This window comes from Lathyrus oleraceus, chromosome 6, assembly GCF_024323335.1.
Source record: "Lathyrus oleraceus cultivar Zhongwan6 chromosome 6, CAAS_Psat_ZW6_1.0, whole genome shotgun sequence".
NCBI classification, from domain to species: domain Eukaryota; kingdom Viridiplantae; phylum Streptophyta; class Magnoliopsida; order Fabales; family Fabaceae; genus Lathyrus; species Lathyrus oleraceus.
Window position 1 is genome coordinate 390,202,069 of NC_066584.1, and position 72,089 is coordinate 390,274,157.

The window sequence follows — 72,089 nt, forward strand, 5'->3', positions numbered from 1 at the left end:
AATATCCTGCCGAGTCAGTTTCAGTCAGTTTCTTTTGTCTCTTTTCAGCCAGTGTGTGAGTTTGAGCAGTGTTTAGCAACCATTTATCCTTCCTTTTGTGCGTGGATCCCGTAGAGTACTACGGATGCGTAGGGGTGCTAATACCTTCCCTTCGCATAACCGACTCCCGAACCCTTTCTCTTTGGTTGCGAGACCATGTTCTTTCCTAGGTTTACTTTGAGCGTTTCCTTTCCCTCTTTTGGGATAAATAACGCACGGTGGCGGCTCTGTTGTTTCTTCTTTTCCCGCCGGTTTTTTCGCGTGACGCGACAGCTGGCGACTCTGCTGGGGATTTTCAGAAGTTGACCTGTGCTGGTCCATCTTCCCTGAGCGAGTCTCTCCTAGCGCTCTCTAGGATTAGGGTTTTGGTTGCTTTGTGCTGTGTTTATTTATTGCATTCATTATTTGTTCATTTCATTTATTGATTGCATTGATTGTGTGCATTAATGTTTGCATTCATTCATTATTCATCTGCCTGGCTGGTTGTCTGTTTTTCTTTGTGGGGTGGGAGTCAGTTGAGGTAAAAGGTCCAATACCCAGACCATGAGTGAAATCTAGGATGATTAGGAATAGAGTGATTCATGGGAAGCGGGTGGTATTGCGCCACTTAGCGGAACATTGATATCACGAGCAGTTCAGACCCTGGTGGGGTATCGTCGTTACATACTTCGGGTGTGTATATGATGGTATTCTGCGAAAGGTTATTTATGCTGCGTTTCTCTCAGCTTTACCCTGGCCTAGACTACACCCGTGAGTGGGGAAGGGTTGATCATTACAGGTACCGTTGGTGACTCTTGGTTCTGTTGGTGACTTTGAGTTCAGACAGTGTTTTCAGTTGACCTTAAGTTGGATTTGGGTTCTGATTTTGACTGAAGCTTCGACCTAGTGATCAGGATTGCACAACCAGCCAGTCCAGTCTGCATCATTTGCATCATAGCATATTTATTTTTCAAAAGAAACGCAATGAAAAAAATTGAAAAAAAAAAAAACAAAAAAAAAGAAAAAAAAGAGAAAAAAAACTAATCTCTGCATGCATATCATTTCTCAGGTACATTCCAGAGCTTGTCTACTGATAGAGATGACAACAGTCTCAGAGCCGAAGCGGAAGACCTGTTCCTACAGTTTCCATCGTGAGCCGTTGACTTCACTGATTGAGTTGGGTAGCTTTGTGACAGATGATCGTCTGAAGAGTTTCGTTGGACAGTATGGAGATATCTTGACAGTGCTGAAGACAGTAGTGGATCCGGTGCCTCTGCAGACACTACTACAGTTCTATGATCCAGAGCTCAGATGCTTCACCTTTCAAGATTATCAGCTAGCACCTACTCTCGAGGAGTACTCTATTCTGATGAACGTCCCGGTTCGGCATCAGACTCCCTTCTTGGACGTCCCAAAGGAGGTTGACTTCAGATTGATTGCCAGAGCTCTACGAATGAGTGTCAAGGAAGTTGGTGAGAATTGGAAGCCCTGTGGGGAAGTAGTGGGTCTGCCATTGAAGTTTCTGTTGAGAGTAGCCAGAGACGAAGCAGAAAAGGGAAATTGGGAAGTTTTTCACGCACAGCTTGCCGCCTTGATATATGGAATCATTCTATTTCCCAGTATGCCAAATTTTGTTGATCATGCTGCCATCAGCATTTTTATCAGAGGGAATCCAGTCCCAACCCTTCTAGCTGATACTTACTATGCCATCCACAGTAGGCATGGTAAGGGTGGAGCCATCAGGTGCTGCTTACCTCTCCTGTTCAGATGGTTTATGTCACTCCTGCCTGTCAGTGGACCCTTTGTGGATACCCAGAGCACTCTTAAGTGGACTCAGAGGGTCATGTCACTTACCTCCTATGACATCAGATGGCAGTCATACCGGATGGATGTGAAGAATGTTATTATGAGTTGTGGTGAATTCCGGAACGTGCCACTCGTGGGGACCAAGGGTTGCATCAATTACAACCCAGTTCTTTCTCTTCGCCAGCTAGGGTTTGTCATGAGTAGAAGGCCACTTGAAGCTGAGATAGTTGAGAGTGTGTATTTTGAGAAGCGTACTGACCCTGTTAGATTGGAGCAGATTGGGAGAGCCTGGAGATTTGTTGAAGCGAAGGATGGATCCGTCTTAGGGAAGAAGTTTGCCATTGCAATGCCCGATTACACCGATTGGGTAAAGAAGAGAGTGGAAACTTTGCTGCTACCCTATGATAGGATGGAGCCGTTGCAGGAGCAACCACCTTTGGTTCTTGCTGATAGTGTGCCTGCTGAGCACTATAAGCAAGCCTTGATGGAGAGTCGTCGTCTGAGAGAGAAAGAGCAAGACGTTCAGATGGAGTTGTACAAAGCTCAAGCTGATAAGCTGCACTTGGCCCATCAACTCAGGGAAGTGCAAGGAGAGGATGCTAGCAGAGCAAGGAGCAAGAAGAGATCATATGAGGAGATGGAATCCATGTTAGATGCAGAGCATAGGGAGTGCCTGAGACTGCAGAGAGCGGAAGTCAACTATCAGAAGAAGATCAAAGACTTGGAGAAGCAACTCAAAGACAAAGACATTTAGTTGAAGAAAGAGATGGAGTTGAGACAGAAATCAGAGGACTATCTTGGAGGAGAAGTCTTGGAGCTCAGAAGACAGTTGAAGGAGAAGATCACTCCTCTACCAGATTGTTCAGAATGCTCACTGTTGATAGACCAGTGCCATTACCTAAAGACCCTCATTCCGGAAGACCGTCTGTCTTAGTCTGTACCTTCGATTGTTTTTATTGAGAATCACCTCCAGGCTTGTTGGATGGGATTCATTTGTTTGTAATCCGTCTTTTGGATCTTTGTTGTTGAGAATCACCTCCAGGCCTGTTGGATGGGATTCTTTTTCTTTGTACTCTGTTTATGCGAGTATTCTGTTGACTTGGTTGTATTGACCTTTTTACCCTTATGTATAGATAAGGTTGTCAGCCTTTCCCTGTTGTTCTCATATTTCCATGTATCTGTTGTTCTCTTGTTGCTGCAGGTTGCCATCTTTTCAGGATGGGCCAGGCTCTTTGAATGCCTGAGAAATGAGCATATCATGTGCATCATACACATCATTTAACATCATACTCATATCATTTGCATAACAGGTGTTCTTGTGCCGTCTTCTCACTTTGGTTCCTGTGTTCAGGCAGGATAGCTGATCAAAGACCACACCGCTACTCAACAAGGCTCAACCATCAACGCAACATGGATCAAGTACAAGCCGAGTTAGCTGAGATGAGGGCTAACATGGCCCAGTTCATTCACATGATGCAAGGGGTTGCGCAAGGACAGGAAGAACTCCGAGCACTGGTTCAGAGGCAAGAAGTTGTAATTCCGCCACCCAACCAGGCTCTGCCAGAAGGAAATCCAGTTCCTGACACTCCTGCTGCTGCTATTCCCGTCAACAACTATGTTGTAGGTGAAGAGTTGAGGGGTATTCGAATCGACGGTCAACCGATTGCTCCAGATACTGCTAATGCCAGGGTCATTCATGCTCCGGCCCGTAACAGAATTCCGATTGTTGACAGACAAGAGGATTTATTCACTATGCTCAGCGAAGACGATGACATCTTGGGTAGAAATGATGCGAGAGATCGCAAAGTTGAGGCCCTTGCTGAGAAGATCAGGGCAATGGAATGTCAAAACTCCCTCGGTTTTGATGTTACAAACATGGGATTAGTTGAAGGACTGAGAATCCCGCACAAGTTCAAGGCACCGTCATTTGATAAATACAACGGTACCTCCTGCCCTCGCACCCATGTGCAGGCATACTACAGAAAAATATCCGCATACACTGATGATGAGAAGATGTGGATGTATTTCTTCCAAGACAGCCTATCTGGGGCATCTTTGGATTGGTATATGGAGTTGAAGCGGGATTCGATTAGATGCTGGAGAGATCTGGGAGAAGCGTTCCTCAGACAGTATAAGCATAACATGGACATGGCTCCGACCAGGACTCAGCTGCAGAGTCTTTGTCAGAAGAATAATGAAAGCTTTAAGGAGTACGCCCAGAGGTGGCGTGAACTAGCTGCGAGAGTTCAACCCCCTATGCTGGAAAGGGAGTTGACTGACATGTTCATCAGTACTCTGCAAGGTGTATATATGGACCGGATGGGCAGCTGCCCATTCGGAAGTTTTTCTGACGTCGTCATCTGTGGCGAGAGAACAGAAAGTTTAATCAAAGCTGGGAGGATTCATGACGCAGGTTCTTCGTCGTCCTCGAAGAAACCCTTCTCTGGGGCACCTCGCCGTAGAGAAGGAGAGACCAATGCTGTACAACACAGAGGGGGTGTGTACAGAGCCAATGCAAACAAAGATCAGTATCGTCCAGTGGCTGCAGTGACTATTCCTGCACCTCAACCTCGTCCACAACAACAACAGAGAGTTCAACAACAACCGCAACAGCAGCAGCAACAGCAGCAACGTCCTTATCAGCAGAGGCAAAGGTTGCAGCCTGATAGAAGATTTGACCCGTTGCCCATGACGTACGCCGAATTATTGCCCGAACTACTCCGGTTAGGGTTTGTAGAGCTGCGTACGATGGCTACTCCAACAGTGCTGCCTCCGGGTTATGATGCAAATGTCCGTTGTGATTTTCACTCTGGGGCACCAGGCCACCATACTGAAAGATGTCGGGCTTTGCAACATAAGGTTCAAGATCTGATCGATGCTAAGGCGATCAATTTTGCTCCGGTGCCGAACGTAGTAAACAATCCTATGCCTCAGCATGGTGGGCATAGGGTTAACAACGTTGAAGGAGGGGAAGCTGAATATTTGGTTGTAAATGTTGAAGATGTTCAGACTCCTTTGTTGGTAGTCAAGGGCCGTTTGCTGAAGGGGGGTGTTGACCCGGGTTGTAATGAAGACTGTGTGGGTTGTTCAGAAGCTGCTAATGGTTGTGACCAGCTGAGGGCTGGTATCCAGAGATTAATTGATGAAGGCTGTCTCTAGTTCAGCCGGGCTGTTAAAAGCAATGGGTCAGTGTCTACTGTCACCATTTATTTCAAGCCGTCTGAAGGACGAGGACGAGGGACTGTCAGTACCTCAGCAACAAGCAATACTCCGGTTACCATTCCAGCTCCGGTAACCATCAGTGCACCAACTACTATTGTTGCGCCTGGCAGAAGGCAAGTTGAAAATAGTAGGGCTGTCCCATGGAGGTACGACAACGCCTATTGCAATGATAGAAGGGTTGGTAATCAGACAAGGCCAGTTAGTCAAGCGCCAGTAACTATCAGTGCTCCGGTGAGAACTCCTGCTGTTGCAAGTCCTGTGGTGGACAATGTTGGAGGACCAGGAGGTTTCACCAGGAGTGGACGACTTTTTGCTCCTCAGCCTTTGAGGGATGCTACTGCTGAGGCATACGCAAGGGCTAAGGGTAAACAAGCTGTGGTTGACGAGGAACCGGCTCAGAAGGAGGCTGAGGGTTCTTTTGAAAGGGATGTGGAGGAGTTTATGAAGATCATTAAGAAGAGTGACTACAAAATTGTGGATCAGCTCAACCAAACTCCGTCAAAAATTTCGATACTCTCTCTGCTGCTGTGCTCTGAGGCACATCGGGACGCTTTGCTGAAGATGCTGAACATGGCGTACGTCCCGCAAGAGATATCCGTCAACCAATTGGAGGGTGTGCTAGCCAACGTGAGCACCAGGCACGGTGTAGGTTTCACTGACCTAGACCTAACGCCTGAGGGTCGCAATCATAACAAAGCCTTGCACATCACTATGGAGTGTAAGGGTGCTGTTTTATCTCACGTGCTGGTAGACACCGGGTCGTCCCTGAATGTCCTACCCAAGCAGATATTGAAGAAGATCGATGTCGAGGGAGTCGTGCTCACTCCCAGTGATCTTATTGTGCGTGCTTTTGATGGATCCAAGCGTTCTGTCTTTGGTGAAGTCACATTGCCGGTGAAGATAGGTCCGGAAGTTTTCGACATCGTCTTCTATGTGATGGACATTCAGCCTGCTTATAGCTGTTTGTTGGGGCGTCCATGGATACACGCCGCTGGGGCAGTCTCGTCGACTCTCCACCAAAAACTCAAATATGTCTGGAACGGTCAGATTGTGACCGTATGTGGCGAAGAAGAGATTCTGGTGAGTCATCTCTCCTCATTCAAGTATGTTGAGGTAGATGGCGAGATCCACGAAACCCTGTGCCAGGCATTTGAGACTGTGGCGCTCGAAGGGGTAGCTTGTGCTGAGCAGAGGAAGCCAGGTGCTTCGATTACATCGTACAAGCAGGCCAAAGAGGTGGTTGACTCTGGAAAAGCTGAAGGCTGGGGCAAGATGGTTGACTTACCAGTTAAGGAAGACAAATTTGGCATTGGGTACGAGCCTCTCCGAGCAGAGCAGAGCGTGCAAGCAGGTCCGAGTACCTTTACCAGCGCCGGGCTGATGAACCATGGAGACGTCTTTGCTACTGATGGTGAAGACAGTGATTGTGATTTGGATGTCTGGGTCCGCCCTTGTGCACCAGGCGAGTCTATCAATAACTGGACAGCTGAAGAAGTGGTCCAAGTTACTCTACTGACAGAGTAATTTTCCTTTGTTTTTTCATTTTGCATGAAAACCCTACGTTCTGCCCAAGGCGTAGTGGTTCATTGTAGGGCCACATCATGTTTAAAATGATTATCATAAATAAAGGACGTTTTGCAATCAAATTTTGAGATCTTTGTCTTTCTATTTTCTGTTTTTCACTTTTTTTCAAAACAATAAAAATGGCAATGTTTTTTGTTTTCTGTGACTTTATTGAAATCTTTTTCTAAAAACAAAACATTAAACATGCAGAAGTGATATTTTGGCATCCACTGTGAACGACTCTGTTATGGCTCAGTATGATTTCGACAATCCCATCTACCAAGCTGAAGAGGAGAGTGAGGAAGACTGTGAACTCCCTGCAGAATTGGTCAGATTGCTGAAGCAAGAGGAAAGGGTCATCCAACCTCATCAGGAGGAGTTGGAGATTGTTAATCTGGGTACCGAGGACGCCAGAAGAGAGATCAAGATCGGGGCTGCTTTAGAAGACTCTGTCAAGAGGAGGCTAATAGAGATGCTAAGAGAATATGTGGAAATATTCGCCTGGACATACCAAGATATGCCTGGGTTGGATACAGATATTGTGGTGCATCGGTTACCTCTTAAAGAAGAGTGTCCGTCAGTCAAGCAGAAGCTTCGCAGAACTAGTCCTGATATGGCAGTCAAGATCAAGGAAGAGGTTCAGAAGCAATGGGATGCAGGTTTTCTGGCTGTTACTAGTTACCCACCATGGGTTGCCAACATTGTTCCCGTGCCGAAGAAGGACGGCAAAGTCAGGATGTGTGTCGATTACCGGGATCTGAATAGGGCGAGTCCGAAAGATGATTTCCCATTACCTCACATCGATGTATTGGTTGATAATACGGCTCAATCCTCGGTATTCTCTTTCATGGACGGTTTCTCAGGCTATAACCAGATCAAGATGGCGCCAGAGGACATGGAAAAGACGACATTCATTACACCTTGGGGCACATTCTGCTACAAAGTCATGCCATTCGGACTGAAGAACGCCGGTGCTACCTATCAGAGGGCAATGACGACTCTCTTTCATGACATGATGCACAACGAAATCGAAGTGTACGTGGATGATATGATTGCGAAGTCGCTGACAGAAGAGGAGCACTTGGTAAACTTGCAGAAGTTGTTTGACAGACTGGTCAAGTTCAAACTGAGGCTGAACCCGAAGAAGTGTACGTTTGGGGTGAGATCCGGGAAGCTGCTAGGCTTCATTGTCAGTGAGAAAGGGATTGAGGTAGATCCAGCAAAAGTTAAAGCTATTCAAGAAATGCCTGAACCAAAGACGGAAAAGCAAGTCCGTGGGTTTTTAGGGAGGTTGAACTACATTGCAAGGTTCATATCTCATCTAACTGCCACATGTGAACCAATTTTCAAACTACTCAGAAAGAATCAGGCGATCAAATGGAATGATGATTGTCAGAAAGCTTTTGACAAAATCAAGGAGTATTTACAGAAACCTCCAATCCTGATTCCTCCAGTTCCAGGGAGACCATTGATAATGTACCTGTCGGTTACCGAGACTTCAATGGGGTGTGTGTTGGGGCAGCATGACGAGTCTGGTCGAAAAGAGCATGCCATATACTACCTAAGCAAAAAGTTTACCGACTGTGAAACAAGATATTCACTGCTCGAGAAAACTTGCTGTGCTTTGGCCTGGGCTGCTCGCCGACTAAGGCAGTATATGTTGAACAATACTACTCTGTTGATTTCTAAAATGGATCCAGTCAAATACATCTTTGAGAAGCCGGCTCTCACCGGACGTGTTGCCCGTTGGCAGATGATTCTAACAGAGTATGACATTCAGTACACGTCGCAGAAGGCCATCAAAGGTAGTATTCTATCAGACTATCTTGCCGAACAACCAATCGATGATTATCAGCCTATGATGTTTGAATTCCCTGATGAAGACATCATGTATCTGAAGATGAAAGACTGTGAAGAGCCGCTTGTCGAGGAAGGACCAGATCCTGATGACAAGTGGACACTGATGTTTGATGGGGCTGTGAATATGAACGGTAACGGTGTTGGGGCAGTGTTGATCAATCCCAAAGGTGCTCATATACCTTTTTCTGCCAGATTGACATTCGACGTCACCAACAATGAAGCTGAGTATGAGGCTTGTATCATGGGGATAGAAGAAGCCATTGATCTGAGGATCAAAACACTTGACATTTTTGGAGATTCTGCTCTAGTGATCAATCAGGTCAATGGAGATTGGAATACAAACCACCACATTTGATTCCATATAGAGATTACACCAGAAGAATACTGACGTTCTTCAAGAAGGTGAAGTTGTATCATGTCCCTCGGGATGAAATCAAATGGCTGATGCTTTGGCTACTTTATCCTCTATGATAAAGGTTCATTGGTGGAATCATGTACCACATATTGCTGTGAATCGACTCGAGAGGCCTGCGTATGTGTTTGCAGCCGAGTCCGTTGTTGCTATTGACGAGAAACCGTGGTATTATGACATCAAGAACTTCCTCAAGACTCAAGAGTATCCTGAGGGTGCGTCGAAGAATGATAAGAAGACCCTGAGAAGGCTAGCTGGAAGCTTTTACTTGAATCAGGATGATGTGTTGTATAAGCGGAACTTTGACATGGTCTTGCTCAGATGCGTGGATAGACACGAAGCAGACATGTTAATGCAAGAAGTGCACGAGGGTTCGTTTGGTACCCATGCTGGTGGTCATGCAATGTCAAAGAAATTGCTGAGAGCCGGATATTATTGGATGACTATGGAATCCGATTGCTTCAAATATGCTCGGAAATGCCATAAATGCCAGATCTATGCTGATAAGGTGCATGTACCACCAAGCCCGTTGAATGTCATGAACTCGCCTTGGCCGTTCGCCATGTGGGGCATTGATATGATTGGGAAGATCGAGCCTACTACTTCGAATGGACATCGCTTCATCTTGGTTGCGATTGATTACTTCACCAAATGGGTAGAAGCAGCGTCTTTTGCTAGTGTTACCAAACAAGTGGTTGCCCGGTTCATCAAGAAAGAAATCATCTGTCGATACGGAGTCCCTGAGAGAATCATCACTGACAATGGTTCGAATCTCAACAACAAAATGATGAAAGAACTATGCAGAGATTTCAAGATTGAACATCACAATTCTTCTCCTTACAGACCGAAGATGAATGGTACTGTGGAGGCAGCAAACAAGAATATCAAGAAGATTGTGCAGAAGATGGTCGTTACGTACAAGGATTGGCATGAAATGCTGCCTTTTGCTTTGCATGGGTACCGTACCTCTGTACGTACGTCGACCGGGGTAACCCCCTACTCCCTTGTGTATGGTATGGAAGCAGTCCTACCTGTTGAAGTGGAGATCCCTTCTCTGAGGGTATTATTGGATGTCAAGCTGGACGAAGCCGAGTGGATTCGAACACGGTTTAATGAGTTAAGCCTTATCGAAGAGAGACGGTTAGCAGCTGTGTGCCATGGGCAGTTATATCAGAGAAGGATGAAGCGAGCCTTTGATCAGAAAGTGCGTCCTCGGACATTTCAAACTGGCGATCTAGTTTTGAAGAGGATCCTTCCTCCCGGTACAGATAACAGGGGCAAGTGGACTCCTAATTATGAAGGTCCATATGTTGTGAAGAAGGTTTTCTCCGGTGGAGCCTTGATGCTTACAACTATGGATGGTGAAGATTTTCCTTCCCCTGTTAACTCAGATGTAGTCAAAAAATACTTCGCATAAATTGACCCGCTGGATAAAAAGAATAAAAGAGTCCAGGCAAAAATGGGCATCCCGGCGAACCAAAAAACAGAAAGAAAGGGTTCGGGCAAAAGTTAGGGATAAAAATGAAAAATTGTACACCCGGTAAGTCGAAAACCCGCAAGGGCGGCTTAGGCAAAAATGGGTATCCCGGTGGATTGAAAACCCGAAAGGGCGATCCAGCCAAAAGAGGGATTAAAGCGAAGACTACAGTTTGAGTTATCTGTACTTCATCATGCTTCGTCAGCTGCCATCTCGACAGATGTGATCGGTCCAGTCAGTCTTCTCAGAAAGCAAGGAATTGGGAGGAAACTGATGATCTATGAGTTATAACGGAGTTGGGAAACAGTGGATGCCGTGTTCACATTGCCATTAGGATAGTTTATTTTCCTTTTGTGCGCAATTACCTCTTCCTAGGAATTGCTTCCCAATGTATTTGCCTTTTCAGGCACACTTTCAATCAATAAAAGTCGTTATTCAGATAAATCGCTCTCTTGTTTTTACTTTTACTGTTTTGTTTGCAAAAACGTCCGAATTTTTGATAAGCATTGCATATAAAAACATGAAGGCTAAACGATGACGTGCAGAAAAATTAAAACATTTGAAAATCATTTTGAATGTTGAGGATACTTGAGCATATCTTGTCCACGTACCCCCTGGGGCATCTGTTGTTCCGTTGCGCAGGTCGTTACCCGTGAGCAGTCTCCAGCAGTTCTTTCCCCAGACAGAGTCATTCTCCTGACTATGGTTTGTTTTAGCCTTCCCCAGCGAAGCAGTTATCTCTCCAGCAGAATTCATCCTACCAGTGGATCGGACAGGTTTCAATAGCAGGTCGATACCTGCATCCCCAACTGAGTTGATTCTACTTGTGAATATTGTGGGTCGTCCCCGGCGGAGTAACAGTTATTCCCCACAGCATAGTCTATTCTATCTGAGGTTTGTATGAGCCTTATCCCTAGAGAGTTGCTCGTTTTAGCTTCCCCCAGAGGAGCTTTTATTTCCCCAAGCGGAATTTTTGTGGATTCATTGGGCTATCCCCAGCAGTTTACCTTTGTTTTCCCCTAGCAGAGTTGCTTTATTACTCCCCGGCGAGTTGCTTTGTCTTCCCCTAGTGGAGTTGTATTGTTGGTTCCCCAGCAGTTGTATTGTTCCCCCAGCGAATTTATCTTGAAGATTCCTCAGCACGGTCGTCCTGTGTATCTTCCCCGCAGAGTTCTTATCATATTGCATTGCATATAGTAATCATTGCATCCTCAAAACTGCGTAGCATTTCCATTCCATATGGAGCATTACGCCATAGAAAATTCAAACATATGCATTCATGTGTTCGAGACCACATCAGACTGTATCCCCGGCAGAGGCGGATCATTTTGTTCAACGTCAACACAGCACGTCTGCTACAGTTGCTTCGACAGCATTCAGAATTGATATCCCCACAGAGGTTTATTTCCTCACCCGATGGTGACAGAAAGTTCGTTTCTCCCCAGTGAGACCCCCAGCAAGTGATCAACCTTGCTTTGACATATCTCAGATGTCCGTTCTTGTGATACCAGTAAGTGTCATGCCAACACCCGCGTGTGTTCTATCACTTTTTGGTGTCGGTAAACACCATTGTTTCGGTGTCGGTAAACATCGAGTCTCACCCAGTCATCGGTAAATGTCTGGTCATTTTTTGGTGTCGGTAAACACCATTGTTTCGGTGTCGGTAAACATCGAGTCTCACCCAGTCATCGGTAAATGTCTGGTCATTTTTTGATGTCGGTAAACATCATCTTTCGATGTCGGTAAACATCGAGTCTTTCCCTCAGTCATCGGTAAATGTCTGATAATCCCCAGTTAGAAATCCCCAGTAGAGTCATCGGTAAATGTCCTACCTGGTTCTCAGTTGCGAATATTTGTTTGTCTCTCCCCAATAAAATTTCATTCCCCAGTCATCGGTAAATGTCTGGTCATTCTTTTAATGTCGGTAAACATCATCTTTCGATGTCGGTAAGCATCGAGTCTCATCCCAGTCATCGGTAAATGTCTGGTCATTCTTTGTTCTCTTGTTAATAAAATCAAAATCCCCCAGAAGTCGTCGGTAAACGTCTTGTCTGTTTCCACCACAAAGATTTTGTCCCTCCCCAAGCGGAGATGCCATCGGTAAATGGCCCAGTTTTCTTCGATATCGGTAAATATCGAATTCCCAGTTGCAGCAGCCATCGGTAAATGGCCTTGTTGAAGTTGATATCGGTAAATATCAAGTTGCTTTGAAGCCACCATCGGTGAATGGTCTTGCTTCCTTTCTACATCAAATTCTTTCCCAGCAGCCATCGGTAAATGGTCTTGCTGAAGTTGATATCGGTAAATATCAAGTTTCCAGTTTTCTAACCATCGGTAAATGGTTTCGCTTTTCAGAAGTTTGTTTCCCAGCAGCCATCGGTAAATGGTCTTGCTGAAGTTGATATCGGTAAATATCAAGTTTCCAGTTTTCTAACCATCGGTAAATGGTTTCGCTTTTCAGAAGTTTGTTTCCCAGCAGCCATCGGTAAATGGTCTTGCTGAAGTTGATATCGGTAAATATCAAGTTTCCAGTTTTAACCATCGGTAAATGGTTTCACTTTTTCAGAAGTCTGTTTTCCCAGCAGCCATCGGTAAATGGTCTCGCTGAAGTTGATATCGGTAAATATCAAGTTTCCAGTTCTCCAACCATCGGTAAATGGTTTTGCTTTTCTGAAGCTGTTATGCAGTTGTCATCGGTAAATGACGTGGTTCTTCCTGTATTATATCCAGTCGGTGCAAATTTCTACGGTTCTTTTGTATTCAATCCCTGTTTACCCTGAAAGTCTGACAGCCATTGCTATCATCCGTTCGGGTTCCCAGCTGATTGAATAGGGGCAGCTGTAGCACCTCAAATTTGCACCTATCATTGTACATACATTCTCATATTAGGTCATAGCATATCATGGTCCACTGCATAGCATTGCATTGTCCCTTTGCCTCAAGTGCAAGCCAATCAAGAAATTAGGTCAAACTGATCAGGAGATCAGTCAACCAAGCAAGCAAGGGTGTTTCTCAAGGAGCCAAGGCCCTGGGGTTTGTCCAACATGTTCACATGACTTGGAGGTCTATTTGAAGTGTTTAAGTCAAGGTTTGGATGTTCAGAAGTCACCAGTCCATGCCCAATCAGTCAGAAGCCCTAGAAAGTCAAACTTGGTCAACTATGGTTGATTTTATGGTTTTGATGGATGGATTTGGTTTGAGAGAGCTTATTCATGTCCCAATAGGCCTCATATATCATGGCAAACAATATCGTTGAAGAATTTGAAGCCAATCAGAAAATTTCCAAAAATAGAAACTGGACCTGTAATTTTAACTGCCAAAAATGGAAACTTCTTGATCTTAAACTTACATCATGATACAAGCTTCAAGTGAATTTTTGCCCAACATGAAAGTTGAATATCTTGTTCTCCCATTTCCAAAAAGTCCAAGAACTCTCAATTCCCATGTATGGTTGTCAAGATATGATTAAATCATTTTCACAAAATCTTGAACTTCAAAAGGCCATATCTCTCAAACCATTTGGCCAATTTTGGTGGGGTTTTTTTTCCTACAAACCACATTTCAGCTCCTCTTTCCAAAAATGTAAATTTCATGTGCTAAAACATTGCCAATCAAAATGGCACTTTTGGACCTAGTATGTTTGAATTTCAAGAGAGGTGCAAAATTGACTTTTTGATTTAAACATTTTCTATCACATTGGCCATTTGGAATTATTTTAGGACCTCACTTCTGACTTGCCAAGGGCCCAAAATCGTGCTCATGCTATCATCATACCACCCTTTGGTCAAAATTGGCAAATTAGCAATTTGTTTCAATTAAGCAAAACTTGATTAGCACATCCTTATCCAATGTTAAACAGACCATATAAGACTCATTTTCTGTCAAATGGTAAACCCTAGCAGCCATCTAACCAGCAGAAACTCTCATTCTCTCTCAATTTGCATTTTCACACCTTTGCATTTTTCTGCCAAAACTCTCAAAGAGCTCGAGCATCCCTTCATTGTTCCATCATCTGGTCAACATTGGGAAGCTTTTTCAAGCATCGAACCACAGCTGGAACTTCATCTCATGTTCTGTTTTCACCAAGCATACAACAATGGCAGATCGTGATTTGGGTATTTCCAAGCATCAATGAGCTAAAGTTATTCAACCATATACCTTTTGGAAGCATTGTGTCCATCTGTTTGAGCTTACAACATCCAAACAACACTGTTTCATTGAGTTCTTCAAATCAAGTGAGTTTTTCGACTTCTTTATTTTTCCAAATCTTGCTATACATCATGTAGGTCTTACTTAGCTGGTTGTTTTAAGCTTTGAATCATGTCAAATGGTTGGCTATTTAGGAAGATATGCTGTTTGTAAATTTGGTGTATGAACTTGTTCTTGCTCGATTTGCCTTGCTTGAAATGAGTTAGTAAAATTGGATGCTACATTCTTATTCTATGTTGTTTGCTGACTCTATTGGTATGGCCAATTTCATGTTCTGGGTGAATTGATCTTTTCATGTTTGAATGTTGAAAATGATTACTGCAGTAGTAAAACCCTAAGGAGAACCCAGAAATTCATGTGAACTCGTGTTTGGTTTGTTACTATATGATGTTGCTTGAGTATTACTGTTTCATTGCCATGCTTAATTGTTGTTTCTGGGTATGTTTGTTGTTCACGATTGATTGTTGAAAATGAAGATGATGTTGCCCTGCTGTTCTAAAACCCTAAAGTGGCCCAGAATTCGTGAATGCTGTTGGCTGTTGTTGGTATCGTGTGTGCATGAAATCTACTGTTCCATTCGCATGAAACTATTTTGTTTTGTTGCTGTCTGATGTTGCATGAGTATCACTGCCATGCTGTTTGTGTAATGCTGTTTGAATTTTGTTTTATGATGATGAGCATGAAGATGATTGCTGTGTCTCCAAAACCCTAGGAAAATCCAGAAATTTCATTTGGCTTGTGTTTCTGCGTTTGAGCTTCTTGTTTTGCTGAACATCTACTGTTCCATTGCCCGTGCCCTGTTACCATGTGACACGCAGGAGATCAATGCACACCGTTTCATTAAAAGACCAACATATTTACCATTATGCCACCGTGCCCTAATTTATTTAATTAATCATGTGGTAAATTATTATGTGTTCAATATTTATTCCATTTGATTCAACATCTTCCAAAAATCACATCTCATCCATTTTAATTCCAAAATTCATGAAAATTTCAGCATTGTGTCCATCTTGATGTCTAGTATTTTATCATGATTTTTAATGATTTTTTGGATGGCTGGATTTTAAATGGTATTAGGTTTCTTGACATGTATGCACATTTTGTACCTTTTGCCATTTCTTTTGTGAAATTGTGAGGATGCATCCATTTGATCTGAAATTTTTTGTGGTTAATCTACACTCATTCATGTTTATTTTGATGTAAAGATCATGAGTTTATCTAATGTGGTTTGAGAGCTGTGAATTTTTGAAGTAGGGTGTGACAACTTGTGTCACACCATGGATGTTCAACTTCCTGATTTTTGTATCCATGCTTCCTGGCCTCCAATTGATGTGAAATTTTGCATGAACCTTCTCTCATATGTCTAGTTTATGTGTGAATTTTCTCGGATTTAATTATGCCATTTCCTATTTGTTTGAGATTTTTCTTCCCTGCCTAGTCAAATGTTGACTTTGTGTGACACCTCTTGCCATTTCATTTGGAAATTCTCATACCTTAGTGGATGATCATGAAATTTTACATGTGCATACTAGACATCTTAAGCTTTGCATTGGTGTTGATCCCATTCATTTCTCATCTGTTGTCATTGAGTTATGATTTTTGAAGTTGATACATGTTTGTTTGACTTCTTTGTGCATGCTTGAAATTGTTTTGACTTCCTGATTTTAATTGACCATCTTCCCATGATCCAATTGAGCTGAAATTTTATATGCATGTCATGTTATGGATTGTGATTGACCATGAATTATTTGATGATTTTTGGAATTGATTATGATTGGTTTTGAGCTAAGTCTTGCTGTTGACTTCTATGAGCTTTCATTTGCCATGCTTTGACTTCTTTTGCTTATGAAATCATGATGATGAATGATATGGATGTGGGACCAATTGAGTTTGCTTCTTAAATGTTTGAACTTGATTTTGATTGGCTATCCCTTGCTGTTTTGACTTTTTCACTCCTTTTTGACCCTAGGCTTGCCCTAGTGGTCCTGTTACTCACTTTTGAGTTTATGTTTTCAGGTTGAACACCAAATGACCATTGAGATCAATTTCTTTTGATTGAAGCTTGCTTGAATATCATTGTCTAACCTCTTGGTTTTGTAGGTGGCTTGACTCATATGATTTGAGTCTTGTGCTTTGCACATTGGTCCCTTGTGTTGACTGTTGATTCTTTTCCTTTTGCTTTAACTGTTGAAATGTGTACTGATTTGTTTGACTATTTCAGGCACCATTAGTTGCTTAAGTTCTTTGAACTTGCTTTGCTTTGCTATTTAGCAACTTGCTTGAGGTATAATTCCTTTTTCTTCATGTAGTCTGGAAGACCTGGCCTGTTACTTGGCCAGGCAACTGTCTGAAGTCCTCCTTAAGAGGCAATGTTTGTGTATGTTTAATTTGTCCTTGTACAGAGTCAAAGACCTCCTAAGTGAAGAGGCAATTGGCAGAACCAAGGGATAAGCAACCTATCCCCTGCTATTCAGTGTGTCTTCTGTTTTGCTCACACCACTGTGTTGATGCATTACAGATAAAAACCCAAGATCTTGTGCAATTGCACAGTTGAGTCAGCATCAAATGTGTAGAAGGGTTCCCACCTTCTGAACCCACACATTCTTGTCAAATGCTCTCCCTGGCCAGGGATAGAAGCAATGAGGCACACCCCTCATCTCCTTTCATCTGCTTCACCTTAGCCCCTCAATGGCAAGGTTAAGAGCAACATTCACCCCATTCCAGAGGTTTGTTTGTTGAGGTTGATGTGACCCCTCGACTAAAACCTAACCCATGTTTGAGCCCCCTTGTTGGTGTGTTTATTTTATGCTGTATGTGTTTGTGTGGTGTGATTGTATCCCCTAGGTTGTTAGACTCCGCGTAGTCTCGTTTGCATGTCAATTAAGGTAGCACGGTTCCTTCGTATAGGACTTCCTTTCTTGCTTGAGCTTTCTTAAAACACAAACAAACATCATCCCCTCTTAAGGATACGTTAACTCCTTCTACTACAGATGAGTAAGTCTCCAAAGGTCGAGCATCAGGTAGATTGTGCAGTGACGTTGTCCACTTAAAAAACACAAACCAACAGTAATAGTTTAGCCGAACTACGGCAACTCTGATTCTCATGTCCAGATGAGATACGTAGGCACGAGATGCGATGTCTTGTCGAGTTTGACTAACAACTAACACTAATTCTTTTCTCTCGCCCTCGTTGCGATTGAGACCTCCCCTTTCTCTTGCCCTAGTTGCAATCGAGACCCTTGCTTCCTGTGCAAGTTAGGTTAGGTGTGGCTTGCTTCCTGTGCAAGTCATGTTTAGGATAGGCTTGCTTCCTGTGCAAGTTAGCTAGAAACCTTAACTTAGGGTTGATCTTTGCATGACAACATCTAGGCTCGAGTCGTAGTCTCCCTAGAGTTGTGTCTCCCTCTGTTATCTGGTTAGGCTAGATCCTTTTTCCCTGCGTAGGGGAACTACATCGCCCTGATCTTCACACCAGATGAAGTATGTAGGCAGGAGATTGAGCTGATCTCTCCGGGCACCCTTTTTCTTTTTCAACCCTTTTTGTCTTCAACCCCTCTGTGTGTGTTGTTGTGTGCTTGGAAGCTGATGTAAGTCCATCGAGTGGCATTTGGGTTCCAGTGTGTGTGTGTGTTTTGGTTCGGATGCTGATGTAAGTCCAGTGATTGGCATTCAGGCTCCACGTTTGCCTTTGCCTGTGTTTGTTTGTGTGCGTGTCAGCCGAGCTACGAATGCTCTGATTCTTCTCTCGTCCGAGAAGATACGTATGCATAGGATGCGATATCCTAGCGAGCATGTGTCGTCTCCCCAGTCCGAACTACTTCGACTCTGATGTCTATGCCTGATATACTAAGTAGGCCCAGGATGCAATATCCTGCCGAGTCAGTTTCAGTCAGTTTCTTTTGTCTCTTTTCAGCCAGTGTGTGAGTTTGAGCAGTGTTTAGCAACCATTTATCCTTCCTTTTGTGCGTGGATCCCGTAGAGTACTACGGATGCGTAGGGGTGCTAATACCTTCCCTTCGCATAACCGACTCCCGAACCCTTTCTCTTTGGTCGCGAGACCATGTTCTTTCCTAGGTTTACTTCGAGCGTTTCCTTTCCCTCTTTTGGGATAAATAACGCACGGTGGCGGCTCTGTTGTTTCTTCTTTTCCCGCCGGTTTTTTCGCGTGACGCGACATTACTCTCTCAACAAGTGGAGTTGCTCACTCAACAAATGGCCAAGCTTTCACAACAAATGAAAGAGATTCAAGGATCTCAAGTTAGACATCAAGTAGCATGTTGCGAATTATGTCAAGGGGATCACCCTACTGGTTTTTGTCCTCCACCCCAAGAAGAAGTGAGTTATGTGAATAATCAAAATCAGGGCTATCAAAGACAACAGCCTAACAATCAAGGCTACCAACCAAGAAACAATCAAGGCTATCAACCATCAAGGTTCAACAATCAAAATTTTCAGCAGCAAAGTCCTTACCAACATCCAAATTCTCAAGGACAGCAGTCGCAAGGAGGAAATTCCAAGCTAGAGGACACTCTTCAACAATTCATGCAAGCTTCCATGGCAAATCAGAAGAGTAACGAAGCAGCCATTAAAAATCTGGAAAATCAAGTAGGCCAACTTGCGAAGCAACTGTCAGAACAAAACGCAGGATCTTCCTTTTCTGCTAACACTCAACCGAATCCAAAGGAGCATTGTAAAGCAATTGTCACGAGGAGCGGTAAAGAGTTGGTAAGTGAAAAAGGTGAAGAGATTATAGAAGAGAACAATATGGATGGGATGCTGGAAGAAGAAGACAGGGTTGGTGAAAGGGAGAAGGCTGCTGGAAATGCTCAGTTCGCGCCGCGAAAAGAGCAGGTTTTGCCAAAGGAGCAGCAAATTGATTTGGAGGTGAAAAAGGATGCTGAACCAAGGAAGAAAAAGAAATCAGAGAAAGGTGTGAGCGCCATTCCAACTCAACATCTACCCTATCCACATGCTCCATCAAGGAAGGACAATGCTAGGCATTATGCACGGTTCATGGACATCTTCAAGCAACTTCAAGTCAACATTCCATTTGCTTATGCATTAGAAAAAATGCCACGGTATGCTAAGTTCATGAAGGACATTCTTACAAAGAAAAGGAGACACGTGGAAGACGAAACCATACTGCTTGATGCACGGTGTAGTGCCATCATCCAAAAGACTCTACCAAGGAAGGAGTCCGATCCGGGCCGAGTTGTTCTACCGGTAACCATTGGAAGCACATACATTGGAAATGGTTTGATTGAATTGGGTTCTAGTATAAATTTAATCCCCCTCTCCATTGTTAAAAGATTGGGGAATATTGAGATCAACTAGCCGACAAGTCTACCACCTCACCATACGGAATCGCTCAAGACATGCTTGTGAAAGTGGACAAATTTTTGTTTTCGGTGGACTTTGTAATAGTAGAGATGGATGAGGACCGTGATGTGCCCCTAATTCTTGGAAGACCTTTTATGAAAACAGCTCGGATGATGATTGACATAGATGATGGACTAATGAAGGTGAGAGTGCAAGATGAAGAGGTGACCTTTAATCTTTTTGAAGCTATGAAGCATCCAAACGACAAGCATGATTCTTTCCGAATCGATGCAATTGAAGAGGAGGTAGTGGAGGTCGCGAACCAAATTCATATTTCTAATCCTCTAGAAAGATCCCTTATCGGAGCATACAACGTGTTGACCGACAATGAGGAACGAGAGATCGAAGCAATGTTGCACGAGTTAGAATCTTGTGGTGAGTTAACCTATCAAGAAGAAATAACGGAAGACTTGGATGCGAAGAAGAAAACGGAAGAGCAAAAGCTAGAGTTGAAAATGCTTCCGTCACACTTGAAGTATGTGTTTCTTGGAGACGAGTGTACCAAACCGGTGATTATAAGCAACACATTGTCCATACAAGAGGAAGACAAGTTGATTCAAGTATTGAAAAAGAACAAAGGTGCAATAGGGTGGGTGTTATCCGACATGAAGGGTATTAGTCCGGCCTATTGCATGCATAAGATCATGATGGAGGAAAATTTCAAACCAGTTGCGCAACCTCAGAGGCGTCTGAATCCATCAATGAAAGAGGTAGTCCGGAAAGAAGTTGTCAAACTCTTGGAAGCCGGAATGATTTATCCTATTTCCGGTAGCGCATGGGTGAGTCTGGTACAAGTGGTCCCCAAGAAAGGCGGAATGACGGTGATCAAAAATGATAAAAATGAGTTGATTCCGACAAGAACAGTGACCGGGTGGAGGATGTGTATCGACTATAGAAGGTTGAACCAAGCTACAAGGAAAGATCATTTCCCACTACCTCTCATGGACAAAATGTTGGAGAGGTTAGCCGGCAAAAATTTCTACTGTTTTTTGGATGGATATTCGGGGTACAACCAAATTTCGGTAAATCCGGCAGATCATGAGAAGACAGCTTTTACGTGTCCTTTTGGCATCTTTGCTTACCGAAGAATGCCTTTTGGGTTATGTAATGCACCGGCCACATTTCAACGGTGTATGCAAGCTATATTCTCGGACTTAATAGAAGAATGCATTGAGGTGTTCATGGATGATTTCTCTGTTTATAGATCATCTTTTGAACTGTGCTTAAAACACCTTGATGTAGTTTTGGGGAGATGCGTGGAGACCAACCTAGTGCTCAACTGGGAAAAATGTAATTTTATGGTCACAGAGGGTATAGTACTTGGTCACAAGATTTCTTCTGAAGGGCTAGAGGTGGACAAGGCCAAGGTGGAGGTTATCGAGAAACTACCACCTCCAACTAACATAAAAGGGATAAGGAGCTTTCTAGGACATTCCGGTTTCTACCGGAGATTCATACAAGATTTTTCAAAGATAGCGAAGCCATTGAGCAGTTTGCTCAACAAAGGTACGCCTTTTCTTTTTGATGAATCATGTCTTAAAGCTTTCCTAGATTTGAAAGAAAAGTTGGTCACCGCACCCATAATCGTAGCACCGAACTGGAACCTTGATTTCGAACTCATGTGTGACGCTAGCGATTATGCAGTTGGTGCGGTGTTAGGACAAAGAAGCGATAAAATTTTCCGTGCCATACACTATGCTAGTAAAGTGTTGAATGAAGCACAAGTTAATTACGCAACAACTGAAAAAGAATTACTAGCCATAGTATATGCATTGGAAAAATTTAGAGCTTATTTGATTGGTTCAAAAGTTGTAATCTACACTGACCACTCGGCGATAAAATATCTGCTTACCAAGCCGGATTCAAAACAAAGGCTTATTCGTTGGATCCTTTTATTACAAGAGTTTGATCTGGAAATTCGGGATAAAAAAGGTTCCGAAAACTTGGTGGCGGATCATTTGTCTCGGTTGGTCAATGTAGACATTACAAACAAAGAAGAGGAGGTGAGAGAAGAATTTCCAGATGAAAAACTTTATGCGATTCAAGTGAGGCCTTGGTTTGCTGATTTTGCTAACTACAAAGCAACCGGTTTAACACCGGAAGACCTCACTTGCAATCAAAGAAGGAAATTCTTGGCAGATGCAAAATATTATGTTTGGGATGATCCTTATCTGTTTAAAGTAGGAGCAAACAATATTTTGAGAAGGTGTGTAACAATTGAGGAGTCAAGAGACATTCTTTGGCACTGTCACAACTCTCCATATGGAGGACACTATAGTGGTTTGAGAACAGCCACTAAAGTACTCCAATCGGGTTTTTATTGGCCATCTTTATTCAAAGATGCGCATGAACATGCGAAGAGTTGTGATACATGCCAACGGAATGGAGGAATAGGAAAACGGGATGAAATGCCTCTAACCAACATGCTAGAAGTGGAAGTTTTTGATTGTTGGGGTATTGATTTCGTTGGCCCATTCCCCTCTTCTTTCTCAAATGAGTACATACTAGTAGCCGTTGACTATGTCTCGAAGTGGGTAAAAGAAATTGCCTCACCTAAGGCCGACGCCAAAACAGTGATCAAACTTTTAAAGAAAAACATATTCTCACATTTTGGTGTGCCTAGGGTGTTGATAAGTGATGGAGGCTCACACTTTTGCAATACACCTTTAGAAAAAGTTCTGCAACATTATGGTGTAAAGCACAAGGTGACCACTCCCTACCACCCACAAGCGAATGGTCAAACTGAGGTTTCAAACCGGGAAGTCAAACGGATTCTTGAGAAAACAGTCTCGAATTCAAGAAAAGATTGGTCCTTAAAACTGGATGAAGCTTTGTGGGCGTATCGCACTGCCTACAAAGCACCTATTGGGCTAACTCCATTTCAAATGGTGTATGGGAAGACTTGTCATCTTCCAGTGGAAATGGAGCATAGAGCATTATGGGCTCTTAAGTTCTTGAATTTCAACTCCACTCTAGCTGGAGAAAGAAGAAAAGGTCAACTCCATGAATTGGAGGAATTAAGGAATGATGGGTATCACTCGAATAAGCTGTACAAGGAAAAGGTAAAGGCATACCATGATGGAAAGGTCCGTCATAAGGAGTTTCATGTTGGACAGATGGTATTGCTTTTTAACTCGAGGTTGAAGTTATTTCCTGGTAAGTTGAAGTCGAAGTGGTCAGGACCATTTGTTGTCAAGGAAGTACGGAATTATGGAGCCATTGTGATAGAGGACCCAAAGTCACAAGAGAGCTGGACTGTTAATGGTCAAAGACTAAAAATCTATCATAGTGGTGACGTAAACCGTGATGTGTGTGTTATTTCCTTATCTGGACCGAGCTAATCGAGGTACCGTCGAGCTCTTAACGACGTTAAACAAAGCGCTTGTTGGGAGGCAACCCAACGTCGTAAGTTTGCATTTTATTTTTCTTTGTTGTGTGATTTTCATCTCTGTTAAAATTTTAGAATTTTGGGGTTCTGTTTTTCACAGTTCGCCCCACGACCACAGTTCGCGTCGCGAACTGAATGAAGAGTCTCAGGTCGTGCCGCGAACACTGTTCGCCCCGCGAACCGTGCGTGACAGAATCACTTAAATTCTGTTAGGTGTCGCAACCTGAAAAAATACAGTGCGAAAAAAAACAACCGGCGAAAGGAAAAGACAGAAGAGTCGCCACCGTGCGTTATTCATCTCAAAGGAGGGAAAGGAAACGCTCGAAGTAAACCTGAAAAAGGAAAGGACAAGACGGGGTCTCGCAACCAAATCTTGGGTTCGGGAGTCGGTTATGCGAAGGGAAGGTATTAGCACCCCTACGCATCCGTAGTACTCTACGGGATCCACTTTTGTAGTTCTTCTAAAGGGTGTGGGTTTATCTTGTGTTGTTTGGCAAAAAAAAAGGGTTAAATGAAAATGACTCGCGCGGATGTCGCATCCACTGCATACGTATCTCATCTGAATATGAGAATCAGAGTCTTCGTAGCTCGGCTGACCTATGGGTTGGGGGGATGTGTGCTCGCTAAGACATCGCGTCTTATGCCTACGTATCTCATCTGGCCTGAGAATCAGAGCAAAACGTAGTTCGGCTGACCTACGGGGTTATGGATTGGGTTTTGGGCGAACAACGTTACTATGCAATCTACCGGATGCTCGACCTTTGGAGACTTACTCGCCTGTAGTAGAAGGAGTTAACGTGTTGCTTTGGGTTTTAGGGTTTGGGATGCTCAAGGGCAAAAAGGCAGTCCTTGACGAAGGAACCGCGCTACTTGCAGGGATATGAATACAAAACACAAAACATGTATCTCAAAGTAAAATGCCACCAAGGGGCTCAAACGTTGCCTCCTATCGAGGTCTTCTAGCTAGGAAAGCGGTAAAATGCGGGAAAAATGTAAAAGTACCACGCGGATAAAGATCCGAAGTAACAACAATTAGAGGAGTAAGAAACCCTGAGATCCTTCCAAGCTAATGCCATCAAAGAAAAGTGAGTCAGTACAGGTAATCGGAATGAACCTCCAGGGGTTATCCCACAAATAAAGTGGGAAACCACGCAAGTTATCCCTGCAAAAGTCATGTGAGCCCTCACAAAAATTCAACAAAAGGGTTAGTGAAACACCATAAGCATTTTTCCATGAACAACAATATGGTTTCAGAAACCTCAAACCCTGTGGCATACATTCAAAAATTAAAAGGTTAAACATTCAAGGCATTGTTTATACATTCATATACATATTAAACCCATGGGCAAAGGTAATGGGAATAATGGCAAACCTGATTGGAGAGCTTGATTGAAATTGAGTTGCACCCGTGAGGTTTACAAAACAATCTTCAGGGTTTATGTGAGGCAGAGGTGATTCTGTGTAGTTGAGTTCCCTTCGGGGTTTGGAGGCTGCTCTGAACTCCGTTAGGTCTTCTCTCACTATCTTTTTCCTCAGGGTTTTGTTCCAAGGAAACCTCAGAGTATTTTGCTTCTCTTCAAAATCCCCCTTTTGTTCTGTGTTCTCTTAAGTGAAGCATTGGTATTTATAGACTGAATTTCATGGTTTTGTGGACTCAAATGAGAGAGACCCAAGTCCAAATTTTTTTTTATTATATTTTATTTATTTAATTATTTATTTAATTAATTAATTAATTAAAAAAAAATTATTATTATTTTTTTTTCCTTTTTTTTCGTTTTTTTTTTTTTTTTTTTTTTTAGATCTAATTCTGATTGACATGATGAAATGCAATATGAAATGCTAAATGAATGCATGAATGAGGAGGGCAAATTTTGGGGTGTTACAGCTGCCCCTATTCAATTATCAACTAACCCGAGTAGGATGAAAGCGAACAGCTTATCAGACAAACGGGGTGAGCTGTGATTGAATACCAAAGACAGACCGAAAATTTGTGCTCCGAGAATACCACAAAAACGCGGAAATACACCGCGCTGTTTATTTTTCTTCCGATCTTCTGGCTTAATCTGGAGTTTCGATCCTCAGGCTGAACCTATACTCAATTTAGTCCTCTGATTGGATATTAATTTTGATCCTCGGGCTGGATACGATTTTGATCTTCTGGCTAGATCTTCTTCGTTTCGATTCTCTGGCTGAATCTATTTCCTTTGATTCTCTGGCTGAATCCATTTTCGGTCTTCGGGCTAGACCTGACTTTGATATTCTGGCTAGATCTGGAGTGTCGATCCTCTGGCTGAATCTGAACTTAATTTGATTCTCTGGCTGAATCTACTTCGATCTTCTGGCTAAATCTGAATTGTTTCGATTCTCTGGCTGAATCTATTTCCGGTCTTCGGGCTAGACCTGACTTCGATCTTCTGGCTAGATCTTCTTCGATCTTCTGGCTAGATCTCCTTTGTTTCGATTCTCTGGCTGAATCTATTTCGATCTTCTGGCTAGATCTGGATTGTTTTGATGATAAATTCCCATCATTAGGATCCCGCATCTGAGGCATGCGCTGGTTGACCCTCTTTTGAAATCTACACCCAACCTTCATATTAGATATGCAACTTCGAGCATATTCCATTTTTGGGCTTCGTACATATTCTTCGAACTAGAACATGTTGTAACGACTCCTCAATTAGACTTGCTGGGGAAATAAAGCTTGTAGGCGACTTCACTGGGGAATCTTCAAATTGAGCCTCAGGCTGACTCTTGGGAAAACGATTCTCAGGCTGAATCTTCAAAAATGACCCTCATGCTGGATCACGGGAAAACGATTCTCAGGCTGAATCTTCAAAAAGTGACCCTCATGCTGGATCACGGGAAAACGATTCTCAGGCTGAATCTTCAAAATGACCCTCAGGCTGGATCACTCACGCTTGATCCTCTGGATGGATCTCAAGACCTTGGTTGTACAGTAATTCTTCAGTCTGCTTGGAAGAACCTGTTTATCAGCTTATGTGTATGCTTAATATGATATGCATGCGAATGAAAATGCTATGCATGGTGTAAAAGAAAAAAGAAATCTGCTAGGGGAAGCAAACTCCGGTAGGGAACAGATTGCTGTATCAATCCTTGAATGCTCTATGGGGAATGATCCGTCTGCCGGGACCAATGAGCCACCAAAAATAAATTGGCTGCTTGAAAAGTCGACCTTGCGGGGGGAGTATCAACTATGGAAACTTTTCTCGGCGAGGCTCCGTGAGGAGAGTCTGTGGGGAAAACACTTCCTGGGGAAATGTCGTAGGAAACGACCTTTGCTGGGGATATGAACTTGCTAATCGTCCTCTAGCTGGGGATTAGAACAAATCTGTTAGAAATAATCTGCTGGGGATGAGATGAACACTGGGAACACCACCCTCTTGTCCGTTGGGTATGCAACCACTCCGCTGTTGCTAGGAAGATACAGTCTGACACTGTCAACTCCACTGGGGATATATAGTCTGGATACTGTCAACTCTACTGGGGATAGACAGTCTGGATACTGTCAACTCTGTTGGGGAATATGCTCTGCTGAGGAGAGACTTTGTCAACCGCTTGGGGATCATGACTTGGCATCCGGTTCCTGTGACCTGCAACCAAAAATACACGTATGCCTCGGGGGAATTACTCAGTTTGAATTCACCGTTCGGGATCAAGCACATTCAAAGCAATTTTAAATGTTTTCCTGTGCAAATCATCTGCAAAAGCCACCATTATGTTCATATGCAATATGTTTTATCAAAAATTCGGACATTTTTGCAAACAAACTGATAAATGAAAAATAAAGAGGCTCTTTAACTGAATTATTCGACTCTTACTGGGGAGAAAATTTGTGCCAAGAATAGGCGAGGGCATCAGGAAGCTGATCCCTGAAAAGAGGTGATCGCTATAAAAAAGAGAACTATCCTAATGGCAATGGGGATACGGGGTCCCACTGAGTTTCGACTCTGCTATGACTCGTATGTCCTCAAGACGCTCTGCTCATCTTGCTTTCTGAAGTGGATGATTAGTCGATCCTTAACCTTCGAAGAGTGCTGGATTGAATGAAACGGTGATATAACACTGATGAACTCAGATCACAGTCATTCGTTTATTCCCTAACTTTTGCCTGGATCGCCCCCTTTTCGGGTTTTCAATCCACCGGGATACCCATTTTTGCCTGAGCCGCCCTTTTGGGTTTTCGACTCACCAGGTGTACTCTTTTTTTTATATATATCCCTAATTTTTGCTCGAACCTCTTTATTCTTTTTTTTTTGGTTCGTCGGGATGCCCCTTTTTTGCCTGGACTATTCTTTTTACTGTCCAGCGGGTCTATTTTATGCGAAGTATTTTTTAACCGCGTCTGAGTTAATAGGGGACGGGAATCCTTCGCCCTCCATGGTTGTTAGCGTCAAAGCTCCGCCATAGAAAATCCTTTTAACCACGTGCGGACCCTCCTAGTTCGGTGTCCATTTGCCCCTGTGATCTGTGTTGGGAGGAAGAAATCTTTTGAGTACCAATTCACCGACTCGATACTCCCGAGAGCGCACTTTCTGACCAAATGCTTTCTTCATTCGTCTCTGACCGAGATACGTCAATTCTGGGTACGTAGTTCCAGCATAGCACCATTTCCCTGTTGGTTTGATTGATGACCAAAGCTGAGTCCCCGTATACATCCAGGGATTTAATCTGTATTTTGACGGCTTCCTCAAGTCTTAGGATACAAGCTTCGTATTCGGCTTCATTGTTGGTGCAGGGAAAAGTTATTCTGGCACCAAATGGCATATGAACCCCCTTCCGATGTGATCAACACTATACCAACTCTGCGACCATTGACGTGGACCGCCCCATCAAACATCATAACCCATTTGGATTCAGGGTCAGGCCCCTCCTCCGGGAGTGGTTCCTCTCAATCTTTCGATTTGAGAAACATGATGTCCTCATCAGGAAAGTCAAACCTCATAGGTTGGTAATCATCAATCGGTTGCTCTGCAAGATAGTCTGACAAGACACTTCCCTTGATGGCTTTTTGTGAAGTGTATTGGATGTCATACTCTGTCAGTATCATTTGTCACCTAGTAACCTTTCCGGTAAGTGATGGGTTTTAAAAATATACTTGACTGGATCCATTTTTGATATCAATAGAGTCGTGTGAGTCAACATATACTGTCTTAGTCGGCGAGCAGCCCATGCCAAAGCGCGGCAAGTTTTCTCGAGCAATGAGTATCTTTGTTCACAGTCGGTAAACTTTTGCTAAGGTAGTATATTGCATGCTCTTTTCGACCTGACTCGTCATGCTGACCGAGCACACAACCCATTGACCTTTCTAACACAGTCAAGTACATGATCAACGGTCTTTCCTCTCGGCCTGTAGACTGGCCCCGATCTTGATCTCTTTCTTGTCGTCTGCGGTACCGATGTTGACGGTCTCAATCACCTCCTGATAAGGTGTAATAGCTCGGTCCTCCTATTTCAACAATCTGGCTAACCCTTCAGGCAATTCACAATCTTCCTCAGCCCCTTCTTCGGCTTGATAGATAGGATTGTCGAAGTCTCACTTGGCCATAGCAGTGTCGTTAGCAGTGAGATCCGGGTGGTCGGCTCTGCATGATGGAGGATCATGCTTTACCTTAGAATGAGAGATTTTTTTTTTGAAAGAAAGGAAAAACGAAAAAAGAAACATTGCCATTTTTTTTGTAAAAGGTAAAAAAAAACTGAAAGAAAGAGAACACAAAATTGTTTGCAAAAGCCGTCCTTTATTGATGATAAAAATAATTGCGAAACGTAACTAAATGGATGACCCTACAAATGAGCCGTTACACCTTGGGCAAAGTGTAAGACTTTATTATGCATGTAATAAAGGAAAACAATAAAAATCACTCTTTCAGTAGAGTAACCCGAACGGTTTTTTCAGACGACCAATTGTCGAGCTTTTCTCCCGGGACACACGGGCGAATCCAACTATCTAAGTCACAGTCGCCGTCAACCTTGTCTTCTTTGATGACTGGCTCCATAAATTTGCCCCAGCCTTGGGAATTATCGGCCTTGACCACTTCAACAGCATTAATCCCCTGCCCGCCGTGAGCCGGCATCGGGTTCTGGATAACATTAGGCACCGGAGCAAAATTGATAGCCTGGGCGTCTCTCAAATCTTGTACCTTTAACTGGAGAGCCTTGCAATTATCTGTAGTATGGCCAGGTGCGTTGGAGTGAAAAGCACATCTGGTGTTGACATCATAACCTCTAGGCAAATTATTGGGATCGATTGGTGGGGCCAGAGTTCTCAACGTAACCAGATTCATGTCAATCAGCCTGGGAAGTAATACTGAATAAGGCATTGGGATTGGCTCGATGACCCGGTCCGTTTGCCTTGGACATTGTTGATAGTGTCTCTGCTGACCCGGATTACCTCCTTGTTGTTGATTGTTGTACCTGGGTTGTTGTTGCGGATGACATTACGGTTGAGAAACAGGTGTTGGAATAGTGACTGCGACCACTTGATCTTGATAATAATTAGGGCGTCCTCTACCCCTGCCTCTGCCGGCATACACAACGCTTGCCTCGCCTTCTTTTCTTCGCTGACCGTTACCAGCAAACGGTCTCTTGGGACCTGATGAGTTGGAAGCACTATTGTCTTGAATTCGGCCCATCTTCAACAGACTCTCGATTCTTTCTCCAGCAATTACTATCTCTGCAAAGTTGATTGACGGGCAAGCAGCCAATCTCTCAATATAATTGCCTTGAAGAGTGTTCATGAACATGTCCCCCATCTCCCTTTCAGACATAGGGGGTTGGACGGACGCAACAATTTGTCTCCAACGCTGAGCATATTCTCTAAAGGTTTCCTTGGCAGTCTGAGACATACCTTGCAACAAGGTCCGATTTGGAGCCATGTCCAAGTTGTATTGATATTGCTTGACAAAAGCCTCTGCCAAGTCTTTCCAGCTCTTGATGGTAGTACGAGACAAATGAGAATACCATTCACGAGAAGCTCCAGTTAGACTGTCTTCAAAATAGTACATCCACAGCTTTTCATCTTCCGTGTGAGCTCGCAACCTTCCCAAATAAGATTGGAGATGAGTGCGTGGGCAAGAAGCCCCATTGTATTTCTCAAAAGTAGGGGGTTTGAACTTGTGAGGAATCCTTACTCCCTGAACCAGACCAAGATTTGTGACATCAAAGCCTAAGGAATTTTGAGACTCCAAAGATTTGAGCTTCTCAGCAAGCTCATCCATACGGCGAGTGGTCTCGAGGGCCTCGTCGTGCAAAGAAAATTGATCACACTGATAATCTTCAGTAACGGGGTGCCCGTTAATCCGAATTCCTTGATTCACATTGTACCTTCCGCCAATACCATTTCCAACATTCCCTGTGTTGCCAACATTACCCGGGTTTCCATCAGCATTTGCGTTACCCGCGTTACCAGTGTTCACAGGGTTATCAGCGTTCCCAGGGTTACCAGGGTTTCCCTCAGCATTTGGTATCTCCACCTCCGGATCGGGCCTCGGTTGCTCAACCAATTCCCTCAGCTTTTCTTGACCTGCTGCCATACCAGTCATCAATGTCATGAACTGATCCATCCTTTCACGCATATCAGCCAGCTCTTTCTGTACTTGGTCCATCGCAAGTTGTGGACGATTTTCCTTTGTCGGGTACCTGTGGACTCGCTTGGGACCAATAACTGCCTGATACAGGGAACAAACATTAGACACTGCGGTGACACCTGCAAAACAGACAAGGGTTAATATGCATGGTATGCGATGCACTGCTTGTTCAGTTTTAAGGCACCCCTGTTTTGAAAGGGAATACCCTGCAAATGAATAAGCATGAGATGTTGGATGCAAATATGCAGATGATGTTATGCAATGCAAAGGCATGTCAATCAGAATTACTGGATCCGCTTGAACATCTGTCAGGTTGCACTGCCTGGAGAGAAATTAAGAGCACACCAAACAAAGGTCATGGGATGGATCATGTTATCCTTAATATCAACCACCCATTTTGGTGGATTATGGTTTACATCTTATCAACACCCGAGTTCCATTGATATTAAGGATACCTGAACGGATTAACCATGAATCAATGGTTTGTTGCAAGTCACGAGCATGGAGTTTAGGTTAAGAACCACCCAAAAGGAGTGTACTAAGGTTTAAACCTGCCAAACATGTTCTACAAAAGGTTCCCATAGTCATAATCCCATCTTTCGGATATTATCAGAGGAACGACTACTCGTATTCCAACAATATTCTCAAGAGAGACTCTTATGAGTGTAGTATCGCGTAACAATCGTATCAAATCTTACACTTGAACGACTTTCGCACTACGTCCTACAAATAGGCCAAGATGGGTTTGGTAAACTAAGGTCCTTGGCATCTTAGGTCTATATTGGAACAAGTAATGTCTAACCACAACTTACTTATGTGACATTATTGATCTCAACACGACCTCCACCAAGTGAATGGGCTTGCAAGTCAACTCGCTAAGGAATAACTCCACACAAGTCGACAGGACTATGCCATTCTCCTATCCTAAGTGCACTCGAGTTCGGGTATAGAACTCATCTCACAAAGATCACCAAGCAGCCATAGCCAGCCAACAGATAAATCAATGATATGTACACCATGCAATAAGGTAAAGCAGGTAAATAAATAACCGTACAAAAGCATGAACACCCAATAAACAAACTACAAAAGCTAGGAGGGACTCGCTTAGGGAAGATGGACCAGCAAGAGGTCAACTTCTTAGTCCCCAGCAGAGTCGCCAGCTGTCGCAACCTGAAAAAATACAGTGCGAAAAAAAACAACCGGCGAAAGGAAAAGACAGAAGAGTCGCCACCGTACGTTATTCATCCCAAAGGAGGGAAAGGAAACGCTCGAAGTAAACCTGAAAAAGGAAAGGACAAGACGGGGTCTCGCAACCAAATCTTGGGTTCGGGAGTCGGTTATACGAAGGGAAGGTATTAGCACCCCTACGCATCCGTAGTACTCTACGGGATCCACTTTTGTAGTTCTTCTAAAGGGTGTGGGTTTATCTTGTGCTGTTTGCCAAAAAAAAGGGTTAAATGAAAATGACTCGCGCGGATGTCGCGTCCACTGCATACGTATCTCATCTGAATATGAGAATCAGAGTCTTCGTAGCTCGGCTGACCTATGGGTTGGGGGGATGTGTGCTCGCTAAGACATCGCGTCTTATGCCTACGTATCTCATCTGGCCTGAGAGTCAGAGCAAAACGTAGTTCGACTGACCTACGGGGTTATGGATTGGGTTTTGGGCGAACAACGTTACTACGCAATCTACCGGATGCTCGACCTTTGGAGACTTACTCGCCTGTAGTAGAAGGAGTTAACGTGTTGCTTTGGGTTTTAGGGTTTGGGATGCTCAAGGGCAAAAAGGCAGTTCTTGACGAAGGAACCGCGCTACCTGCAGGGATATGAATACAAAACACAAAACATGTATCTCAAAGTAAAATGCCACCAAGGGGCTCAAACGTTGCCTCCTATCGAGGTCTTCCAGCTAGGAAAGCGGTAAAATGCGGGAAAAATGTAAAAGTACCACGCGGATAAAGATCCGAAGTAACAGCAATTAGAGGAGTAAGAAACCCTGAGATCCTTCCAAGCTAATGCCATCAAAGAAAAGTGAGTCAGTACAGGTAATCGGAATGAACCTCCAGGGGTTATCCCACAAATAAAGTGGGAAACCACGCAAGTTATCCCTGCAAAAGTCATGTGAGCCCTCACAAAAATTCAACAAAAGGGTTAGTGAAACACCATAAGCATTTTTCCATGAACAACAATATGGTTTCAGAAACCTCAAACCCTGTGGCATACATTCAAAACTTAAAAGGTTAAACATTCAAGGCATTGTTTATACATTCATATACATATTAAACCCATGGGCAAAGGTAATGGGAATAATGGCAAACCTGATTGGAGAGCTTGATTGAAATTGAGTTGCACCCGTGAGGTTTACAAAACAATCTTCAGGGTTTATGTGAGGCAGAGGTGATTCTGTGTAGTTGAGTTCCCTTCGGGGTTTGGAGGCTGCTCTGAACTCCGTTAGGTCTTCTCTCACTATCTTTTTCCTCAGGGTTTTGTTCCAAGGAAACCTCAGAGTATTTTGCTTCTCTTCAAAATCCCCCTTTTGTTCTGTGTTCTCTCAAGTGAAGCCTTGGTGTTTATAGACTGAATTTCATGGTTTTGTGGGCTCAAATGAGAGAGACCCAAGTCCAATTTTTTTTTTATTATATTTTATTTATTTAATTAATTAATTAATTAAAAAAAAATTATTATTATTTTTTTTTTTGTAAAAAATTATATTTTTTTTTTTTTTTCCTTTTTTTTCGTTTTTTTTTTTTTTTTTTTTTTTTTTTTTTTTTTTTTAGATCTAATTCTGATTGACATGATGAAATGCAATATGAAATGCTAAATGAATGCATGAATGAGGAGGGCAAATTTTGGGGTGTTACATTAGGTCATTTTCTTTTCTCATTTCAACACTTTTTCAAAACACCAACTTTGCCGCGCTTTCATCTCCACTCTCAAAAACCCAACAAATACTAAAAATCTTCATTTCCCATATTCCTAATCTTCAATTGCTAGCAAGAATTAGTGTTTCAAAAGGTATGTACTCCTCAATTCCTCTTTTCCAATCCCTTTTTGGGTTTTACATTTAGGGTTCGTTAGAAATCAAAAAATTTTGTAGATTACCTCTTGAAATCACTATGCATGTTTGATTTAGATTAGGATTAGGGTAGATTTGAAAACCTTGACTGATTGGGAGTAGATTACTTCCCATGTTTGGAACCCTAGGAAGCTCTGGGAGATTTCCTGGTTCGCAGAGTTCGCGCCGCGAACTGGGAATTCCAGAGCCATGTTTTTGTGTTGATTGTTTGCTAACCCTTTCCATATTTGTTTTGTGGTTGCTCTGATGTTGAATGCAGATCTCGAAAAGAACTAAAACCACGGCACCCCCTCAAGCCCGTTCAATCAGAAGGTTCATAAGTGATGAACACGAGGCACGATTCGAGAGCCTAATTAAGAGAACCATCTTGCCTGAGAGGTTTATCCGTTTGGCTCCAACTGGGACGTATCATAGTGTGGTTGCGGCTTTTGAACGACGAAGGTGGATGAAACTATGTGTTAGATGCCCAAAAGTGCTTATTTGAGCTATCATATGTGGGCATCTTTCACCCTTTTTCCTTGCTAAAATTGTCAAAACCACATTTGTTTTACATGGAATGCATTACATTGATAAACAAGCTTGGTGCCTTTGATTTGTGTGTTATTGTGCAGGAAAGACATGAACTAATTGAAAATAAAGACACAAGAAAATTGGCAAAGGAACCAAAGAATACAAGCATTTCATCTGCCTGCTCGCTAGGCGAGGCTGTGGCGAAGCATTGGTTCGCTAGGCGAGTTCCTGGCGAAAAGCTCCAGTAAATTGTCAAATTAATTCGCTAGGCGAGCTGAAGGCGAAGGTGGTAGCGAGTTCGTTCTGTTTTGGTGAAAAACGCAGCCAACACTCACTCGCTAGGCGAAGCTCTAGCGAGTCCCCAGCGAGCATTCCAGTAGCAAAACCTCTCAACCTCGCTGGGGCGAAGGTTGAAGCGTGTCCTTCACTAGGCGAAGGTATGTTCGCTAGGCGAACATGACAGTTCAGCAGGCCCTGTTTTCTCTGGGCGCAGGGGCCTTATGTGCCTATTCTAGACCCTCGCTAGGCGAGCCATTCTGCTCGCCTAGCGAACATGACAGCCCAGCAGTGGTCTATAAGTAGCAGGTGCCACTTTTGAGCACCATACGATACTTTTACCAACTTTTTCCACTTTTGTACTTTCTTAGAGATATTTTTGCAGCATTGTTTTGGGAGCTTTTATGCCCTAGTTTTTCATTTCTCTTCATCTAGCAACCATCTTCCACAAAAAAAGAAGGTGGATTCCCATCCAACTTCGATTATCCGACTTGGATGTTGATCAACCTTCTTTCCTTACTTGCCGACCAAGCTACCATGAAAATGAGTAGCTAAGTCATCCATTTGTCAAGGTTAGATGTAGGTGATTACTAGCTTTGTGTGTAAATGTAAGGATCCTCATATGTAAACTCTTTAACGGTAAATATATGATGAAAACTTTGTTTCTATTTAAAACTCTTTGTGTTGGTTTATGATCGAGAGATGTTCGACTCTTGACCTAGGTTTTCATCCAAACTTGTTTGTTAGCTAGAGATAGTAACGAATGATTTTTTTCACCATAAGGTTGAACCAAAAAGTTGTCATTTTGATAGATTGTGTTCGAGAGAAACAAGGGATCAAAATGGCAAAACTCACAATATGTGTTCGAGAGAAACATATTGAGAGGACTTTGTGAAATTATTTATCATCTAAAGGAGTTTATAAGAGTGTTGACCGAGCAAATACATGCAAAGTGATCATTGAAACCTAACTTTGACAATATTTCTCATTTAATCAAACCATAACTTTTACCGCAACTTATTACTTTTTATGCAAGATAACTTGATTAAAACCAAAACCCTATTGTTACATTGAGCTAAGATTAAATACAACCATCGAACGGCGGTGATATCTTACAATCCCTGTGGATACGATAACAAAAACCCGACACGAAATATACGTTTCAACAAAATGGCGCCGTTGCCGGGGATTGTAAATTGATATTACGAGCATCGCAATGGTTGTTTAAGTTTTAGCTTGTGAATTTTTGACTTGTGCTTGTAATTTGTTTGGTTTAGTGTTCAGCTTACGTTTTATGCGGGGGAAAATCCCTGTGGACGAACTTCTTTTTGATCCTGAGATCGAGAGAACCGCAAGGAGGCTCAATAGCAAAACGAGACGTAGGAGGCAACAGGCTAGACAACGCCAAGAGCAAGGAGAAAGTTCTTCAACCACAAATCCACACCCATTCATACCAAACATGGAGCCACAACCACCACCACCTATTTCTACTCCATGTATCAATAGTCCAAGGAACACCGCTCAGTTTGCCAACCACACAGGAAGGCAAGCTGAGATGAAGACGGGAACTCTGAATTTATTATATGGGAGTCCATTCACCGGAATGGACCATGAAGACCCATTTGCTTTTCTCACAAAATTTTATGAGATAGCATTGGCTGCCGGAGTGGATCAGGCTCAGGAGCTTCCGTTGTTCAGACGATTATTTCCCCACGCTTTGCTCGGTAAAGCAAAGGATTGGTACCTCGATCAAACACCTGCCGTAATGACAGACTGGAACGTGTTAGAAGAGAAATTCATTGAAAGATTTTTCTCCCATAACCGATTCATGGAATCAAAGACGACCATCTCGGTGTTTTCTCAAGGAACCAGTGAATCTTTGAATGAAGCGTGGGAAAGATTCAAGTCCATGCTTAGGAAATGTAAAGGGCATGGATTTGATGAATTGACTCAAATCCATATCTTCAGAAATGGACTTCAACCAAACTGCAAGACGTTGTTGGATGCCACCTCGGGTGGCTCGTTGATGTCAAAAAGTGCCGAAGAAGCAACAAACATTATCAATCGTATGGCTCTAAATGATCTTCAGAGTCAAAGTCGTGGAAATTCTTTGAAGAAGGTGGGAGTGCTTGAGTTAGGGACGAATGATGCCATCCTTGCCCAAAACAAGCTCATCTCACAACAAGTGGAACTCTTAACGCAACAAATCAAAGAGTTAAGAGAACCGTCAAAAGCTAAACAAATAGCTTGTTGTGAACTTTGTAAAGGTGAACATGACACCGGATTTTGTCCACCTCCCGGTTTTGACGAAGTAAACTACATGGCCAATCAACGGGACTATCAACCGAGACAACAACAACAACCTTATCAACCGCACCCTCAACAACAACAACAACAACAATTCCAAGGGAACCAAGGGTTCCAACCTAGAAGCAACTATTATCATAACCAAGGTTATGGAGGTGGTTCTTCTAGCCGTCAAAACCCTCCCCAAAATCCGTATCAATCTCAACAACCGCCGGTCGTCAATTCTAAATTGGAAGAGACATTGATGCAATTCATGCAAATGTCAATGGCCAATCAAAAGAGCAATGACGCGGCCATAAAAAATCTCGAGACTCAAGTTGGGCAACTTGCCAAGCAACTCGCTGAACAACAAACCGGTCCTTCTTTTTCGGCTAATACGCAAACAAATCCTAAGGAGCATTGTAAGGCGATTATGACGAGAAGTGGAAGGGAGTTGGGTAGTGAGAATGAAAAAAGAGTTGAGAGTGAACAAAGAGAGAAAGAGAAAGAAATTGAGGAGGAAATAGTGGAGGAAAATGTTGATGGTGAAGTAGGAGAGTGGAGTGATGAGGAAGTAGTTGAAAAGAATAAAAATAATGGTGAAGTTGAAAAAGAAAAAGGTGTGGAGATTGAGGAAAATAAAAGTGATGAGGTAATAAGGGAGGTAGTGAAGAAGCCTAGATGGAAAAGTGCTAGAATTTCAAAGGGAAAGGAGGTAGTGAGCGCTACTCCTATCCAAAACCTTCCTTACCCTCATGCTCCTTCCAAAAGGGAGAATGAACGGCATTACGCCCGGTTCATGGATATTTTTAAACAGTTGCAAATCAACATTCCGTTTGCTGAAGCCTTGGAACAAATGCCAAAGTATGCCAAATTCATGAAGGACATACTAACCAAAAAGCGGAGGTATACGGAACCGGAGACCATCGTCCTTGATGCGAGCTGTAGTGCCATTATTCAAAGGACGCTTCCTAAAAAAGAGGTTGATCCGGGAAGAGTTACATTGCCGGTTAAAATTGGTGACGTTTATGTCGGGAAGGGACTTATTGACTTGGGGTCGAGCATTAATCTTATACCTTTGTCAATTATCAAGAGGCTTGGCAACATCGAGATTAAGTCCATCAGAATGACGTTGCAATTGGCGGATAGGTCGACGACCCATCCTCATGGCGTAGCCCAAGATGTTTTGGTAAAGGTCGACAAATTCTTTTTCCCGGTGGATTTTATTGTAATTGATATGGAGGAAGATGATGATGCTCCGCTCATCTTGGGCCGACCATTCATGAAGACCGCAAGAATGATGATAGATGTTGATGACGGTTTAATGAAGGTGCGTGTTCAAAATGAGGAAGTCACATTTGATCTATTCGAGGCGATGAAGCATTCCAAGGATAGAAATGATAGCTTTCGCATCGATGTGATCGAAGACGCTATTATGGAGGTTTCAAAGCATATTCACGAGATATCTCCTATGGAGTTAGCTCTTGACGACTCATTGGAGGTTTTCACTGTTGAAGAGGAGCTAGCTCTTGAGGAATGCTTAAAGGAACTTGATAGTTTGGAAGACCTACAACCGTGGGAAGTAGAGGAAGAAAATTTGAAGAAGGAGGTCATTGACGAGAAAGCGCCAATTGAATTAAAAGAGTTACCTTCGACTTTGAAATATGTGTTTCTAGATGAGACCGAGGCAAAGTCGGTCATCATAAGCAACCTTTTGACAAAAGAAGAAGAAGCCCGTCTAATCATTGTGCTAAAAACCAATCAAGAAGCTATGGGTTGGACTCTTTCCGATCTAAAAGGAATTAGTCCATCCTATTGTATGCACAAGATTTTGATGGAGGAAGATTTTAAGCCGGTGGCTCAACCACAACGCCGCTTAAATCCTATGATGAAGGAGGTTGTAAGAAAGGAAGTGGTGAAGCTATTGGATGCGGGAATGATTTACCCGATCTCGGATAGTCCGTGGGTTAGTCCCGTGCACGTGGTTCCGAAGAAGGGTGGAATGACCGTAATCCGAAATGACAAAGACGAATTGATCCCGACTAAAGTTGCAACGGGGTGGAGAATGTGTATAGATTATAGACGGTTGAATACCGCGACTCGTAAGGACCATTTCCCACTCCCATTTATGGATCAAATGCTTGAAAGACTATCGGGCCAACAATACTATTGTTTTTTGGACGGCTACTCCGGGTATAACCAAATTGCAGTTGACCCGGTTGATCATGAGAAGACGGCTTTCACGTGTCCGTTTGGAGTGTTCGCATACAGAAAAATGCCCTTTGGGCTGTGCAATGCACCGGTGACCTTCCAACGATGTGTCCAAGCCATTTTTGCCGATCTGATAGAGAAAACAATGGAAGTCTTCATGGATGACTTCTCGGTATTTGGTGGGACGTTTAGTCTATGCTTGGCAAATTTGAAGACGGTGTTGGAAAGGTGTGTGAAGACCAATTTGGTGCTGAATTGGGAGAAGTGTCACTTCATGGTGACCGAGGGGATCGTGCTAGGCCACACAGTCTCTAAAAGGGGGCTTGAAGTGGATAGAGCTAAGGTTGAAGTAATTGAAAAATTACCCCCTCCGGTGAATGTGAAGGGCATCCGTAGCTTTTTGGGGCACGCGGGGTTCTACCGGCGCTTCATCAAGGACTTCTCAAAGGTGGCTAAGCCTTTGAGCAATTTTCTCGCCAAGGACCAGGTATTTCTCTTCACCGAAGATTGTTTGCAAGCTTTTGAGGTTTTAAAAGAAAAATTGGTTACCGCTCCAATAATAGTCGCTCCCGATTGGAATGAAAATTTTGAACTAATGTGTGACGCGAGTGACTATGCTGTTGGAGCGGTACTTGGCCAAAGAAAAGACAAAACTTTTCATGCGATACATTATGCGAGTAAGGTTCTTAACGAGGCTCAAATAAATTATGCCACAACGGAAAAAGAATTACTCGCAATAGTGTATGCGCTAGAAAAGTTTAGGTCTTATCTTATAGGGTCTAAAGTCGTTGTGTATACCGATCACGCGGCGATTAAATATCTGCTAACCAAACCGGATTCGAAGCAAAGGCTCATCCGTTGGATCCTCTTGTTACAAGAATTCGATGTGGAAATCAAAGACAAGAAGGGGTCGGAAAACTTGGTAGCGGATCATTTATCCCGATTAGTGAACGTGGAGGTTACCGCGTCTGAAAAAGAAATCCGGGAAGAATTTCCTGATGAAAAATTGTTTAAGGTTCAAGTTAGGCCGTGGTTTACAGACTTTGCAAACCACAAGGCTAGTGGTTTTGTGCCTGCCGACCTAACTTCGAACCAAAAGAGGAAGTTCCTTTCGGATGCGAAGTATTATGTTTGGGATGACCCATACTTGTTTAAGTTGGGTAGCGATAACCTGTTAAGGAGATGCGTAACTGGTGATGAAGCCCAGAGCATCCTTTGGCATTGTCACAACTCGCCTTATGGCGGACATTATAATGGGGTTAGAACGGCCACTAAAATTCTTCAATCGGGATTTTATTGGCCAACTATTTTCAAAGACGCACATACCCATGCACAAAGTTGTGACAGTTGCCAAAGAAGTGGTGGGATAGGTAAGAGAGATGAGATGCCTCTCCAAAATATCCAAGAAGTGGAGGTGTTCGATTGTTGGGGCATAGATTTCGTAGGACCTTTCCCACCCTCTTATGGGAATGAGTACATGCTTGTTGCTGTCGATTATGTCTCTAAGTGGGTTGAGGCGATTGCCTCACCTCGGGCGGATGCCAAAACGGTGATAAATTTTTTAAAGAAAAACATATTTTCCCGTTTCGGAACCCCCCGAGTGTTGATAAGTGACGGAGGGTCACACTTTTGCAATGCACCTTTGGAAACAATTCTAAAACATTATGGTGTATCGCATAGGGTGACAACTCCGTACCACCCTCAGGCTAACGGGCAAGCGGAGGTCTCTAATCGAGAGATTAAAAGAATCCTAGAAAAAACCGTGTCTAATTCTAAAAAAGAGTGGTCCCAAAAATTGGACGAAGCATTATGGGCCTACCGTACGACCTTTAAAGCTCCAATTGGCCTAACTCCCTTTCAATTGGTATTTGGTAAAACTTGCCATTTGCCGGTTGAATTGGAGCACAAGGCCTTGTGGGCCCTAAAGTTTTTAAATTTTGAACATGAGTTGGCCGGTAACAAAAGGAAAGTACAACTACTTGAGTTGGAGGAGATGCGCAATGCCGCATACCACTTAAGTTGGTTGTACAAGGAAAAAGCAAAGAAGTATCACGACAAGAAGATCCGTAACAAAGAATTTGTGCCCGGACAATTGGTCCTATTGTTCAACTCCCGGTTGAAGTTGTTTCCGGGAAGTTGAAATCAAAATGGTCCGGGCCATTTCGGGTGAAAGAAGTAAAAGAGTACGGGGCCATTGTCATTGAAGACATGGACAAGAAAGATAGTTGGACCGTGAATGGCCAACGATTGAAAGTGTATCTCGGCGGTCATGTGAATCGCGAGAGTTGTGCTCAGCCGCTCGATGCTCCTCTGTGAGCATCGCACCGTCGAGCTTAGCCGACGTTAAACAAGCGCTAGTTGGGAGGCACCCCAACATTGTAAGTATTTACTGTTTTATGTTTTATGTTGTATTGAGTACACTGTGCTAAACCCATGCTGGATGACTTGCAAGTGTTGCATTTGCCAATGCACTTGCTGTCATGCTCGCTTGCAGCTCGCTAGGCGAGGCAGTAGCGAGCATGCTCGCTAGCTGCTCGCTAGGCGAGGCAGCAGCGAGCGCTGCAGTACTGTTTACTATTTAAATCTCAGCAGGGCCATTTTTCCCCAAACCTTCCAAAAAAATTCTGAACGGCTCTGCTGAGGAATTTGTGCTAGGCTTCTCAAACTCTCTCATTTGCATCTTTATCACCAACACTTGCTCGTTTCGGTCGATTGCGAACTCTTCTCACTTCACATTTCCGAATCCGTGTAACTAAGGTTTGCCCTACTACATTTGTCTTTTTGTTAGAACTCTTAATTTCCAAATGTGAATGGCAAATAGGATGAGTGTGGTATGGGAACATTGAGGTTGCATGTGGTATTTTGGAGTTTGCAATTTTTGGAGATTTAGGTTTTCAAATTGGGGATTTAGTGTTACTTTAGGTTTTGCATACAATTAGGCAATCCCCAATAGCATAGAACGATTAATTTTCATGAGATATCATTAGGTTCTGATGTGGGAACCATTAGAGTATGGGTATTGGGGGAAAAATCTTTGAAAATGCAGAAAACCCCAAAACCCGTAAGGTTCGCTAGCACTCGCTAGGCGAACCTGGGGCGAGCGTTCGCTGCCACTTCGCTAGGCGAAGCAGCAGCGAGCAAGGCAGTCTTTTGAATTATGCTTTGATGGCTAATCTGTTTGTTGGTGTGTGTTGTTTCTTTGTATATTTTGCAGATGGAGTCAAGATCTGGAGCAGGTAAGAAAAGAAAGGGAGCGACTACATCTCGGACAGTTCCTATCCAATTCGATACCGACAAGTTTGTCGGTCCAAAACAGGCTGCACGGTACATCGCTCTGGAAAAGCGAAAGATACTTCCAGAGAAGCGATTTCTGATCAACCCACAGGGCACTTACAGAACTTTCGCCGGGTTGATAGACGCAAAGAAGTGGGATAGGTTGATTAGTCCCTTAGAGCATTACGACATTGCGACAGTGCGGGAGTTTTATGCTAACGCACTTCCCGACGACGACGAGCCCTTTACTTGGGTTTCTAGAGTTGTCGGGCATCCAATTCCATTTGACCGTGATGCTATCAACCGAATCCTTGGGGAACCGCTCCAGCTGGGAGCTGACCAGAGAGACCAATACCACACCGACCTCAGGCTTCACCGAGATGTTCCTGCCATTACCGCCGACCTGCTTTTACCTGGGAAATCTGTTGAGCCGAACCCATCTGGGGTTCCAGTGAGGTATCACCGGGAGGACATGACTCCCATGGCTCAGCTGATACTGCTCTTGGTTTTGACCAACATCCAGCCCAAATCACACACCTCTACTGTGCCGATCCCAGTGGCACATTTGGTCCATTCCATCCTCACCAATGTCGAGATAGATGTGGCGAGGATAATCGCAAATGAGCTGAAGACCGTGGTCGAGAGCGGGCTTAAGTCGGGGGTTCGTGTTAATTGTCCCCTAGCTTTCCCGTGTTTGATCATGAGTTTATGCATTCAGGCAAGGGTGAGACTTCCGTCTCGTGGGCAGGTTAGGATCCCGGCACCTATCGATGATCGGTATGTGGCTAAATATTGTAGACCAAAGACTACCGGTGGAAACGCAGCCTCAGGAAGTACTCGGGCTTCTGATGGTCCTAGTGCTTCTACTCCCGGACTTGATCCCTACCTCCGAGCGGTGTGTGACTACAGTTTTGAGTGGATGGCGGCATCCCAGAGAGCTATGATTGATATGCACAACAGTATGCAGAGGTTGGAACTGCAAGGTAATGACCCCTCCGGTGCTCGAGCATTGTTGGCGCGTGAGCAGTTTATGCTTAACGCTAATTGGCCTGTGGACAGGCCAGTCTATGGTGAGGGGGTGGGCGCTGATGATGATGATGTTGATGATGAGGCTACCGGTTCTGAGGCCGGTAGCGAGGAGGAGTCCTGAGCCCTTAGTGGGTTAAGTTTTTGTGTGTTTTCAGTTTTTATGTTATTTCTATTTGTATTTTCGGATTTTATATTTTGACCATGGTGTTGTACTATTGGGGTGTTTTGTCCCCCATGAACAAATTTATATTTTCAGTTAATGTTATTTAATTATGTTTTTAATTTTGTGTGTTTAATAAATTTTTGGTTGATTGAGTGGTAAACCCTTCTAGATTGGTTGCTCCTCAAGAAGTACCCAATGAAGGTGCATCCGAGCTTGGATGGCAATGATAAGAATTAACAAGTGAATGAAGCTAAGGTACATGGTTACCTTCGGCTAGAATTTTTGAATGCATTAGGAACTTTACTCTTTTTGGTAAATTGAATATTGTCTTTTTGCAACATAATTGAATGAATGCTTCATCTAGAACTGTAAACCACAAATTGTGAGGAAACCTCCATTGTACACTTAAATGCTGGATTCTAATAAGTTTTGTTGATTCATATGATTCATTCTTTGTCTTTTATTATTGTGAAATTGTGGAAGCAATTAGAAATGATCAAGGCACTTGTTTTCTTTCGAGCACAACTACATCCAAAAACAACTTACCTGTGAGCAGAGAGAGTATTTGTTAACCCCTTTGAGCCTAAACAGTTGAATCTCGGCTTGAAATAAAGCGAGATCTCAAAAATCTTTTTTTTACAACCCGGAAAATCTTGATTATTGTTCTTTTGCCGTAAAAAGTTAAGAGCATTCACTTAGGGTGTGGAAGAAATAAGTTGGGGAGAACGAAAAAGAATTGGTAAGTACCACAACTCTTGAAAAAGAAAAGAAAAACCGAGCAAGCATAGAAAAATATATGTATAGAAAATATAGAAAAGAAACATCTGTTTTGTATATTTGCTGTGAAAGAAAAGAACAAAAATAGAAAGAATGAAAATGAATGCTTGCTTGGAAGAAAAATAGTGAAAAATAAAAATTGAGTTGTGGAATATGTGTTGTGAAGGTTTCAAATAAGAAACAAATGAAACAAAGTCGAGTAGTGTGAATAATACTGTGAATGTCTCTTTTGCATCGGCACTTTCGTTTCAATGGCCTTAGAAATGACCCTTGTTTGTTAACCTAACCAAGCTTCAACCGAAAAGCCCTTAGTGATCTTTATGCTTCCACAGTACCATTTTTAATTGTTAGACATTGTATGAATCTATTTGATTTCTTCATTATTTGTTAGAGAGTGAGATTATTCCCGCGGTTGCAAACGCGCAAAATCTTCATTCCTTATTCGAAGAGGAGAGATAGGATGATTCATTCAGAATAGTATTGTTGTAGATAGATAAATATTTTGCATTGCTATTTAAGTTTTAGTTCTTATGTATTATTTTATTCGAACCGTTGGGAACTTGTATTTGCTGATTTCGCTTGTGTTTGAGTCGTTTATCCAACTTCGGAGAAACCAGTTTCTTAAAGCAAATCCTCTTGCCCTTCAAGAGGCATACTTTGCTTGAGGACAAGCAAGAATCTAGTTGGGGAGAGTTGTTAGATGCCCAAAAGTGCTTATTTGAGCTATCATATGTGGGCATCTTTCACCCTTTTTCCTTGCTAAAATTGTCAAAACCACATTTGTTTTACATGGAATGCATTACATTGATAAACAAGCTTGGTGCCTTTGATTTGTGTGTTATTGTGCAGGAAAGACATGAACTAATTGAAAATAAAGACACAAGAAAATTGGCAAAGGAACCAAAGAATACAAGCATTTCATCTGCCTGCTCGCTAGGCGAGGCTGTGGCGAAGCATTGGTTCGCTAGGTGAGTTCCTGGCGAAAAGCTCTAGTAAATTGTCAAATTAATTCGCTAGGCGAGCTGAAGGCGAAGGTGGTAGCGAGTTCGTTCTGTTTTGGTGAAAAACGCAGCCAGCACTCACTCGCTAGGCGAAGCTCTAGCGAGTCCCCAGCGAGCATTCCAGTAGCAAAACCTCTCAACCTCGCTGGGGCGAAGGTTGAAGCGTGTCCTTCGCTAGGCGAAGGTATGTTCGCTAGGCGAACATGACAGTTCAGCAGGCCCTGTTTTCTCTGGGCGCAGGGGCCTTATGTGCCCATTCTAGACCCTCGCTAGGCGAGCCATTCTGCTCGCCTAGCGAACATGACAGCCCAGCAGTGGTCTATAAGTAGCAGGTGCCACTTTTGAGCACCATACGATACTTTTACCAACTTTTTCCACTTTTGTACTTTCTTAGAGATATTTTTGCAGCATTGTTTTGGGAGCTTTTATGCCCTAGTTTTTCATTTCTCTTCATCTAGCAACCATCTTCCACAAAAAAAGAAGGTGGATTCCCATCCAACTTCGATTATCCGACTTGGATGTTGATCAACCTTCTTTCCTTACTTGCCGACCAAGCTACCATGAAAATGAGTAGCTAAGTCATCCATTTGTCAAGGTTAGATGTAGGTGATTACTAGCTTTGTGTGTAAATGTAAGGATCCTCATATGTAAACTCTTTAACGGTAAATATATGATGAAAACTTTGTTTCTATTTAAAACTCTTTGTGTTGGTTTATGATCGAGAGATGTTTACCGACTCTTGACCTAGGTTTTCATCCAAACTTGTTTGTTAGCTAGAGATAGTAACGAATGATTTTTTTCACCATAAGGTTGAACCAAAAAGTTGTCATTTTGATAGATTGTGTTCGAGAGAAACAAGGGATCAAAATGGCAAAACTCACAATATGTGTTCGAGAGAAACATATTGAGAGGACTTTGTGAAATTATTTATCATCTAAAGGAGTTTATAAGAGTGTTGACCGAGCAAATACATGCAAAGTGATCATTGAAACCTAACTTTGACAATATTTCTCATTTAATCAAACCATAACTTTTACCGCAACTTATTACTTTTTATGCAAGATAACTTGATTAAAACCAAAACCCTATTGTTACATTGAGCTAAGATTAAATACAACCATCGAACGGCGGTGATATCTTACAATCCCTGTGGATACGATAACAAAAACCCGACACGAAATATACGTTTCAACACTATGCGAACCAGAAGCAGCAATCAACTATGATATCGTTCGGGAATTTTATGCAAATGCTATGCATCGAGAGGAGGGGACAGCTTTCATCTACCGATCAAGGGTAAGGGGCAAGATCATTTCCTTTGGAAGGGATGACATTAATTCATATCTGGGTAATCCCCTAACTCTTGGAGAGGGCGAGTGTTGTGAGTACCGTACCATGGAGTCAGCTAACATGTGGAATCTTGAAGCAGTAAATGCTACCCTATGCCTCAGCGGAAAATCCTTCGAACTAAATGATCAAGGACATCCGAAATTGTGGAAAAGAGAAAATTTTAATTTGGGAGCTAGGGCTTTTCTTGTGCTACTGTTGAGTAATATTCGGCCAAGAAGCCACACCACCTCAATTCCTCTGGATGTAGGGTGTCTATTATACTGCATTATGGTTGGGAAGTCTGTGGATGTCGCATCCATCATCGCGGGCGAAATGAGAAAGATGGTTTTAAGTGGAACCAATTTCGGTGGTAAAGCAGGTGTACTCGCATATCCAGGACTGATCATGGGACTGTGCCGTCAGGCAAATGTTACCATCCCAGAGGAAGTACACTTCTCCATCACCAGTGTGATCAATGACGCATATCTGAACAGGTTTCTACAAAACCAAAATGATAGGACTGACGCACCTGGAACCTCTTCATCTAGAGCCCGAGCCAGACCCCGACCTCAACCTCACACTACCCCAGGCTTTGATCAGATGGCGTTTGCCAACTACTGTTGCGAGAGCTTTGAGGCCTCTAGGAGGTCTCAATCGTTTATCTTCGATGCTATGCAGCAGCAGTTCCAGAATACATTCCTGGCACCTGAGGCCCGTTCATTTCCTTCTCGGGCGGAATACGCAGCTTATGCTAATTGGCCTGAGGGCAGGCCAAATTTTATGGGGGTGCAGGAGGTAGTGAAAACCCAAATGAGGAGATGGAGGATGTTCTTGGAAATGTAGGTGGTGATCAAGAGGAGGAGGATTGAGAATTTGGAGAATTGAGAAGTTGTTGTATTTCTGAGTTTCTTTGTACTATTTCTGTTTTTGTTCTTGGAAATTTGTGATGTACTTTTGGGTGGCTCTAGTTCACCATAACTTTAATTTGGCACTTTATTTTTGTTAGTATTTTGACAATTGCATGAATGCTAGTTGAAATTTAAGTGTGTTTTAATCAAATTTTGGTTTACCAACATTTTTGTTTAATTGTTCTTATTCTTAAGTCAAGCTTTAAGCAACCGAGAAATGATCGCAAAGAAAGAAGCATAGGACACTTCGAGTGGTGATGATAAGAATTAGTGACGGCATTTCAAGGTACACTTTATCGCTTTCTAGACTTAACATGAGTAGTTTGATGGTGTGTGCGAATTCCATGTCATAAATTCATTGAAGTATATGTCATTTTTGAATCAAAATAGGACTTAACCAATTGTGAGGAGGCTTTCCATTGTACACTAAAAAGCGGGAAACCGAGCATTATTTTAACGCATTCTTATCATGCTAAATCATGCATCAATCTATTTTTGTGTGAAAATTTTGAAAATGATAGAGGCATTGTTTGTGAGAAAAACCACTTGACCAAAAAGTTTGAATCAACTAACCTTGTGAGGAATAATCCTTAGTTAAACCCCTTTGAGCTTATTTTAGGATTCATTTGATTGATCATTGTAAAATCAATTGAAAATTGTGGAATAAATGAATCCTAATTTCTTTCGTATCAGTTGAAACCTCAAACCGAGTTGTTTGCAAAATTTTGCCTTTTGCTTATGTCTAAGTAGAGAGCATTATTGAATAAATTTGGTTTTGGAATCTAAAGTTGGGGAGAGTAAAGTGAAAAGTTGATTAGAAACTTGGAAAAGTGAGTTTTTATGAAAGGGTAAAAGAAATCACCCTTGAAACCATAGAGCATAGAAAAAAGATTTTAAAAAAAAAAAAAGCAAAGAAAATGCTCATGGTTGTGTGGATTTGAAAAGAAAAAGAAAAAGAAAAACATAGGGATCAAAGAAAGGGAAATTGTGTAGAGTTAAATGTTTGAGAATGCTCCTTTAGGATAAGCAATTTGGTTGAATTCTCTTAATCATATCCTTTCTTGTAACCTAAGCCACATTACAGCCTTGAAAGACCTCTTGATTCTCATTTTTCACATGATTTGGTACTTGTTGTGATGACCGCATGATTTGAGTTGTTGTTGATTTAATTGCTTGGATGAGTGAAAGTAACCCTTCATGTTATTCATCATTATTATGATGTGTGTGTAAGTTTGATTCAATTTTGACATATATGGTTTTGAATTCATTGGAATGATTTTTGCACTCAACCACTTTCCTTATTCCTGTTTTGTCTAGAATTGAGATAGGTGGATTGAGAAAATTGCCAAACACTTTTGAACCATTTGAATGTCCCTGGTAAATCCTTGTTCCAATCTTTTGTGTCATTGCTTTGGTTGTGAGGGTGGAAACTTTTGTTTAGGGACAAACAAAATGCTAAGTTGGGGAGAGTTGTTAGGGACCAATTAGTACTACTTTTTATATCATTTTATTGGTCCCTTTTAGCAAGTTTTGATGTAATTACACACTTTTGTTCTCACTATTTTGTATAAATGCAATTAGGTTTAATTTATTTTGTTTTGAATAGTTATTTCACATATTTGTTAGTTTTGTAGAATTTTTGGATGAGAAGGCTTTGGAATGCAACACCACATCTTGGATGAAGCTTGCCAAACAAGGAAGCTGGATAAGCAACAGTTCGCGCCGCGAACTGCCTTCACGCCGCGAAGGCTGCGAATCCAGCAAGCTGGTTAAGGGCCAAAAGTGCTGTCTTGCAGAAAAAGCTGTTGCCATTTTGGTGTCTGTCTTGGAATAACTTTTCTGCTTTGGATGAGAATGACCAATTAGGGAAATGTCAACCCTTTTTGTAAAGAAAAATACATTATTCTAGGGCATTCACACATTACATTACACACATTGATATTAAGAGATTTTTGTAAGAGAGAAAACAAAGTTTTTCTTCTTTAACTTTCTGCTTTGTAACAATGATGATGAGGAGCTAAACTCCCTTTTGTCAAGATTGGAGGTAGTAGCTATTCTCATATGTTTATGTATTTACTTTGATTTATATATGATAAAGATTGTTGATGTATTAAATACTGTTTTTGCCCTAAGTTGAAAACCAGATTTGAGTAGTTGTCGAGAGAGATTATTTGAGTCTTGACATAAAACAGATTTTCAAGTAGTGAATAAGTTGTAGAGATAGATTTATTCATTACTCTTCTTTGGTATTAAACATTAAAGATTTCTATATTGATAGTTAGGTGGAGAGATCGTCTAAGGATCAATATAGTGATTATCACAATATCATTTAGACATAAATGACTTTGAGAGGATACTTGAACATCATCAATAATCTTAAATCTATATAGTTTCATAAGGAAGCATAAGCATTTGAAATAGTGAACTCCAATCTTGCCAAACTTTTACATTCGATTAAAACCATTTTACTGTTTTAGTGACATTTACTCACAAGATACTTTTCCAAACAAAACAACTTTGTTACCTTCTAAACTTATAACATTTGGATTATAGAACGGCAGTAATATTACCCAATCTCTGTGGATACAATATAAAAATATTTGCCGAAGATATACTTTTCAACAGTGATCTTTCCTTACATTTTGATGCGTTTAAGAGTCCTATTTTATTTGATTAGAGTTGTTACATATTTGTCTGAGTTTCTTTTGAGTTGTTTAGAGTTTGAGATCAGAATATAAGATACACTTGAGTTGAGTTTCGAGCACAGTTGATATTATAAAGTTACATTTGAGTATTTTTATTTATTTAAGGCTCTTAAGGCAAAATAATTTATACATATATATTTTTATATTATTGTGAATTGATGTGAGATTGTGGTGATGTTGGTTGTGTATTTAATTTATGACATGTTGTATACTTCTCTACCTTTGCATTCTTTACACCGTTTATATTAAAGTTTATTTCTCACCCTCTTTGCTTAATGTTGTCCACCATGGACAACTTGCAGATACTCAGGAGTAAAGTTGTTTTTGTGTGTGGGAAGCGGCTTGTTGGAACTATTCTTCATTTTATTTATCACTTTATCATAACTTAGTGGTCTAATTGTTCTGGTTTTGTAACATTGGAAACGGGGCGTTTATTATGTTTTTGAGTTAATGTTGAATTTGATGTTTTTAAAGTTAATATTTTATTTTATGAATTTTAAAATGAAATTGCTATGAGATTACTTTATGTTAATGTTGATATTTCAGTATTGTTATCGAATTTTTCTCGTTGAGTAATATTATATATATATATATATATATATATATATATATATATATATATATATATATATATATATATATTATTTTTTACTTTGACTTTATCAAAATATGTGAAATTGTTCGATACAAATTGAAAGTGCCAAGTAGATTTACTCAAATTTCAAGTTCAGTCTCTAGCACAAGGCCTTTTTATTTCATGACTAAAAATGATAACAAAATTGTGTTGCGTATTTTTATTTTATTTGATATTTTTTAAATAATAAAAAAATAATTTATTTTTAATATATTTGATTGATTAATATTTTTTTTAAGTTATCAACTCAAATAATTACATACAAAATTAATATTTTTTTTTTTAAACACAATATTCCATTAAAATTTGTTTTATGTCTCAAGATATATTGGGTCGACGTTAAAAGTGATCGAAATTAGAATATACTTAACGCTCACACGTTCAAAGCTTAATTATTTTCAAACAATTGTTATCGTAAGAATTTTTTTTCAAATAACCAGTTTTAAAAAAAATCAAAAAAACAAATGATTCAAACAAAATACTAAAATAACCACTTTTAAAAGAGGATGCGTCAGATGAACTGACGCATCCCCTAAGCAACCAAAGGAGGTGTCAATAGCACTGGCGCGTATATTGGGCTCCTCACGAGGAGGCGCCAATGATATTTGCGCATGCATTGGCCCTCATGAGGAGGCGTCAATGCCCCTGGCGCCTTAGTGCTGCATGTGGTGTATACGCCAATTCATCTGACGCATACACCCCTTGTTTTATTTTTTTTTTAAATGTTTTTATTTTTAATTTTGTTTATTTATTAAATAAAAAAGAATAATGTAAAAAAAAATTATTGATGTGGTAAGAATGATTACATTGGACTGATAATAAACTAATGACCGACCCGATTATAACGTCCCCCTGTTCCACATCCAGGTGCGTTAGTTTGTCTCCGAGGTCTCCCACGATTTTCTTGAGGTGTTTGAGGTCTTTGTGTGCTGACCTGATTGAGATGGCTGGTGGGAAGGTCCTACGGAAGTTTCAGCGGTATTTGACAGATGTGTCATCATTTGTTCCCAATATTCGGAAGGGCTTTGGCCAACGGCGCTTCCATAATGGAGTTCGATGCTCATGTCATCGTAGTTAGGTCGTTGGGGTTGGGTGGATTGGGGACGGTATAGTTGCCCAAATTGGGCCATTAAATTGTTTTGGAAACGAAGCAATGGTTCCTGGGGCGTACTATAGTTAAACAATGGTTGGATGTTATGGTGATGGGATGTTTGGGTGGTCATTGGTGGGGGACTACGATGAAGTGACCCATATGAATCATCTGGGCTACAGACGGTTGTGGTTGCGGGGTTTGATTCTTGGTTTTCTGTTTGGGTGGATGGTATGAATGGATTGCGACGTTGGATGGTTGGTTGTTGGGTGGATGGCATGAACGGGTTGCTAGGTTGGGTGTTTGGTTGTTGTGTATATGTGGTAGGTTGATGTTGTGAGGTTGGTTGTTGGGTTTGGGTGGGTTGACATTGGTGTTGGGTGGGGAATTATTTTGGGGCGTACGATGATGAAGCAAGTTGACGTGGATCCATCAAATACCGCGGCTCAGATACAAATTGTTGAGTTATTACCAACCTAAACCATGCCATATATTGTTGAGTCGGTCTTTCACCATGGATGACTGGTTCGTTTAAGATGTGTTGTCGTCGATTCCTCCATTGACGACACATCTCTTTTGCAAAGTCTCTCCAGTCATAATAATCCTATTGTGCATCAACCCTTTTTTTATGCCAATTCCCCAAACACGTGGGATATTTTGGAATCTATTGTAGCATGTCGAACTGCAGTTTGATCCGGTCACTCTGGTGCATTTCCACCGTAGTGAATCGGATAATCGGTATCTTCGTTGTCCAAACTACAGCATCGTCATGGTTCACATCATGATCAAGACCCGATATGGCCTCCATGTAAATTGTAAAATAATACGAAACGATTAGATGAAAAATAATTTGATAAGTATTTTTAAATTAAAATATAGTTATGTAGGAGTATTACATCGTCATGTCCAATGTGGTCCAATAGATTGTGATATACTACAATAGCGTGTTTGGGACACCTATTGTAGTTCATCCCCCTTACTGACCACCTTAGATAAAAAAAAGTGAAAATTATTCTTTACTGTTAATTATAATATAAAATATAATTAACTAAATGGTAAAGTGTTAGACTTACTTACTTGCAAACGGGAACACGAATGGGTTCTCGTTTATCGGGGGGAGCGACGGCACCCCAAGCTTGTAGCAAATACGCACAGGAAAAAAAAGTACATGTATTCTTTTTTTGTAGTTTTACACATTGCACTATATAGATGGGTCAGCACGGCTGAACCCCAACTATATGTGCTTACCTTATTAATGTTGCGTAACAAAGATATTTACTGAGTTACCTGTACTTTTTGGAAACAAAAAATCACCAAATAAAATCATAATATAACACCGAGCTTTAATTATTTTCTCGTACTCGGTTGAATCTCCGGACAATACTATATTGGCATAATATTGTTTAAGATATTTTAAATTTATACCTTGCCCCCTTGCTTGACTGGATGTCTCTCCCTCAGTTTTGTCATCTAACAAAGGGGCACCCAATAATTCATTGCAGATAGAGTTGTCTTGGTTAAATCTACCATTCACGGGCTTTCCATCTATACGGAGACCCAACAACATGTACACGTCCTCAAGTGTGACGGTACACTCACCAATCGGAAGGTGAAATGTGTGGGTCTCGGGTCTCCACCGCTCCAACAAAGCAAGAATGAACTTGTAGTCCACCGAGTACGAAACAATGTTAAGGAGATTTCCAAATCCACATCCTCTAGTATATGGTTCTATTAAAGGATCGTGGGGTACATATTCATGTACACGACATCTAAAACGCTTCGGATCCTAATAACAAATAAGTAAGAAAAGCAATAAGAAGAAGAAATAGATAATACAAACATAGATAACAAAGGTATACAACTTAAAAACGGAATAAGTAAAAAGAGAGTGAGAACATACAAATGTCGAGATATTCTCGAGTGTTCCTTTGTGTTCATCACCCATAGTTAACAGAGACATAATTTGATGTTGTAGAGCTTGAGTGTGGCATATAAATAGTGTGGCAAAGAAAGATTATAGATGAGTAGTGTTGAAGATGATTTGATATTGTGATATGAGAGGTTATTTATAGATGAATGAGTTAGTAGGTTTGCAACCTACGAAGCAAGGGATTGGTTGCATGCAATGACAAAAGTAGACTATGCAATTACAAAAGTAGACTAGCCTTTGTCTTAGGCGCATGCATGTGAAGAATCACATGCAAGGAAGAGGCGCCCTTCCTCTTGGCGCCTAGGTGTAAGTGAATGGAAGGGGCACCCTTCCTCTTGGCGCCCATGTTGCTTTATGGCGCCTAGGGAATGGGTGCCTGTTAGGAATATTAGGGCACATAGATTCCTTGCTTCAGAGATTCCCTGGGCGCATGTGTGTTCTTGTCATTCTTGTCACTGCATATGGATTCTTTTCACTGCATGCATGGTCAAGTCTGTACATACGAACCAAGTGATCAATGCGTTTAATGTTTACGCTATTTAGGCTATGCAGATGAACAACTTAGCAATGCATTCAATTTTAGTAAAGAAAAGAAAGTTAGATTTTAAAAAAATGTCTTCCACACAACATTACATGATCAGTGCCCATATCGAAGATGGAATATTTGATCATCAGTTGTTCGGTTTTTGTTTTCGAAACACAAAGGTAACTCGATTTACAATAAATCGACGATCAAATTTTTCACATCTGAAACAAAGAATAGAAAACAAATTGCAGTGCAGTAATATGGGCCAAATCATCTATAAAAATCCGGTTTGGTTTGCAGAAAACCAGGTGAAGTTTTATCAGAAGAAGATTCGAGATGATGACGATGTTCAGCATATGTTTGTCAGTCACGAACAATCTGATTACAACGATATAGAGTTGTATATATTACAATATCAACAACATGTGTCTTAGTTCATTGATCAGTCACAAGTGTTTTATGAGACTGATGATGAACAAGTTGAGGTAAATGTTCCAGATGACGAAGAAGAAGAAGCTAAGATCATGGTTGATTCAATGGTGAACGCTGATGAGGAAGAGGATCCAATACCAACAAGTCATGTATACTATCCACCCCAACATATGACAAGGTTGAATTTGGGTTCCGATGAACCTTCATCAGATATATGGTACAATCCTTATGTGCAAATGCAAGGATCTTTGAAACAATGAGACATATTTCGCATATTGGAGGAATGTGTAAAAGCCATTAAGAAATTCCACATGCAACTATCAGTTGATTTCAGAGTTGACAGAACTAACGCATTGAGGTATAAAATTTATTGTCCGAATGAGCACTGCCTTTTTAGGTTGTCAGCATCGTACCGGAAGAGGAGCGAGTCTTGGGAGATTGGATCAATTGGTCCAGATCACACATGCATGTTGACAAACCCAATGCAGGATTATCGTAAATTAAGCTCTCAGCTAATATGCGATGAAATATTGTCTGTCATTACGATAATCCGTTGTTAAAGGTGAGTACAATAATCTCGCATATTAGGGCAGAGTACGAGTACACTCCATCATATAGGAAGGCATGGATAGCTAGGACAAAGGTTATTGAAAAAGTGTTTGGCAATTGGGAGGAGTCTTACAAATAACTTCTAAAATACCTGTTGGCTCTAAAATAATATGCTCCCGGGACTATTGTCAAGTTGGAAACATTGTTCGCGTATACACCAGACGGGACATGTGCTATTGGAAATGGAATATTCCACCGTCTCTTATGGGCGTATCAATCATGCATCATAGGTTTTTCTTTCTGTAAACCAATTATACAAATTGATGGTACATGGTTGTACGTGAAATACAAAGGAACATTACTAATGGCAGTGGCACAAGATGGGAACACCAACATTTTTACAATCGCCTTTGCCCTAGTTGAAGGGGAGACTGCTGAGGGATGGAGTTTTTTCCTAAGAAATCTATGATTGCACGTTGCACCTCAGCCTAACTTATGTTTGATCTCCAACAGACACCCTTCAATCATCAGTGCATATAATAACATTGATAATGGCTGGCAAAATCCTCCTTCGACGCATGTGTTATGTATTAGACATATTGCTCAGAATTTCATGCGGGAAATCAAAGATAAGACATTGCGGAAGAAGGTTGTCAATGCAGGTTATGCATTATCAGAACCTTCTTTCAAACACTGTCACGAAGAAATAAGATTGTCAAATGAAGATGCAGTACGGTGGATCGATAGTATTCCATTTGAGAAATGGAGTAGGGCATACGACAACGGTCAACATTGAGGCCACATGACAATAAATATTATGGAATCAATGAACTCTGTCTTCAAAGGAATCTGTTACCTACCTATAACCGCTTTGGTGCAGGCAACATCTTTCAGGCTAGGGGTGTTGTTTGAAACCAAACGCTCGAAATGGAGTTCAGTGTTGCAATCTGGACAGTTGTTCAGTGATGCTTCAATGAAATTCATTAGACATGAAGCTGCCAAAGAAAACATGCACGTGGTTACGGTTTTTGACCGCACTAAAGGTTGGTATAGTGTTGTCGAGTCCATGGATCACAATAAGGGCATGCCGATGGGACAGTACAAATTCGAACTAGATAGAGGTTGGTGCGGATGCGGAAAGTTCCAAGCCTTTCGTACGCCATGCTCCCATGTCACTGCCGCATGCTCAAAGGTTCGAAGGAATCCATCCTACTTGCTATCTGAAATTTACAAAGTCGTCAGTCTTTCAAATGTTTATAAAATTAGTTTTTTCGTAGTGGCAAAAGAGGATTATTGTCCAGAATATCAAGGGGACATCGTCTGGCACAACGAAGTTATGCGAACCAAGAAAAAGGGTCGCCCAAACAACACCCGAATTCGAACCGAAATAGATACGGCGAACAAAATGGTTAGACTATGTAGTTCATGCCGTCAGTCAGATCATAATCGTAATAACTGTCCTAGTGTTGGAACGAGCACAACCAGATAAATTCACATGTACCTCTATTGCAATATATGAAAAACTAAATTTATTTCATATTAGACATCTGTGACGAAAGTACCATTACATAAACAGTAACATAAAAAATTAAAACAACTAGAATACAAGAACTATGCGATTACAACCATCAAAACAATTTTGAACATGTAATGCATCATCCTACAAGCGTCTTGGTCGGTCTTAATATCCACTCATTCGTGCACTTCTCCGTTTTTGTTGAATGTGGACATAAGCCATTGTATTCTTCTAATCCCTTCACCCTCTCCAATTTCTCCCTCTAACCAACTATACAACGTCCGATTAAGACGTTCAAATGTATTTGTGTTCCAAAGTTGAATTTGTACCGGAGCCGCAACGGCGAAAAATATTACATCAGCATTTCATTTCTGAATGTATGTAGACATTGTTAAAACACAGAAACTTGAAGGTGAGTGGGGTTGAATTAGAGAAAATATGGTAGTAGGAGATGATTTTGTGTGAAAAATATTGCATCCAAGGCGTGGCATTTATATAGAATGGATATAAAATGGATGCGCCAAGAGGGCTGGCGCCCAACATGACATGACATGCAGGCGCTAGAGGCATTGACGCATGTACTTAAGTCAGCACTAAGGCTCCAGGGGCATTGGCGCCTCCTCATGAGAGCCAATGCATGCGCCAATAGCATTGGCGCCTCCTCATGAGGAGCCCAATGCATGCGCTAGTGCTATTGGCGCCTCCTTTGGTTGCTTAGGGGATGCGCCCGCTCATCTGGCGCATCCTCTTCTAAAAGTGGTTATTTTGGTATTATTTTTTTTTGAATTATTTATTATTTTCAGATTTTTTTAAAAAAAAAAATTGTTATTTTAAAAAAAAAATCCTATCGTAACTCTAAGACTCAATTAAAAAGAGATGGTCTTTGTAAACAAGAGTTTCCGTTCAATTGATTTACACACGGTGTTTTGATTAGTGGACCATAAGAAAACCTTAATAACATGTGACATGTCATAAAATTTCATTTACTTCGGCAACAAAAAAAATAACAAAAAAAATAGATGAGAGACTAAATTAAAAATATTTTTAAATTGTAATGTCAAATTACAAGAAAATACTTTTAGAAGGACTAACTTCAAAGTGTTTCATATTTGTATGGACTTTTTGCATACTTAAACTTTTGTTTTAATTTATTTCTTAATTTTTTTTTTCTTTGTTATATAATTGTTGGAACAATTAAAGTTTTTAAGAAGAATGAATAAGAGGAAGAGAGAAGAGAGAGAAAACAATATTGTGAAAAAAGAATTTTATTATTATGAAGTTGCTCTTTGATTTACAATGTTACATGTATATATAGGCAACCAAGATATATAATTTACACTCTGCAGTATCTGACTCTGTTGAATACTTGCTTACACACTTCGACACACATGTTGTACTTGACTCTTTCGAACACATCTTACTTCTACTTAGCTTACTTCAACTATGTTGTCTAACACAACTATGTCAAATACAACTTTCCTATTAATACATTGAATTACATCTTCTAACATACCACATAATTATGTTTTTGAGACTTTTTATCCCAATGCTTCTCTTCAACTCATAAAAATTGACTTTCTTCGGGGGTTTAGTGAGTATATCAGCTAGTTGTAATTTTGACTTGCAATGTGATAACGCGAAAATGTGTCGTATATTTGACTTAATATGCATTGCTTTTTACTTGATTTTCCATAATATTATGTTGTATTTTATGTTTATTTCAGGTATTTATCGAATAAGAGATGTCTAGGCAAGAAAAAGGGAAAATAGCAGAAAGGAAAGAAAAGGGGAAGAAAATGGAGCAAAAATGAAGAAATGTGTGGCGCCCACCACATTTGAAGAAGGTGGCGCCCGTCACATGGCCTTAGGAAGTGGTGGCGCCTGCCACAAAGCTTGGACGTGTGTGGCACCCATTCCACAAAAGGTGGCGCCCGCCATGAAGACCACACTAGGGTTGTGGCAGCCGCCACCAACCCAGTCTTCCTTCCTTGTTTCTCTCCATTATTTTATCCACAACCCTCTCCAAGTTTGATTCTTACTTTTTCAACCAACTACTCCCCACTAGGAGAAATCGAATGCTACTTTTAAGGAGAGTGGGGAGTATATATGAGAAAGTTAGTTTTTACTAATGAGGGGGTCAGTTCTCTTTTCAAATCTACAATTAATTTTAGTCAGATTCTTTTTTTGGTTAGTTTTATAGGCAAATTTTCTTACTTTGTAAAAGTAATAGTTCTCCACATCGGGGACTATTGCTACTTATTATTTACGCATTTGAATTCAATTGTAACAATTACTCATTGTCAAAGCCTGCCGACATTATTTTATTTGAAGAATCAAGATTCAGTTCAAGTTCTCAATTCATAATCCAGGTTTTACTTTGATTGCTATTTTACTTATTTATGCCTTATTGTATGTTAGATTTTCCAAATACCATGTTTGTTACCGGATTCATGTCCGGCTAAACCCTTAGGTATCGGTATGTAAAGACCGTTGAAACGACGGGATTCGTAAATAATCGGTGTTAGTTTTTATAAAACTTATTTTTCCGGTTTTAGTTTCTTATTTTAATCAAACTGTTTTTCGTACGAGAGTACAAAACAAACTAAGGTTACGATCAACAAGAACGAGAGTTTGAGATTTTAACCAGATAGTTGAAACTAGGCATTAATCCTAAACACAGCGAGAGCACTTTAGGATTAATTAGACTTTATTCATATTCAAAAATTACTTTTAAATTCAAAATGAGACCACGAGAGCCAAGCATTCTGGTTTAGGAGTATGGTCAGAGTCAATAAAAATGAGAGTGTGAGACTAAGTCCTTTCTATAAATGATTTCTACTGAAGAATATTTTGACCAATAAGATTACACCAACTATCTATCGAATCCCCGAAGTTTGATGCGTTACATACTGATATCCCTTTATCATATATCTTTATTAATCTTTATTTACGTTATAGTTATTTCTCTTTATCCCTCCAATCTTAGAACGATCATTAGCCTTAGACTTACATAGTAACGTTAGACAATGATACGTTCGATTATTAGTCCTTGTGGGTTTGATAATCTTTAAGACTACGCGATAGGACTGTGCATTTGCAGTCACGATTCCCATAGACTTGCTAAGTCGCGATCAAGTTTTTGGCGCCATTGTTGGGGACTAATTTAGTTGATATCGTAACTCCAGTGTTGCCCAGTATAGACTAAGGCACTCTTTTCTCTATTACTATGTATCACCCAAATTTTCTCTACGATTATCACTCCCAGTATTTTAAGGAATCGCAGGATTCCTATAAATCCAACCTGGAAATATTAATGGAGGATTTCATTGAGACGCAAAATCACTCTAGGATAGAATCTATGATGGAACGCTTTGTGGCTACACAAACTCTTCAGAATGAAGAATTTAGAAAACAAAGTATTTATACCAATGAAACCCTTACGCAACTGAACATTGTGGTCGAGTCCCTCGTCACTCACAACGAGGCATTGGAGACTCAAATATCCCTGCTTGTGCACACATCTCTAGGACCATTCCCAGAGAAACATGTGGATGTTGTAACAATCACCAGTGAAAAATTTACCGAAAATCCTAAGGAGAGTGATAATGGGGAGGGTTCAGGTGAGAAAAGAGTGGAGATTGAGAAAGAACCACCGATACCACCCGAGAGGGAGGTTGTCAAAGAGGTAGAGAAGGAAGAACTATGTGTTGTTCCTCCTCCCTATAAATCACCAATTCCTTTCCTGCGAAGGTCTGTGGAAGTCAAGGTAGACCCCAAATCCGAAAGATATGAAGAGCTATCGGAAAATATCCACATCAATGCACCTTCATTTGAGACCCTGAACAAGAAGAGAAAATTAGAAGACCATGAAACTAGGGAACTCATTAGTATTAAAAGGGGAAAACCAGACTTTTAGGTGGTGGATGCAAAAGTTGAACCTAAATCTGAAAAGGTAGCTCTCAGGATAGAGCCAGAACCACCACCACAAGTTCAGCAGGATAAACTACCTCGCAGAAGAAAAAGAAGAAAAGGTGACGGATATGAGAGATGGATTGATAAGTAGCCATGGAAATCGAGGATAATTAAAAGTTTGACCGAGGATTCATCCTCGAAAGAACCACCATGAGTACTTACACTCCTGAATCGCCGCGCTATCGACGTAAAACATAGCAAATATTTCCTGTTTTATTAATCTCATTTTTTATCTATCCATTTTTTTTCTTCTTTCTTCTCTTTCAAAAATCAATCGGTATTTTTCTTTATTATTAACCATTACTGACTTAATGCCAATATCGACTTAAATTTATCTAGCCACTGACCATCACAATGCAACAAGTAGATTACATGGATATAGTCTTCAGAGGCAGAGCTTAAAGGAGACGTTTTAAGGCTCTAGCTCAGAGAGAAATGGCACTAACCTTATACCCAGATGGATGCACTATGACCAAACTAGGTATAAGAGACAGTGTTATATTCCTAATTAACCAACTAGGCTGGGACACCTTTGCTATCAAAAGAAAATTTAGTTCCTACAGTAGGTTGACTTTAGAATTCCTAAGCTCCCTAGTTTACCTTCCAAACCATGGTATGGGATTTAACAAAGGCCTCGTCACCTTTAGGTAGTTCGATAATGACTACTGCTACACCCATAGAGATATAGCTGAACTCCTAGGATGCCCTAATGGTCCTGATACCTTTACCATTACCCAGGAAGACAGGCTTATAAACCTCGAATTAGATCACTTTTGGGGTAGCATCACAGGAAACGATCATCCCGAGCCGAATCTTATGCATTCCGAGAACATCCATAACCCTGTCATTTGTTACTTTCATAAGATCCTAGTTGACACCTTATTTGGAAAGAAACAGAACAGAACCTTCGTGTCCAAGAAAGAACTATTTAATGTATTGTGCATCACAGGCCCGACCTGTTAACGCCGCTACATTTATGATAGCTAATTTGGATCGTATATCACAGGATAACCATGGACCAATCTTAGTGGGAGGCTTAGTGACCATGATAGCAAATGCCATCGGACTGAGAGAACCACTTATCAGGCTCAACCCTTTAGGTGGAATACGACCAATGAATATCGATTTTTGCTTCAACACCAGTATCATTAGAAATCTAGGTCCGGATGTGTTTGAATTCTTAATTAACAGCCAAGTAGTACACCTGTTTACCCTGCCAGACCATAAGACGAGTGTACATGATAGGAACAACTGGCTCTATGATTTGGATGGACCATCATATGCACCACCTTCTCCTCCAGAGACACCTCAAATCTATGACCACTCTGACAATTATCTCTCTGACGCTGAATCACATGCCCCAGTTATACCTGCTGCACCTCTCACTGATCATATTGTTGCCATCGAAGTTGTTTAGACAGACGTCGCAAATCTGAGAGGCGAGTTGAGCACCCTGCGCATGGAATTCCACGGCTTTATGGATGTAGTGACAGAGAACCTGGATCACATTTACCAGCACTTCTACTCGTTCACTCCTCCTTCCAACAGTCGCCGTAACGGCTAATTTATTAGAATATTACCGATTCACTGACTTTTATTTTATTTTCTTGTTTGAAATTTTATTCTTATTTGTTTTTATACATTGGGAACTCTATTTATTTATTTCATTTCTTTTTAATTCCACCAGACGAATTGTATCATCTTTTCCTATCTACCTCAGTCTTTTATTTTTCAATTTTGCGTTTTAATATCATTTCACCATATCTTGTTTCTCATTCCTACCTATATATTATGTTGGTTTTTGTCTACCTAATTATACGACCACTATTTAATGTCGGTCAATCAAAATTCAAATGGAAAAATTATGGTAAACACCATAAAGAGGTTCACACATGGGAACACACGACACTGCATGTGGCACCTGCCACACACAGGCTGTGGCGCCCATGTGAAGACTGTGGCGCCCGCCACAAGTCCCTAGTGGCGCCCGTCACACACATAAAAAGTGGAGTCAGCCACTAGGCTAACGTTCACATGCACGATGTTGTACTAATGTCACGTGATTGTTTTAATTGCCTTGTCCCTGCATGTTGGACACTCTATTAAAACTCTTCAACCACTCTCACATCCTTTGACCACGGCATTGAAGACCGTAAATGAAATTTATTTCATTCATCAATTCCCAACCACAACCATCTCTATATAAACCACCAACATAATCTCACAAAACCACACCTCTCATAAGCATACTTCTCCCCTCTCTTGCTATATTCTCACTACCTTACACAAGAAGTGTAAAATTCATCATGGCACAGATAAGGGAATACGAAATAGTGTTCAGAAACGGCGAGCCAGGTGAGTTACAGGAAGAGACGTACGCGGCTCTAAACGCAAGAAAGATCGAATCAACAAGGTGTGCCGATGAACCCTGTTTATTTTCCTTAGGAATTTTAGATAGTGTTAATTATATGCTAGACACTTTAAATCTAAATTATTTCCTATCTCTTAAGGACCTTGTCTATGCTCAATTAACACTAGAATTTCTAAGTTCGTTAATTTTTAGTCCCACACCCAACACTAACTGTTCTAGTGGGACTGTCCAGTTTCGTTTGTTCAACATTGAATATGCTCTTACATTTTCCCAACTTACGGACCTGCTACAATTTCCCCATGGGGACGGAGTAGTAAGTGAGGTCCCAGATACTGAGGGTTGGCAACGCCCCTTTCAACCATTTTGGAGGGCAATAACAGGTACAGTAACCCATAGTTTTGAGGGAAACAGAGCCACTTTAATTCACAACCTGGCTATTCGATATTTCCGCCAAATATTGGCCTCCACCATTTTTGGCCGAGCAAACTCTAACAAGGTGAACGAAAAAGAACTCTTTTATTTGTTCGCCACCTTTCTGCCACAAAAGGTGAATACCGTCCCTTTTATGCTATCTCACATGCAAGCCATTATCAATGCAAAGAGAGGGCCGATTATTTTTGGAGGTTTAATAATCTCCATAGCCAGAGTCCTAGATCTTGAAGAAAAATTCTCCTGGCTAACCCCACTTCCGCATCATGCCATTGACATTGACATGGTGAGGAGCATGAAATTGGTAAAACAAAGGAGAGATGATAAGTTTAATCTAATAATTGCAAATAATGTGTTACAAGATTTCATCCTCCCAAATCCAACTCGCACAGATGTGCGTAACCAAGAAAATTTTCGTTATATTAATGATCTGATCCCCGCGCACATTCCTGAGAATGTAGCTGCTGGCGGGGACACCGACGAGGACTATATTCCGGAGCAAGTTGCTCCCGTTACTGACCCACACACCATACACATGTCATCTGAAAATATTGCAGGTACATCCTCCAGCCAAAGACCCAAAAGAAGAAATGTTGCACCATTCACTCTTGTTGAGATCTATGTTGAACTACTGCGGCAGAGCAAATCAGACGCTCAGCACGACCTACAAATCTAAAACATGGAAGCTCAGCAAACAAAAATGTTGCAAATACTTCGCCAGATGCAGCATGATCAACATGACTATGCTTTCAGAACCGAATAGAACATGTATGGCTTGATAGATGAAATGACAACATTGACAGTGCGTGTGGAAGATCTACAAGACTATACGCCACCTCACCAGCCAGGAAACGGTGGACGTGCACGTACACGTGGCAGAAGGCGCCAGTAGCAGGCTACCCAGGTTCTACCTTTCTTTCCTATCTTATGTCGTTGCGTTGGGGACAATGTAAGGTTTAATTATGGGGGAGGAAGCTTTACCATTTTTATTTATCGCTTTCTAGGTAGATTTAAATTATTCTCATTGTTATTTCCTTTTGTTATTATTGTTAAGTGTCAGTCGAGTCAAATATCAATGTGTTGTCGAGTCTTTATGCGTGGTTTCCATTATTTACTGATTCTTCCATTTGCTTAAGCCATACCAAAAAAAAATTGCAAAAATCTAGACTTAGAGATTCAGTACATCTTTTTGAAAATTCTTAACTATAAATAAAACTGAGGTTGAATTGTAGAGATTTGGAAAAACTTTACAAGATCGGTATCGTTTTAACACCTTAAATCTCCCAAGTATAAGATCGATTTGAGTACTTGTCATGCCATAACCTTAAATTCTATCCTTTAATATTCCTTAAGTAGTTTATCTAGCAATCAACACCATCCTAAGCACACACTACATAAGAAGTCGATGCAAATAAGTGTATGATCTTAGGCTTAAAAGAGAAAAAGATTGACGAAATGTATAAAAAATGTTGTCCCTTCTAAGTTAGGTGATCCTCACCCGGTCATTTAGCCCAACGGTATAACCATCTTTAACTGTTATTTGAGCCAAAGTGCGAAAAAGAAAGAAAGAAATAATGATGAGATCATAGTCACTAACAGATTATCTTGCTATGAATATGAAAGGATAACGGGATTAATGTGATTGTTTCAGAATGAAAAAGGATAAAAATAAGGTTTAGTAAGGTATTCTTAGGCATGACGACATGATTCGGATTGGTTTGTATATGAGGGAGACTTATGGTTGCACTATTGCGACTATGTGTTCCAACGATACCCTTAGTGTGGAAGTTAGTACCTGTTGATGCAATTTTTGACCAAAGTAAAGTTTATAGACTAGAATGAGTATCTGAATGCAAATGTGTCTTTTACGAGTCTTGATAATGTCAGCTGCAAAGATTTTACAAAAGTTTTTATTCATGTACGCGGCATTTGCTTGAGGACAAGCAAAGGTTTAAGTATGGGGGAGTTTGATAACGCGAAAACGTATCGTATATTTGACTTAATATGCATTGCTTTTTACTTGATTTTCTATAATATTACACCGTATTTTATGTTTATTTTAGGTATTTATCGAATAAGAGATGTCTAGGAAAGAAAAACGGAAAATAGCAAAAAGGAAAGAAAAATGGAAAAAAATGGAGCAAATATGAAGAAATGTGTGGCGCCCACCACATTTGAAGAAGGTGGCGCCCGCCACATGGCCTTAGGAAGTGGTGGCACCCGCCACACACAATGTAGCGCTCACCACAAAGCTTGGACATGTGTGGCACCCATTCCACAAAAGGTGGCCCCCTCCACGAAGACCACACTAGGGTTGTGGCAGCCGCCACCAACCCAGTCTTCCTTCCTTGTTTCTCTCCATAATTTTCTCCACAATCCTCTCCATGTTTAATTCTTACTTTTTCAACCAACTACTCCCCGCTAGGAGAAATCGAATTCTACTTTTAAGGAGAGTGGGGAATATATATGGGAAAGTTAGTTTTTACTAATAGGGGGGTCGGTTCTCTTTTCAAATCTACGGTTAATTTTAGTCAGATTCTTTTTTTGGTTAGTTTTCTAGGAAGTTTTTCTTACTTTGTAAAAGTAATAGTTCTCCACATCGGGGACTATTGCAACTTATTATTTACGCATTTGAATTCAATTGTAACGATTACTCATTACCAAAGCCTGTCGACATTATTTTATTTGAAGAATCAAGATTCAGTTCAAGTTCTCAATTCATAATCCAAGTTTTATTTTGATTGCTATTTTACTTATTTATGCCTTATTATATGTTGGATTTTCCAAATACCATGTTTGTTACCAGATCCCTGTCCGGATAAACCCTTAGATATCGGTATGTAAAGACCGTCGAAACGACGAGATTCGTAAATAATCGGTGTTATTTTTTATAAAACTTATTTTTCCGGTTTTAGTTTCTTATTTTGATCAAACTATTTTTCGTACGAGAGTACAAAACAAACTAAGGTTACAGTCAACAAGAACGAGAGTTTGAGATTTTAACCAGATAGCTGAAACTAGACATTAATCCTAAACACAGCGAGAGTACTTTAGGATTAATTAGACTTTATTCATATTCAAAAATTACTTTTAAATTCAAAATGAGACCGCAAGAGCCAAACATTCTGGTTTAGTAGTATGGTCAGAGTCGATAAAAACGAGAGTGTGAGACTAAGTCCTTTCTATAAATAATTTCTACTGAAGAATATTTTGACCAATAAGATTACACCAACTATCTATCGAATCCCTGAAGTTTGATGCGTTACATATCGATATCGCTTTATCATATATCTTTATTAATCTTCTATTTACGTTATAGTTATTTCTCTTCATCCCTCCAATCTTAGAATGATCATCAGCCTTAGATTTACATAGTAACATTAGACAATGATACGTCTTCCTTTATTTACTAAGTCGCGATCACAATGCTCATAGTTCAAGTTTTCCTTTATTTACTTGATCCCTAAGGAAATGATACCTCTTCTCTATGTGCTTACTTCGACCATAACACGCATGATGATTTCCCAAGCCAATAGCTGAGTCGTTATCGACAAACAGTTTCATTTTTTTCGGTTCCATGATCTTGAGCTCTTTGAGCAATATCTCTATCCATACTGCTTGACACGCTGCATACGATGCAACTACGTACTCAGCTTCATAAGATGACAAAACCATAACGATTTTCTTTTTTGAGCTCCGAGAGATTGAACCACCTCTAATCATGAATATTTAGCCTGCAATACTCTCCTTCTCGTTTTTATCTCCACTAAAATATGAATTAGTGTAGCCATGTAACTCTGCATTTGTGCTGGTATTCTTCTGCCTTGGCATCAGCACCCCATGATCAATTGTACCTTTGATGTATCTCAACACTCTCTTGACTACAATGAGATGACATTCTTGTGGCTTATCCATGAATCTACTCAATAACCCGACACTTTGACAAATATTTGGCTTGGTGTTGCATATATACCTTAAGGATCAAATGGATTTACTTGTAGAGTGTTGCACTTACAAACTCATCATTTGTATCCTTTCTCAATTTTTCTCCAGTCTCCAATGGTGTGACAGTTGCATTACAGTTACTCATCTTGAACCTTTTCAAGATATCTTGGATATACTTCATATGATGCATAAAAATTCCTTCACTTGTGTCTTTAAACTCCATCTCTAAGAAATATGACAAGTTCCCTTGGTCGGGCATTTCAAATTCATGCATCAGTTTCGACTTGACCCTTTTTATTTTTGCTTCATATGCACCTGTAATCAATAAGTCATCCATATACGAGCATATAATGATTCAAAAAAGCATGCTTGCATTGTTGACATACACTCCATATTATGAGACACATTTTGTGAAACCTATCTCGACCAAAAAGCCATATATTCTTTTATTCCAAGCCCTTGTGGCTTGCTTCAAATAATGGAGAGCCTTCCTCAATTTGTACACCTTATGCTCATGCCCTTTGATTTCTAATCGTGGTGGTTGACAAATATATACGTCTTCTTCTAGTGGTCCATTCAGAAATGCCGACTTTACATCTAGTTGATGTATATTTCATCATTTATATGTTGCAGTTGACACAATAATTATGATGGTTTCAAGCCTTATAACAGGTGCATAGACTTCGTCGACTTCGATACTAGATTTTTGCATAAAACCTCTTGCCACCACTTTCGCCTTATGCTTGGGAATTTCACGATTTTTCCTTAGATTCAACTTGTAGACCCACTTCACATCAATTGGCTTCTTGATTGAATTTTCTAGAGGATCTCAGGTCTTGTTCTTCTCGATTGCCCTGAGTTCTTCTAGCATGCCTACCAACCAATTTGAAATACTCATAGCTTGATCCAAATCAATTGGTTCTGATTCATCCATCAACATCACTTCTCCTATGAAGTCACCATCTACATGGATTACTTGATTTGGAAATCTCTCATATCCAACTAGCCTTGTCGACTCAATTCTCGTTCTAGTAGATCTTCTAACACTCTGCTCAGGTGGTTCTTCATTTTGATTGGTTGTAACTTTAGTTTGTTGGTCTTCTTCAAGCACATTTGTGACTGTATCTTTCTCATGTCGAACACACCCCTGATGCTAAATCTATTATTTTCTTTCATCCATTAGAACATCCCTACTAATCATTAGCTTATCATCATTTGGCGAATACAACATGTATGCACCATTCGAATGATAACCTATGAGCACCATAGCTTGACTTTGATCATCTAGCTTCTTCCTCAATTGTTCAGGTACATGCCCGAAACACATTGATCCAAAAACTCTAAGATGAATAACATTTGGCTTCAGTCCTATCCAAGCCTCATAAGGTGTCTTCTCGACTATCTTCTTGGTTCGAAATCTCTTTGGAATTTCTTTAGCTTTTAATATACTCTTGGTAATGTTCAATATACTTATACATTTAAGTCTCTTTAGAATACATTCATTTCTGGATTTTTTAAAAAAATTGATAGTTCTTTTTATTTATTTATTTAATTTTTTATGTAGTGAGGACTAGAGGAAAAGACATCAAGATTGTTTCCAGATTTCCCGATAGAGCAGAGAGCAGTTGCTGAGTGCTTTGGTGGAGGCGAAAGAGATGACGGTGAGCACTTGCATCTTAGGGCGGGTAAAGTAGTCCATACTAACTCTCGTTACAGGATGATAAAGCAATCTCGATAACCCCACACACTCTACATCATAGAGAAGGTAGAGCTGGAAGAGCTAGAGATTATGATACTGAGCCATATGTTGTCGCTGTGGATGATATTGAGTTAGTAGCTCAAGATGATAAGTAAGTTCCTTCTCAGGATGATATCGAGGTTCCTTATCAAGTTAAATGAAGGTTCCTGCTATAGTTTATAAAGAGGTGGTAGCTCAAAATAATATGGAGTCATCTGTACACACATATGAAGGGTTCCCTATAGAGCCCAATGACCTTACCTTGATCATTGGGCATGTCGATCTTGTGGCATTTATATTATGGCATGGAGAGGTATAAATATTTTATCTTAATTTGTTTTTTATTTATTACTAGTTATTTGAAAATTCCCCATTGAAGATGTGCCCACCCATAGATCAAAGTTGAAGAAATTCTCTGATGTACATATGCCAAATGAGGTAAGGAAGATTGTTACTGATGCAGAGCTGATTCTGCTAGTGGATTGTTCCCTTACCATACTCGATGTTTCATTGTTGTCCACTTTTGTTAAGCGATGGCATAAGGAGAGATCCTCCTTTCATCTTCCATTTAGTGAGATGGATATTACCCTGGATGATGTTTCCATCCGCTTCCATCTCCTCCTTATAGGTAACTTCTTCACCGCTCCTATAAATAACGAGGAAATTGTGAGTTTATCAATTGGGCAATTCTTGGGAGTTACACCAGCATTAGTCTTGGATGAGTTTATGGCACTACTAGGAAATATACCTTCTGCGACATAATATTACAACAGTCATTTTTCCATCGTAGCCATATCACATTTTTTACGCGCATGTTTTTTTTTAATTTTATTAAGAAACTTTTCATCAATGTTCCTAAAAATAATTATGGTCATATAATTTGGATAACAAGCTTCGAATCCCAACATCAACATTTTTCCATTTTTCAATAAAAATAAGCACGCGTCCCTTCACATTTATTGTTATTTAGAAATTGAAGATGAAACAACTACGGTTATTTAATTCAATTGTGGTTATATGATCCATATTTCACTATGGTTGAACCTTTCAACCGTTGTGAAATTTGCACAAAATTAAAACATAATAAGTACTTCATTTTGTTCAACACACACAAGGGTGCCCTAGAGAATGAGACGATAGAGATAGCGAAATCTTCACCATCTTCATTTATTTTTGGAAATGAATATCATTTTTGGAAAAGAAATGTTCACCATATTCATTCATCCTCTTCAAATTACGGTACGTTACCATTCTCTCTCTCTCTCTCTCTCTGACGCTTTTGAATGTTTATGTTCTTCGATAGGGTTATTTACCATTCTCTCTCTATGACACTTCTGAATGTTTATGTTCTTCGCTAGGGTCTCAATCTTGTATTGTTCATGTTTCCATGTTCATGTTTTATTCATATATTGTATTATTCATGTTACCATTGTCATGTGTATTGTTCATGTTTCTATGTTCATGTTTTATTCAGAATTTGTGAATATGCTTTCGGTTTTTATGTTGGATATACATATGCATATAATCATATTAGAATGTTGTATATGTAGCATTAGTGTGTCATTCACATTAGTCTTTTGATTTAAATTTCATAATTTTTTATAAATCGTAGTTGGATGAAAGCTGATAGATTAAATCTGGTGTATCAGAAAAGAGTTCTTAAATTCCTTGACTTCTCAAAAAAAATGTTCCCGACAATAATGGTATCTTTTGTTGTCCTTGTGTTGTTTGCAGGAATATCTAAAGACAGTCAAAGAAAGAAATATTACATCACATATGTTATGATAGAATATGTCAAAATTATACAACATGGACGTAGCATGGAGAAGTGGATAATAATCAAAATGCAATGTCACAAATAGATAAAGATATGAATGATCAACTAGAAGATATGGTTCATGATATTGGATAATCGTCTTATATGAAAGCCCACATTTATGATACTTTTTATAGCGACAAAGGATGCGCCTTTATATAAGGGGTGCACCAATTTTACATGATTTCCTGCGTTGTTAAAATTGTTTAATCTGAAGGCAAAAGGCGGGTGGTCGGATAAAAGTTTCACAAAATTGCTTGATTTGTTGAAAGAAATGCTACCAGAAGATAACAATTTGCCATATCATTGTTATGAGGCCAAGAAGATATTGTGTCCAATGGGTTTGGAGTATGTCAAAATTCATGCATTCCCTAATGATTGCATATTATACAGGAAAGAGTATGAAAAGTTGGTTCAATGTCCAGAATATGGTGAGTTACGCTACAAGTTGAAGAAAAAAAATGGTGATGACAATGACAGTGTTAGTAAGAAGCGTCCTCCTGCTAAAATGTTATGGTACTTGCCAATAATTTCAAGGTTAAATATACTTTTTGCTAATGCGGATGACACAAACAATATTAAATGGTATGTAGATGAAAGAAAATGTGATGAAAACATTCGCCATGTAGCTCATTCTTTGTAATGGAAGAAAATTG